This window comes from Tamandua tetradactyla, chromosome 7 (assembly GCF_023851605.1).
Source record: "Tamandua tetradactyla isolate mTamTet1 chromosome 7, mTamTet1.pri, whole genome shotgun sequence".
In the NCBI taxonomy this organism is placed as follows: domain Eukaryota; kingdom Metazoa; phylum Chordata; class Mammalia; order Pilosa; family Myrmecophagidae; genus Tamandua; species Tamandua tetradactyla.
The window spans coordinates 44,398,714-44,470,597 of record NC_135333.1 but is presented as its reverse complement, the minus strand read 5'-3'; the positions used below and the strand labels follow the sequence as shown (position 1 = coordinate 44,470,597).

Here is a 71,884-nt window from a genome sequence, read left to right as displayed (position 1 = left end):
ATGAAAATAGGGAATTTTTTGGAGGATAAAGAGTGGCAGCATATGCATAGGAACAGAATCATGTATTTACATAAGCAAAGCTAAAAAACCCCAGTGCCTGGCCACCGACTCCCACCAGGCCCTGTCCTCACATGGGATGCAACAGTGAATGGGACGTTGTCTCCAGTGATTCTTCTCGGTGTCACTGTGAGCATTGTTTCTGGGTTGTGTAGAAGTGCTGCACGTGAGCAGTAGATGGAGCTATGGACCCTGGAAAAGCACGCTCTTCATCTTAACTGGTTCCTGAGGGTGTGAGCCCAGTGGAAATAGGGCTATTAGAAGATGCTGTTTGTAGCTAACTGAACCAGAATGGGTCTTAACCCTATTACTAAGTTATACAGAAGGCCAGAGAGAAAGCCACAAGAAGCAAGAGACTGGCAGCCAGCAGAACCCAGAAGAGAATGGAGACCCTCTGCCATGTGTGTGGCCTTGTGACAGGAAAGTCAAGGGCCCAGGGTCACCAGTGCCAACCCAGAACGCCTCGGTCCTTGGGGGAATGCATCACTCTGCTCTCTGCTGATGCTCTGATCTCGGGCTTCTCCTAGCCTCAAGAGCATTTTCATTGTTAAATGTCTGTTGTTAAGCTAATCTACTTTATGGTATTTGTTTTAGTAGTTGGGAAACTAAGACGCTTTTAGTATTGAAGGTGGTACTGCTGTGACAAACACCTAAAAATGCGGAAAGAGCTCTGAAATTGGGTCATGGGTAGAGGCTGGAATAATGGTGAGGAGTTTCACAGAAAGAGCCTAGTTGTCTTTGAAAATACCCATTGGTAGAAATGTGGACAGTAAAGGAACTTCTGAAGTGGGCTTGGAGGGAAATGATGAATGTGCCATTGGAAACTGGAGGAAAGGTGATCCTTGTTATAAAGTGGTAGAGAACATGGCAGTATCTGTCCTGGTGTTGGATGGAAGGCAGAAATTGTAAGCAATGACTTTGTTTCTTCTTTTTTGAGTCTTTTTTCCATAAGCAATGACTTTGGGTATTTGAGTTGAGGAGATTTCCAGGCTAAGCATGGAAGGTGCATCCTGATCTCTCCTTGCAGCTTACAGTGAAATGAAAGAGTAAAGGGATAACTAAGGACTGAACTGTTAAGCACCAAGAAACCAGCAATTGATAATTTATAAAGTTCTCAGCCTACCGAGGTGGTATGCTCTGAGGCTAGGCCCAGAAGCGGCTTTCCCGGGGACCTCCCTGTGTGTCAGGAATCGAGTCTCCAGAGAACAGGGCTCCACATGAAGGTTTAACTGAAAAGTCCTTTGTGAGAGAGTGTGTGGCTGGACACGGATCCAGTTGGCCATTTCAGTGGAGTCAGGATTGGAAATGTAGGAAGGATCTATGGAAAGTTCTTTTGTCTGATGGTTTGGATCTCTGTGAACTACACATAAAACCAATGAGGTTTCTGCAAAATTTATATGAGCAGGACAATTGACAGACTGAAAGGGACAGAGAAGGGATGAATTGAAAGAAGAATGACTTCAGGGCAGAACTGTGGAAGCAAAGGTCTGACCAAAAAGTTCTCCTCAGTCCAAGGAAGTGGGCTCACACATGTGTGTGGAAACTGCAGGTTCACCCACATACTTGGAGGAGACAAATCATCTGCTCCAGTGGTTGGAGGGGCGGACCTTGCACCCCGTTTTTCAGATAGAGTACTGCCATCCAGGTACTTGGAGAGGGTGGGGTCTGGGCCCCAGTGTTTGGGGAGAGCCTGGTGACTGCACGATGCTTGGAAGGGGAGAGGGGTGCTGCTCCATCAGCCCCAGAGGACAAAGAATTAAGCCACAGAAAGTTCACAGACTTCAAGAGCAAATAGTGTTTGTTTTGCTGGGTTTCAGACCTTTATTTGCACCCATGACCCCTTTTGGAATGGGAGTGTCTATCCTATGCTTGTCCCACCATTGTATATTGGAAGCAGATAATGCATTTTCTAAGGCTCATAGGTCCACAGAGGAGATTTTGCCCCCCAGGACGCGCCTATAACTTATTATTATTATTAAATTTTTTTTCCCATAACTTATTTTGATGAGTCTTTGTACTTAATGTTGTTACTGAGATGATTTAAGTCTTTTGGGATGCCGTGATGGAATGAATGTGTTCTGCATGTTGGGAAAACATGTCTTTTGGTTTCCAGAGGGTGAACTGTAGTAGATTGAGTTATATATTCCAGAAAATACATGTTATTATTATTAATCCATTCCTGTGGGTGTGAACCCATTGTAAATAGGAACTTGGAGATGTTATTTTTAGTTAAGGTGTGGTCACCTCATTCAGGATGAGTCTTAACCCTATTACTATATATATAGAAGGCCAGAGAGGGAAAGTCTTGAGAAGCAAGGAGAGAGAAATCAACAGGACCCAGAAGAGAAAGAAGAAGATGCCATCATGTGCATTGCCAAATGATGGAAAAGCCAAGGACCAAGGATTGCTGGCAGCCAATCCCAGAATGTAATAGAATACCTTTTTAGGGAGAAAACATCGCTTTGATGAGGCCTTGAGTTTGGACTTCTCTTATTCCCAAACCCATGAGCCAAAAACTTCCTGTCGTTAAGCCAACCCACTGTATGGCATTTCTTTTAGCAGTGGGGAAACTAAAATAACGTGTATTATATATTTACCACTGACTATGTGCTATATTTATTTATACTTGACATTTTGTAATGAGCATTTCCCCAAACCATTGAAAACCATGTGTCTAAGTTTCTCGGAGATGCTATGACAAATACCATAAAAATGGGTTGGCTTAAACAACAAGAATTTATTGACTCACAGTTTGGAGGCTCCAAGTCCACAGTCAAGATGTCAGCCAGGCCGTGCTTCCTCTCGCATCGGTGGCGTGCTGGTGAAGGATGCTCTCCATCACGTGGCCATGCCCTTTCTCCTCCTGTGGCTTTCTCTGACTTACATCTTCTCTTTCAAAGGCCTCCAGTCACAGGGATTAATCTTGGCCACAGCTCAAGAGGATCTTCGAAGGTCCTCTTTACAGATGGGCTCAAACTCACAGGAACACGAATGTAGACCCAATCATGTCTTTTGTTGGGGGCAGGATTCAAACCCCAACAATAGTCAACACAATTGTTCATAGAGATTCTGTAATATTGCATTTCATTCTTCAATTGTCTGACTTTCAAACTCTTCCTATATTTACAAATATAAGTGATGCTGGTTTCCTTCGTGCACTCACACTCAGTGGCTACCTCTATGAGGTGCTCTGCCAGGTGCTGGCGATGCAGCAGTTAACAAGCTGAATGTGACCCTGACTTCATGGGACCTGGCATCCAGTGAGGAAGGCAGGTGTGGAAGCAAATGGTGCATGAGAACGGGTGTGAGCTGTGGCTCAGGGCACTGAGGGTGAGCTGGAGGGAAGGGTGCGGTGTAAAGAACAGCACAACAGAACTAGTGATTCTGAACAAGTGAAGTGGCCAATTGTCCGGCGCCGTCTCGTTCGGCTTCTGATCCCCGGCCGGCGAAGGGAACAGGAGGGGAGAAAGAGACAGGCGCAGGCAAACCGACTCGAGTGATAAACACGGGTTCGAGGCACGCAGCGGTTGTGAGCACAGACCTTTACTGGAGTTAAGCTTGCATTCTCTGTTACAGGTTCCACGCGGGCCTAAGCACCCCGCGGGGGGACAACCTCTATGCGGCCGTCAGGCACGGCTCCCTGCGGGTCGTCTCCACCCACCCCGTCCGGGTAACCTCTTATATACTGTGCCCAAACCCAATAGGTTAGTGCCACGTATACAGAGGTGATTGGAAGATAGGGTTGGTGGGCGTGTGCGTCATTTGCGGAAGCAGGATGTGAGCGCCATCTTGGCTCACTCGATGGGCGGGGGGAACTCTAGAGCAGGCTGCAGCGTGTCCACTAGGCCAAACCCGGAAAGCGGCTCTCTACATCTCCCCCTTTTTGTTTTTATAAGAGGCATGGTCCGTAGACCGTATTCTTGTACCCAGTGTCTCTATTGATGATGGTGCTCCCGTGGGCCTGAGTGGCTCACAACATAGTTTGGTGCTTTGGGGAGTCTGGACTAGGCTCGCGTCATCACACGACGGAGCCTCTGGCACCGACCAGAATGCTCACCTCATATAGAGACCGGAGAGTCCGTGAACTGGATACCACGTGACTCCTCCCTGCAGTGCTTCGCCTCGCAACTGGGTCAAGCGGGGATTATGAGAGCGACAGCCAGGGCATAGGAAACGCTGCGGAGGCCTCGGTGCAATGGCTAGAGCCAAGCCCAGTCTGGCCAGGACTGCGGCCGCAGCTCCACCGTCGAGGCGGCTAGGCGCGCAAAATTAACAGCCTCTGGTGCCTAGCTAAACACGGGTAGTGGCCAGGGAGCCTGCAACAAACCTTGCTGACAAGAGCTTTGCCCCAGGTGATTCAGACGGGCTATCTATCGAGGAGGGACGCACACCCACATTTGACTGGGAAGACATAGCTAACATGGTAGAAACACGTAGTTGCTGCTGTGTCTGGAACAAGCGTTCTAACAAACATTTAACAGTGACTAAGCCCACTAATAGTCCCACTGCCACGAGAATCCAAGTAGTCAAATTGGGCCAAGAGAACCATGAGGTGACTCGGTTCCACAGCCTTTGTACAGTCTCGCCCAGTTTGGAAAGGTCGAAGGCAACGGGGGTTATTAAAACTGGTCCCCCTTCTAAACAATCGAAGGGTGACCGGCGCTTTCGTTGCTATCTCGTCAGTCGCCGCCGTCATCAGCAGAGTTGGAGGCCTGATCTGATGGTTCAGGTTGAAGGCTTATCAATTTTCTGGGCAACAGTTCCTTGGCGTCCTCGGGCGACATCACGGTTCTCACCAGTCTTTCCGGAACCCACACTGGTTGACGTCCTGGCTCCTGGGGAAAAACACAAACAGAGCCTCTGGCCCAGCTGAGCACTGGGTCAGGGCCTTGCCATTGTCCTGACAGGACATCCTCTTTCAGGACTGTAATAATGACCTGTAATTCTACCCATTGAGGTCTCTGTGGTTGGAAGAACACAGTTTTAGGAGAACCTCCTTCTACGCAATATGCTCCTGAACCGGAGCTGGAGCCGTCCGTGTACACGGTGAGTGCGTTCACTAGTGGTTTAGATGGAGTCACCTTAGGAAAGATCACTGGGTGTCGGGTAACGAATTGTAAGAGGGGATCTTTTGGGTATTGGTTATCAATATTTCCTGAAAAGGTACATCGGAGAATGGCCCACTGATCTATACATCCAGTAAGTATCTCAAGTTGCTGAGAAGAGTAAGGTACTCTGAGGTACTTAGGCTGTTGGCCAAAATGCTGTATGGCCTTCTTGATGGCCTCCAATGCCAACTCTGCAATCGCTGTAGGAAAATGCTCTAAACTTTTCTTAGGGGAAATTCCAGGGTGGACCCAGAGTAATGGTCCCTGTTGCCATAGCACTGCCGTGGGCTGTAGTTTTGTTGGCAGTAAGCAGGCTTCGAATGGCTTTTGGGGGTCTATTCTTTTTAAAGCAGCACTACTGAGCGCCTGTTCTACTTGACGTAGTGCTTGCCTCGCCTCTGGGGTGAGACACCGGGGTGAGTGTAGGTCTGAATCTCCTTTTAGCAAATCAAACAAAGGTGTTAATTTGGCATTGGTGATCTTTAAGTACGGACGAACCCAATTGATATCTCCCATAAGTTTTTGCAGATCATTAAGGGTATGTATGTCATCTACTCTGAGAGACACTTTTTGGGGGGAAACATGCTGAGGCATGATTTTTGCCCTCAGGAAGGTGGTAATCTCTGTCATCTGGATTTTTTCAGGGGCCACTTCTAGGTTGGCTTCTTTAAGACTAAGGACTAAATGTGATAAAGCTGTTTTAAGAAGATCTGTGTCTTTATGGGCTAAGAGAATGTCATCCATATAATGGATGATTTTCACTTGGGGGAACTGCTGCCGAGTGCTAGCTAGCTTTGTAGCAACATACAGTTGGCACATGGTAGGACTATTAGTCATGCCCTGGGGCAGGACCGTCCACTCGAAGCGTTGACAGGGCTCCTCTTGGTTAAGAGAGGGCACAGTAAAAGCAAATTTTGGAGTATTTTCAGGGTGAAGTGGGATGGAAAAGAAGCAATCCTTAAGATCTAGGATGATAATGGGCCAGTGTTCTGGCAAAGCTGAGAGGAGGGGTAACTCCATTTGAACAGGTCCTAAAGGCTCCATACAGTTATTGATGGTTCTTAAATCATGTAACAATCTCCATCTGCCTGATTTCTTTTTTATGACGAATACGGGTGTGTTCCAAGGCGATGTGGAGGGAATGATATGGCTCTCTTTTAGCTGTATAGACACTAGAGTATGCAATGCTAACAGCTTTTCTTTTGGTAAGGGCCACTGAGGCACCCACACCGGGGTACTGGTCTTCCACTTTAGTTTTATAGGTGTGGGTGGGAGTCTCCCCTCAGTGGCCCCTAGGAAAAACCCAGGCCTCGTCTGTCAGAATTGGAGACAGCTTGTATAGGCCTTGCGCGCCCCTGCAATGAGGCTCCTAAGCCTTTGCCGGGGACATATCCCATTCCTTTTAACAAGCACTTAGAAGTTGGAGAGCAGCCACTGTAATTACCTGATTCGGCCACCAGAGGGAGCCCGTGGTGAGGGTTTTTGGCGAGATCACCAAAACCATTCACCGGAAGCCGCCGCGTCCCTGCAGCAGGCGCTGGCGGGGCGGAAGGCTGTGTGGGTGAGACAGGGGGCCTCCCCCAATCGATCAGCGGAGGCGCGTCTGCACCCTCGGTCTCATCACCATCTGACTCTGAGTTAGAGGTGTCTGAACTAGCGCCAGACTCTGGCAGCTTGCCTTTACGGGAGCCGTCCGCAGACGAAACTGACTGAGTTTCTTGGAGCGCGTGCCGTGCCTGCAGCAGGGCGGAAGACGGACTTAGGCCTGCAGCATTCTCCGCCTCAGGGCAAGCACGGACGGTTTCCCAGATAGGGACCAGGATCGGGTCCATACAAAGGCCCGTCCAGCGCGCCCGTTCTATGTCATTACCAAGTTTTAACCAAGAAGGCAGACTAAGGCTCCCGGAGTGGGCGAACCAAGGTGCAAAAGCAGCAACATCGTCTAAGAACCGCAGGAGGGAACTCTTCCTAACCGAGACACCCCACTGCTTCAAAAGGGTCTTTAAAGGAGCTAACAAAGGTGAACTTCCTGACTGCCCCATGCTTGCAGTCGGCACTGTACTTTAATCAATCGGGGAGCTCTCCCGATTCACTGGGGCTACCTGAACGCCCACAGCCCTTAACTCTCACGTAATAAGAAGTACTCACCTTCTCGCGGTGATCAAGCACGGGAAGTCCGCTGCGAACTCAAGAAGCACGTCCTCACCAGCTCGGGGAAAGGCAGCAGAAGGGTTCCCCGTACGGGCCACCACTTGTCCGGCGCCGTCTCGTTCGGCTTCTGATCCCCGGCCGGCGAAGGGAACAGGAGGGGAGAAAGAGACAGGCGCAGGCAAACCGACTCGAGTGATAAACACGGGTTCGAGGCACGCAGCGGTTGTGAGCACAGACCTTTACTGGAGTTAAGCTTGCATTCTCTGTTACAGGTTCCACGCGGGCCTAAGCACCCCGCGGGGGGACAACCTCTATGCGGCCGTCAGGCACGGCTCCCTGCGGGTCGTCTCCACCCACCCCGTCCGGGTAACCTCTTATATACTGTGCCCAAACCCAATAGGTTAGTGCCACGTATACAGAGGTGATTGGAAGATAGGGTTGGTGGGCGTGTGCGTCATTTGCGGAAGCAGGATGTGAGCGCCATCTTGGCTCACTCGATGGGCGGGGGGAACTCTAGAGCAGGCTGCAGCGTGTCCACTAGGCCAAACCCGGAAAGCGGCTCTCTACAGCCAATGCTGGCGTCACAGGAGGAGAGGTTACCAGAGAGGAGAAGGTCAGTGATGCTACGGCACCGAGAGCTCAGGAACCCAGACGAAGGTTGACGCTGGGCTGGAATTTGCAGAGGCCACCGTCAGATGCTGTGAGGAAGGAGCCTGCGCTGGTCCTCAGGATTTGGGGAAAGATGGGCTGGGGCAGGGTGATGCACTAGGAGGAAGGCCTCGGGTGGGCCCTCCAAGGAGGACAGTGGTCCTGGGTGGGACTTGGGGCTCAGGGGTGAGTGGGATTGAAGAGAAAAGGAACCATCCTCCAGCAGGAGCATGACTTTCCTGGCAATAGATCGCAGCATAGTCAGGAGATGGAGCTTCGGCATCCGGGATGGAGGACTTTGGGCAGGGAAGAGCTGAGCGGGCACTCGGAGCGCTGTGGGCAGTGAGCAGGGGAAGGAGGATGAGGCTTGTTGGCGTTCACGTGGGTCTGGGGGAGCAGGTGTATGTTTTCAGGTGAGTAGCTTCCTTCCTGCTCACCTGGACAGATGGCTGCAAAGAGAGCAGGCGGCCAATTATGAGCAGCAACTACCTACATCCCTGAGGTCTAAGTGTTTCTCTGGAAGGATTTCTAGAAGAAAATGGCATAATCTTCGTAAAGCACTTTACATGGTGCTCCATGTCACCACGTTGAATTACTCAGAGTTGCAGGATGGGGTTTGATTCAGGAGCATTATTGCAAATTTTACCACCAGCAGGCATCATCACCCTCTTGACTCTATTTATGAATGTTCTCTGGGTTAATTTGTATTTTTTTCCTGCCAAATAAACTCTATGAAGAGTTGGCCATTTTCCAAAGAAGATGATTATATTATGATTTAAATTGCATTTAATGGGCAGATTAGGCAGAGTGGATATCTTTGCAATGTTCCACTCTTCCTTCCTGATCACTATCCTTGAATCCACGTACATCCTGGGCTCATCCCTGAGAAATTCTTGCTGTATCTCCACTGCCTGAGGTATCCCTTTTCCTGATAATGGGAGGCCAGGCTCCCCAACCAGGAGGCCCCAAATATCCCACAGCACCCACAGACCCAGGGGGACCCAAGCAACTACTAGACGGAGCTTCCACTAAACCCATTGTGTGGACAAGGAATGGAGACAGACAGAACTAGGGACACAGACCATGAGGGACAGAGACACGGAGAGACCTGGGGATGCAGAGCTCAGAGCAGTTGATTCAAATCAGGCCTCTGTCTCTAGAGACTGCATTGGTGCCCTCAACTCCGCTTTGCTGACAGTATTCATCTCTGCACTTAGATACAGGGCAGAGTAGTGGAGAGGAAAAGGCTGTTTTCTTCAATATTCCTCCTCAATATTTTTTAGTTTGCTAATACTAGTGGAATTCCATATACAAGATATGGAACAGCTTCTATAAAGGGTATTTATTAAGTTACAAGTTAACAGTTCTAAGGCCATAAAAATGTCCAAAATAAGGCATCCAGAGAAAGAAACCTTGACTCAAGAAAGACTGATGATTGCTACTTGGGAAGGCACATGGCTGGCGTCTGCTGGTCCTTCTTCCTGGTTCTGTTGCTTCCAGCTTCTGATGCCAATGGCCTCCTCTCTAACCATCTGTGGACTTCACTTAGCTCCTCTGGGTTGCAACTCTGGTTTCTGGCTGCTTAGCATCTTATGGGAAGGTACATGGTGATGTCTGCTGGGCTCTGCATCTCCAAATGTCCATGTCTCTGTCAGCTCCACATCAACTTTTTTCCGAGCTTCTGATCTGAGGTTTCTACAAAATGTTTCCCCTTTTAAAGGACTCCAGTAAACTAATCAAGACTCACCTTGAATCGGCAAAGCCACATTTTCACCTAATAAAAGGCCATACCCACAATGGGGTGTGCCATATCTCCATGGAAACAATCCAATCAAAGGTTTCCATACTAAACAATAGGTCTGTCCCCACAAGATTGATCAGGATTAAAACATGGCTTTTTTGGGGTGCATAATGGTTTCAAACCAGCACATCAACTTTCTAAATTTGTGTAGAAAGGGCTCCATCTTTTAATGAAGAGGGCTCACACCCCAAACAGTTCACCTCTCCAAGCTGTGCAGGGCAGGCTGCTGTCCTGGACCCCAGGGCTGCCTCTGGTCCTCGCTGCAAGGCCATCTGTTCCACGTTCCCTGGGGTCTGACCTGGGAGCTGGCTTCCCCTGGGGTGTCTCCTGGAGTTGCCAGCCTCCAGTGCTGGCACTTTCGGCTTGGGTTCCCGATGCTGTCACTGAGGAGCCCTCCTGGTCTGGGCATGGCTCACCTCCCTTGAGCCCCGATTCTGGGCCTGGCTGTGTGAAGGCAGCCAGGGAACCAGCGTGCATCCCCGGGACATGTGCTGCAGGCTCACATGATGCCCAGGGCTATATTTGCTCATGTGCATGAGATAGAGTTTTCTTTGCCAGTCAGACCCCTTGGGAGCTACTTATCCCCAGCTGCTGTTGGATTCGAGTGGGCAGCAGGACCCTGAGGCTGCCCAGGGCCCGGCAGGGACTTTTCCATTACCCCTGTGGCTTTGTGCTTCTCTCAGCACTGTGTCCTTGCTCGGCTGGGTGCATGGCGGCTAGCGTCCCGGAGTAGGGATGGCAGCTCTGGCCTGGGCTTGCTGGTGGGTCAGAATGGCCCGGGACACGCTTCCTCCTTCTCCCAGGGCGTGGGCACCCCTTTGCATGGGCGACCCCCACTTCTTACCACTTGATTCAGGTGGTGAGAGGTTTCAGTGACTTTATTTTAGCAACATCAGGGTCTTTTACCAACAGATCAACATAAAACTGACAAGCACATTAAATATGGAAAATTAAATCCAAACCGTTCAACTTCCAATGCTCTTAGCAGGAGAACGCAGGTTGGAGGAGGGCAGACTGTTCGGGAGGAGGGTGTTGGAAAGGGACCAAAGCAGGTGCAGCTGTCACTGGAATCCACACCACCTAATTAATCTCACCAGATAGATTATCCGTGTTTGTTTTACACTGATTGAGAATGAGATCCATTCCAAACGACAGTTTTTCCCTTAGAAAACAGTTGAAAATGACCAGCGAGTGTGCTATTGAGAGATGTACAAGATGCTGGATTTTATACATTTCAATAAGGCCTTCCTTTCCCTTTCTAAGGCTCACCCTTGCAGGTCTGTCTTTCCTTATGCACGTTTGCCGGGACTGGATCGGAGCAGGCTGCCGGCTAGGGAAAGGCTGCAGATTTCCTTTGGGAAGACAACAGGTGTGGGCAGCTAACGATGGGATGCGAGAAGGTGAGCTGGGATGTGTCTCGATGGCCTGAAGAATCAAACAAAAATGTAAGAGAGCAGGACAGCCGAGGCGGCAGCCTCATCCTGGAAGACGGAAGACGACTAGCTTTGGGCTCCAAGAGGCAGCGTAGAGGGTGGGTGCCTCTGTGAGTGTGGCCCGCCCACCCCCAGCATGGGTCTGTGTGCGTTTGCTGTGTTGGGGCTCTTTCTGGTGGACCCCAGCGGTGTGCCGCTGTGGGGAGCAGAAGGAATGGCAAGTCCCTGGTGTCACAGCCTTGCCTGTCCAGACTCCCCATGCTGCATTACTGCGGGGGTCTCAGGATGCCTCAGCCACCCAAAGAGGGTCCTGGGGACTTGCTCCTGATCCTTGCTCCTTGCTCTGTGGGGCCCTTCAGGGCTGTTTGACCAGTGTCCCCTGCTGCTGTTTTTTGTAACTTCCTTGTCCGGCTTTCAATCCCCCCCCCCTGCTGGGAAGAAGCCACATGGCTTGGTGCCAAGTTGCTAAGAGTCAAATTGCCTAAAACTAATAGGCTTAACTATCAATTTGCCCAATGATATATTTAACTGAAATCTATATTTATCACTTTTATATTTCTCATATGACAGAGTAATTCCAGCTCCATCTGAATTTTTCTTATTGCTTTCCTTGTCTCCCTATTTGTTTGCCCACTCTTGACATGCCAAAACTACTTAGCTTTTCTGAGGACCTGTCCTTCTTATTTTCATACTTCAAAATAATTTGATCAGATTTACATTCATCTTTAAAGTTTTTGAAACCTTTTAGGATCCTTCCCTTTGTAAACTATACAATCAGTCATGCAAACTACACCAAATGTTGGTTCCCATTTAGTGAGTATCTTAGTCTGGGTTTCCTAGGAGCAGAGCTGCAGACGGGGACTCTGAAAGAAGATTTACTGAGTGTTAATGTGTCTGCTTTTTTCTTGCCTCTTTTCAAGATGTACTCATTATCTTTTGTTTTCAGCAGTTTGCTTATGACAGACCTAGGTATTTTTTTTTTTTTTGTATTAATCTAGTTAGAGGTTTGATAAATTCTTTAATCTGTAAGTTGAGATTTCACCAGTTTTATCAAATTATCTTCCCAAATATGCCTCCATTGCTTTCTCTCTCCCTGTGCCTTTTCACAGTCCAATTGTTTGTGCTTCATTTGCTTTTAGGTCTCTTCTAATTTTACCCCCTCAGTATCTGTTTGTAAACTTTTTTCTTGACTTCTTTTAGAGTTCCTATCTCTTGCTATGTTCAGTGAGTTCTTTAGGTCAGTTACTGTATTTTTTCAGTTCTTAAAGGTCCATTTGATTGTATAGGCTCTAATTTTCCATGGATATTCTCAACTTTTCATTCATTTTGTCCGTTTTTTCTCTTATTTCTATCTATTTATAATAACAATTTTAAGGTCCTTATCTGCAGACTCTAATACTTGAATAATCTATAAGCTTACCTCAGTCTTTTTTTCTTTTAAACTGTTGCTGCAATTCCCTGCCTCCTCCTATGCCATGTAAGTTTTGATTTTATGCTGGACATTCTTATTAAGAAAACATGCAGATTGAGGCTGTTAGTATTTTCCGCAGCGTTGCCCTTTTTCTTTAAGCATAGAGGGAGATGCTGGTCACATTTCAACTAGGAGTCCACCTGAGCTGGGACCACATGGCTGTTTGGGTTAGTTCCATCCACTCCTGTTTCAAATGTCCCAGGTTGAGACTGTGCTCAGCATTTCAGGAGGATCTTGCCTTCTCCTTCATACCAGAAGATTGGATGAATTTTCACTGCATGTCTAGCTCAGCCTTCCCTCCCCACTACCCTGTTGGGGAATGGACTGAAGATCTCAGACTCCTCTAAATTCCATTGTATTTTGCCAGCTCAAAGCTTGGTTTTTGTAAATTATTTCTTGAGATTTATTGCTTCAGAGGGAGCGAAGTCAATGTCTTTTTAACAAGACTTGGATTGAAGCCACAATTTCGGATAAGCTCTCCCCTCATACTGCCGGGGGTGGGTATAGGGGTCTCCTCTGGAAGCTACCAGGGAGGCACCTTCTGTCTGCAGAAGGCCGGACAGTCTAGCTGAGGTTAAGCAACATTTTGGGAAGGTTCTCCAGTAAAGGTCACCCTACAAAACATGGGGCCTGCAGGCTGCCTCTAAATGAGACACGGGCAAGGATGTCACAGCTGAGCAGGGGCCTGGCTGACCTTCACATCCACATGTGTATGTGCACACGTGTGTGCCTGTGCACATGTCTAAGTCTCCCAGACACAATGCAGCTCCCTCACAAGGAGGCTGAAACTGAAATTCCAGAGCAAACCACATTTTCATTATTGAAAACACTTCTTGCAGCTTTTAAAACTCTGCTTACCCTACTCTTTGTCCTCCACTTAGCTTGACCCTGAGAAGTAATGAGGAATTGTCATTGGATTTTATTGCCAATGGCTATTAATTAATTTATACCAAGCAGCTCAAGAAAGAAAAAGGCACATCTAGAGCAATGTAAATCTGATACCTGATCAATCCTTTAAGAGGTGATAAATACAAACATCCTCACTTTGGCATTTATAAATTATTTGGTTGCCCATGACAAAGAGAGTCTGACATTTGATGAGCAGTTTGAGGTCTCTCCAGTGTCAAGGAGGAGAGGGGAGGACAGGGTGGATTTGAGGTCTGTTAGCAGGTACGATTGCTTTCACTACCACAGGGCACGCCAATTAAAACCAGAAAAAAAAGAGCAGAACTGATTTAACTCCTCTCCTTAAATGCTACCTTCCTCTGTCTGATGAATGACACCTAAACACTGATTGTCGCCTCAGCATGATCACCCTAAAAACTGTCCCCCAAAGCCACGGGCACCCAGTTGACATGGGCAACACACCTCACGGATAATGCATGTACACACAGTGTGGGGTGTGCACACAAACAATCTGTGAACAACACACACACACAACATAGGCTCAATACACTACTCACATACACCCAACATACAACACATACACAACCCATGCACACACACAAACTGTTCACACAAACTGCATAGCACGCAATGTATACAACCCATGTACACACAACACACTACCTGTGCAAACCCACACACCTCACCATGACCCCCAACCCTGCCACATCCACCCACCCCTCTGACCTCTCCCTCCACCCCACATAGCCCACATACAAGCCTAAACATACCTCCACACTCACATTCACTCGTGGACACATTGTAGCCCAAACCTGCACACAAACACCTACACATTTCCCCACATTGCACTTTTCATATTCACACCACTCACAAGCAGACCCACACACACTCACAACAATTTGTCCAAGCCTCATGCAGAAGAGAGTTCTGTTTCCCCTGGACTGCCCACTGGGGATAACAAAATCCTAACTCTAAGTCCTGTGTCGAGTTTCATCTTTTTAGGCATTATTAAAAAAAATAAATTCTAATACATGATTTCCAGTCCATACCTTCTCTAGAGGCAAGAAGAGGTTGGCTGGGGATGGCTGAGTCCACGCAAAGAGACCGACACTCTAGGTTGTGTTCTGGAAGCTTCTTTGGGGTGGGAGGGCAGCCTGACTCTTTGCTCCCTCTGCGATGGGCTTTCACTAATGCTGAGAGAGGAGGGAGGAGTGATGGGGCCTCAGAAGAGATGGAGTTTGTTTAGTTCATAACTTAGGGCAGGTGTCTGGTTTGGGGGACCAAGATTGAGAGTGAGCATCCCAGGAGAAACGGGTGCCGAGTTCTGCCTTTGCCTTCTTGGGGGATGGGGGTGGGGGAGGTGAGATGCAGCAAGGTGGAGCTGACCCCCGTAGTGGGCAAGGGACCGCTGCAGTGGTGTGATGAGAAGGCAGTGTGTTCAGAGGCTGGTGGCATCTCCTGGCTCCTGTGACCTCACAGGTCTTTGCAGGTGCCGTCCAGGTAAGATGAGGTCAGACAAGTTTAGGGTGGCCCCAATCCAACATGGCTGATACCCTCAGGAGAAGAGGGAAAGGTGGACAGAGACCCACAGACACGGGAGGGGCAGCCACGTGAGGATGGAGGCGGGAGCGGCAAGGATGTGGCCACAAGCCCAGGAGCACCAGGAGCTGGAGAGGCGGGAGCACCTTGCCCGGAGCCTTCTGAGAGAGCATGGCCCTGCCACTCCAGCCAGCCTCCAGATCTAGGGGACAGCTCGTTCCCGCAGTGGTAAGCCACCACTATGTGGTGCTTTGCTCCTCCAAAGCAATGACACCCCAGCAGACGCAAGCAGTGTATCTCATGCAGCTCCAGGTCATTAGGAAGGGCAACTACTCTGCTCTTCACATGCCCTCGTGGCCTACCCAGGCCCACTGCTTACCCAGGCCCACCCAGGCCCACCCAGACCTGTCCAGGCCCATTGCCCATCCAGGCTGGCCCAGGCCCTGGGATCTGACCTTGGGCATGGCTGCCATTGGCTCTCTCCGGCCCTCCGCTGGGTATGACAGCACTTCGGGGCAGAGAGATGAGTGTGCCTCCGCATGGCCCTTGGCTGGCTCCAGGCTATCACCTGCGCTGTGGGCAGCTGCTCAGTGGCCTGGCTGCCCCTGGGGCTTCTCAGCCAGCATGTGACCTTAGGACAGGTCCTTGTGGTCCCAGGCCCATGACCCTGCATCAGCTCCTGCACGAGAATAAACACACACGACACATGTCACTGCTCCGTCCCTGTCCTGGGCAGCTGGACCCCGTGCGGGCACACTGGATGGCACCAATAGAAAGTGAAAGTGAGGAAGAAACACAGGAGCTCCTGGACGCTGTCGCTTGAATCACTGTCCCATCTTCTGCAGCAGGCGAGTCCCCGGAATTTGGGGCAAAAGGCAAACCAGATTCCAGCCGGCTGTGCTGCAATCCTGCCCCTTTGAGGGCCAAGACCGCGTCTGCATTACTGTCTGAGCCACAGCAGCAGAGCAACTGGTGCAGCCGGCAGTGTAGGGCTCCACCTTCTCCCCCAGGAGCTGAGTTGGAGTGAATAGGAGAAGGGGGCATAGAGCCCCTCGGTGGAGACCCAGTGCCCACCTCCATCATTTGTGAAGTGTAAAGCTTCTTGCATTAGCTGCCTCAGGGCTGAGGTGTGCAGTTGGTAGATTCATATCGTCAAGCATGAAGTACAGCATGTTCCAACAAGTTCATGTATGTGCACATGCATGTGTGTGTGTGCATGTGCTCATGCAGGGCACACATGTGTGCAGGGTGCACATGGGTGCGGGTGTGGGAGGGGTGTTTTCAAGTAATAGAATCTTTGCTCAGTGCATTCAACCCTGGAGCCCCTTTCTGAGTTCAGAAATGAACTTAGAAAAAATAAATAAAAATGGAAATCTTCTCTTCCCTTTCCTTCTTTCTTATTTTAAATGGAAATCTACCTACAGAGGCTCAGTAGAGCCTCCCACATTCGGGAACCTGCTGCCCAGGCCCGGGTGCTACTTGGTGGGGCTGGAACAAAGGAATCATTTAGATGACTGCCCCTCTGATGTGTGTTTTTAAACCTGCTCCATGGGGTGAGGTGACATCTGTGTGTGAAATTGAAATGTGTTCCTGCCCCATAAGGGGGCACGCTTTCCCCTTATGGAGCGCAGCTTCCGGACAAGTAGGCACCTTACTTTCAGTATTTCCCAGTTGTCTTTGCTCTGCAGAGACAGAAAGATTTTCATTCTATCCCGCGTGACGCATTCACATAAAACATCATTTTGGCAATTACGGTGCTTGTTCTGTCAAACCAGAAGGAAAGGGAGAGAGGGAGCAAGCAGCCCCAGTGGTCAAGCTGCTTGGCGTGCTACATGCCAGCCCTTCTGCTCCACCCCAAGGAGCCTCCGAGACGCTACGAGGCACCAGATGCCGGGTGGGGGGAGGCCACGGTCCCAGTCCCCGGGTCCCCAGTCACCAGGGGGCGCGGCATGTGGGGTTATCTGGAGTCCCAGGCCTGCTCAACCAGGACTCCTAAGAGTTCTTCTCCGGGCGGGATCCCAGGTTAGCCTGTGGGGAGCAGGGAGATTGAGTCTCATTCCTCTTGCCTCATGCCAGGACTTCGGTCTTAGGGGAAGCTACAGGGGATCGGGAAGAGGGAGGGGCCATGCCCTGAGAATGACAGGGCTGGGGTGGCAGGGCAGCGGTGCCCCGGGGCCTCAGGTGTGCTACGCACAGGTGGAGGTGCGCACAATCCAGGTGGCTTGGTCACGGATGCAGCCCGAGGCGGTTCTTCTCAGATCTTGTGGGACCAACGGTGGGGCTCCCCGACTTTATGTTTCTAACAGGCCCAGAGGATGTGTGACTCCAGCGAGGAGCCACACCTGGGGAGCAAGAGCTGACCCCAAGGTTGGAAGTTCTGGGTCAGACTGAGGTTCAGGTTGTTGAGCTCAGTCCCCTGGGGTAGAGTCATCCAACCACTTCACCAGCCTACTGGCCATGGGGCCAGCTTCTCCAGCCTACGGCCTGCCCCCCCGGGAACCCACCAGGCCATCCCACCCACCTGGCCAGATGCACCCTCTCTCGTTGCTCCTGCAGCCATCCTGGCAGGGCTTCCCTGGGTGGAGCTACTGGTCTCAGGCTCCCCCTGAGCTCAGCCTCAATGCTGGGAACTCCATGTCGGGCCTGACGACTCCCTGCTCCTGGCTCTGGAGGGTCACAGGTTGCTGTGACCTCAGGGAGGGGCATGTGTGTCTTGGGATCTCAGCTGCATGTAGGTGCCCACAGCAGGAGGCTCAAGGGGCACCCCTGCTCTCTGCTGAGTTCAGCTCCGCTGCAGAGATGGGAAAAGCAGGGCGGAAACCAAAGAGGCACCTCCAGCAGGAAGATCTCCAGATGGTGGAATAAGGACCCCATAAAATCCACCCCTCCATAAAGGCAATGAGGACGCTCATAAAAACTGTCAAAATCAACATGCTCAGAACTCTGGAAATTAGCTCAGGGGATGCAGCAACTCAAGGAGCATTTATTCAGGAAAAGCAGCCGAGTATTGATCAGAATACTGACTTTTGTGGCATTTTAACTTGTCCTGTCCCCATCCGCTCTACCAGTTCCATGGTAGCCTTGCAAACGGGCAGCCTCACAGCCGTGGTACCTGTGGAAGCTCATGAGCAGCCGCAGGAAGGACAGAATGGTTTGGAGCTTCCCCAAAGCCCCATCCCCAGAGACCTGTCACTATGTAACTTGTCTGGAAGCCCCCTGGGAAAGCCCCCTGCCCTGATTTAACCAGAGTCAGAGTTCACTAAGTGGGAAACCCTCACCCCAAGGCATTTGTCACAAAGAATCAGTAGCACGTATTTAAAATTGTGGCCATCTGAGTCTGGACTAGAATTGGGGAAAACAAGAAACTGACCAAAATTGAAACAGGAAAATATAGAGGATGAGGTGTTCACAGGGGACTCTGAAGCACTGCAGCACATTCCTGCGAACCTAGAGGACAGGCACATGCAAGGATGTGTCAGGAAAGACCTGAGCAGGTGCTACTTCCTGCTGACTTTGACACCTGTGCAAGCAGGAAATGACTATTAAGGCAGGGCTGTAGACTTTCAGAGCATTGGAGGGTGTTGTGACACGCATGCAGAAGCCCTTGGCGAAGAGGGAGAGATTTACTGTTTCTTTGCATTTAAAGACACTTCCATATCAGCAGTAACTGACCACTAAGCTAACTTAGGGGAGACTTCCAGGGACACATTCCAAAAAGAATATAGATCTTGCAGAATTATCCCAGGAAATCACCCCATTAACACATGGTGGCAACAGCAATGACAACTAAACACAACAACAATAAACCCTGGGGAGTGATTTCCAGAATTGGTGCATTGTATTATTTAAAAGTCTGGTTTTTAACCGCCAATCATGATATGTGCAAGAAAGCTGTGAAAGTAAGGTGCATACACAGGAAACAAAGTCAACATAAGCTGTCCCTGGGGAAGTCCAAATTAGTGATTATAAATATATTCAAATAATTAAAGGAAACCATGTCTAAAAAAGCTAAAAGAAAATATAAGAATTAGGTCTCACAAAATAGAGAATACAGATAAAGGGATAAAAATCATTATTTTTTAAAAGACCCAAATAACAACTCTAGAGTTAAAAGGTATAAGTAATGAAATAAAAATTTCACTACAGGGGCTCAAAGACAGAACTGAGTAGGCAGAAGAAAGAGACAAGCCTTTAAAAATAGGTCAGTTGGGATTATCCAGTGAGACCAGCATAAAGGAAAAGGATCAGAGCCTCAACATGACCAACTATATCAATATATGCATAAGGAGAGCCCTAGAAGGAAAGGACAGAGAGAAAAGGGTGGAAAGAATACTGAAGAAATAATTGAAGAGAGTTTCCATAATTGGGTGAAAAACTTTGTTCTACGCTCCCAAGGAAGTCGATGAACTCCAGGTAGGATGAGCCACACGAGATCCCCATTTCAACACTTCAGGGTCAAACTGTTAAAAGCCAAAGTCAAAGAGAAGAGCTAGAAAGGGACAGAGAAGTTCAAATCAGCCTATGTGGGCTCGATCCTCCAGGACATCAGCTGCTGCCCTTCCCTTAGAAGCCCTGGAGTTGAGAAGGAAGGAGGGAGGCATGTTGAAACTGCTGAAAGAAAAGCAGCAGACAAAGAATGCTATTCTCCAAAAATGAAGGATGATTTAAGACATTCCAAAATAAACAAAGCTGAGCACATTTGTGGGTAGCATGCCTTCCCTGCAGGGTGCACAGAGGGGGGTCCCTCAGGCTAGAATGAATGGACATTTGACAGTCACTCAAATACATGAAAAGAAAAGAATACTCGTAAAAGTAACTACAGAGGTGAATTTTAAAAGTCTGGAGAAATGCCTTTAGGTTTTTAGCACTTTCATCTCCTATTTGATTTAAAACAAAACCCTATAAAGTAATAATTATATGGTACTGATAGTTTTATAATATATAACAGTTTAATTTATAAGAAAATTACAGAACAAGATGAGAGAGGGAAGGGAGCTATATTGGAACAAAGCTTTTGTATATTAATTTGTTCAAATTGATCAGAACTAATTTTGTAAGTTAATCTATGAATTGTAATCCGCATTATAGCAAAAGAAACAATAAGGAAATTCAAATACTACTCCAGAATATATGCATTTAACACAAAAAAGGCAGTAAAAGAGGGTACCAATACAACACAAGAAGACATGAGGTATATAGAAAACAAATGATAAAGGACAGATGTAACAACTACTTTATCAGTAATTACATAGAATAAAAAATAGAAAAAGTACTTCCATCAAACGATAGAGATTGGGAGAATGCATAAAAAATGATTCAACTATATGCTGTATGCAGAAGACAATATTTTATTCAAAGACACAAATTCATTGAAAGTAAAATCATGAAAAAGATATATTATGCAAACAGTGAACAAAGCAGAGGGGGAGTGGCTGTGTTACTATCAGATAAAATAGACTTTAAGATGAAAATTATTGCTAGTTGTAAGAAAGGGCAGTTTTCATTATGACGAATGGATCATCCCATCAGAAGGATATAATATTTAGTCACTTAGCAACAGAGTCCAAAATCACATGAAGCAAAAATCAAAAGAATTGTATAGAGAAACAGATAATTCAAAAATAATAGTTATAGATGTTAATATCCCATATTCAGTAATAGATAAAGCAATTAGGCAAAATATCAATAAAGAAATGGAAGAACTGAACAATACTAAACCAACTAGATAAAACAAGTACCTTTAGACGTCTCCAACCAACACCAACAGAATACACACATATTCTTCTCCAGGGCACAAGGAATGTTCTCCAGGCTAGACAATATATTAGGCCATAAACAAATCTCAATACATTTAAAAACATTGGAATATACAAAATACCTTCTCTGACCATAACAGAATTAAACTAGAAATCACTAGCAGAAGGAAATGTTGGGTGTTTACAAGTATATGGAATCAAATCATGCATTTATGAGTAACCAATAGGACAAAGTAGAAATCACATAGGAAATACATTGAGATGAATGAAAACAAAACACAACATATCAAAATTTATGTGGTGTAGCTTAAACAGTGATTAGAAAGAAATTTATATCAACAGATGTCTATATTTAAACCAAAAGAACGCCTCAAATTAATAAGCTAAACTTGTATTTTAAGAAATTAGAAAAAAGAGAAAACTACACACAAATGAAGCATAAGGAGGGAAATAATAAAGCTTAGAGTGGTAATAAATGAAAAGGGAAAATAGAGAAAATCAACAAAAGCAAAAGTTGTTTCTTTGAAAAGATCAACAAAATTGACAAACTGCTAACTAGAATGAGTCAGAAAAAAAAGTAGAAGATTTAAGTTATTACCATCAGAAATTAAAGAGACATCACAATTGGCCTTACAAAAATAAGAAAGGATTATAAGGAAAATCTGTGGAAAATTGGATGCCAACAAATTCAGTAAACCAGGGGAAATGGATTAAGTTTAAGAACGTGTTTTCTGGGGTACTTAGCTCCAAGCCACCACTCACACCATATACAAAAAACTGACAAAAAATGGGTAGGAGACACAAATGTAAAAACTAAAACTACACAACTTTCAGAAGGAAACATTGGAGTAAAACTTGGTGACTTTGGATTAAGCCATGGCTTCTTAGATATGACAGCAAAGCCTAAACAACAAAAGATAAGATTGAGTAAGTTGCACTATATCAACATTAAAAACTTTTGTGCTGAAATCTATACCATCAAGAGAGTGAAAAGATAACCCACAGAAATGGAGAAAATACTTCTACAAATCATATATCTGATGTGTCTAGTATCTAGAACATGTAAAGAATTCTTATAACTCAACAGTAAAATGACAACCCCATAAACAATAGAGGTCTCCAGGCAACACCAACAGAATACATACATATTCTTCCTAAGGGTACACATAGGATTTGAATAGACATTTGTCCAAAGAAGATATACAAATGGCCAATAAGCACATAGAAAGATGTTTAATATCATTTTTCACTAACTCAAAGGAAATCAAAACCACAGTTGGAGACCCCTTCACACCCACTACGATGGTAATAATCTAAAAGGCAGACAATTAAAAATGTTGGTAGGATGTGGAGATATTGGAATCTTAATACATCATTATTGGCATGGTAAAATGATGCATCGCTTTGGAAGATAGTTTGGCAATTCTTAAGTTAAACATAGAATTACCATATAACTCAGCAATACTACTCCTAGGTATATTACCAAGAGTAATGAAAATGTGGATCCACCAAAAAGTTACGTAAAATGTCCATAAGCAGTACTGTTTGTGATAGCTAAAATGCAAACACAAATGTCCAGCCACTGATAAAAGAATAAAGAAAATGCTGCGTATCTGCAGCATGGAATATTATTGCCATAAAAAGGAATGAATTCTAATACCTGCTGCAACATGGATGTGCCTTGAGAATATGACACCAAGTTTAAAAAGAAGTCAGTCACAGAAGACTATATATTGCATAATTCCACTTATATGAAATGTCTGGAATATGCAAATTTTAGAGGCAGAAAGTAGGTTTGTACTTGTGGGGGCTGGGGAGGGGAAATGGGGAGTGGCTGGCAACTGGTATGGGGTTTCTTTGTGGAGTGATAAAAATGTTCTGGAATTAGGTAGTGGTGAAGGTGGCACAACTCTGCGGACTATTAAATTCACTAAAGTGTGCATTTTAAAAGGGGTGAACTTTACCGATTGCATGCAGAGAAGACTTAACACAGCAGCCTTGAGAGGGCTCTCCTTAACCAGCCCAGCAGGAGAGCTTGGCTCCTGGCTGCGAGCTTGGCTCCTGACTACGGTCTGGAGCTTCGATTTCAGGAGAGTGCCCCTGCCTGATAAGAGCAGCTCCTTGCACCTGAACTGCCCAAACCACGTGGTTTGTACTGAACACCTGCTTTCCTTCTGAGAGTCTGTGATGTTGGCATGTGGCAGGCAGGAGGTACGTATTGGGTGGCCCCCGTGACCCCCTGGGCAGGCAGTCGCCTGTGGGCTTCCCTCATAGACATGTCCTAATTCTTTTCCTGAGGAATTAAGTGCATCCTGTGCGACTCCACAGTCGTGGAGTCTGGACGCTCGTGTCTGGCGTCCTTGGGACGTCCCCCAGGTGCCTTTTCCCTGTGCTGACTTTGCTTTGTATCCTTTCGCTGTAATGAACCTTAGCTATGACAATGTGCTGACTCCTGTGAGTTCTAACAAATCGCCCCACCTGGGGTGGTCTTGGGGACTTCTGGTGTGTTATTGTGAATTATATCTCAGTAAAGCTGTTGTTATAAAATTGCACCTCCATTTTGGCTGAGGTGTGGCAGCTATTTCCTGCTGACCCCACAATGGATAGCTCTGTTCACCCAGTCACAGGAAACCCTGGAGAACTGTGCCCCTGCCCTGCAAAGGTCCTCAGCTGTGCAGGGTCAGCTTTCCGTGGGCAGTGAAACCTGCAGGGGATGTGGACACACTGAGCACGTGTACCAGCTCAGGCGCCCCAAATTGTCACACCTGGGGCAGGCCAGAGGGTAGAGGGATGCTAGGTCTATGGAATGTCCTCATGGGAGGAAATATCTGAGGTGGGAAACAAACACTCCTTCAGGGGTTCCCACACGCATGTGTGGAACCTTCATCACCTTTTCTTATTAGAGAGTGTGTCAACCCAGCAGACGAGCAGGAGGAAGGGTCTAACACACACCCACGTGTTCTCCGTCAGCTGTGCTCAGTTCCCACGTTGTGTCATATTGGCTTCAGATTTGTTGAAGATGGTCAAACATTATAAACACATGGGAGGCCACCCCTGCCCCACCCTATGGCAGACAGAGTCGGAAGTGGCCCCCAGACCCCCTCCTCCTGTGTTTGAGCTTTTGTGGCATCCCCTCCCCCTCAGCTGGCGGGACCTGGGACTTGGTTCCAACTGTGGAATGTGTCAGATGTGATGCGACTTCTCCGACAGCATCACACGACACTAAAGGGGCTTGCTCCAGGGCCTTCTCGTTGGCTTGATGCGGTGAGTGGCCGGAGGAACTGCGGGCAGCCTGGACGGCCGAGAGCAGCCCCTAGGAACTTAGAGTGACCTCCACCAGCCAGCCGTGAGCCGCGGACCTCGACCCTGTGGATGGGAGGAAACTAATTATTCCGGGCACCCTGGTGAGCTTGTGCACTCTGCCCGCGCTGCATGGGTGGCTTTTGAGTTGAGCATCTGTCCATGTGCCGTTTGTCCTTCAGGTTCCTCTTGGCAATCCGAATGTTCAAACTCTTTCCCCACTTGTGTCCTTAGCTCTTTGTCTTCTGCTTACTGATTGGTAGGACATTTTGTGCACAGTGGATACTATTCCTTTTCTATTTAATCATGTGGAAAATAACTTCTCTTGGTCTGCGATTTGTCTTGTTACTTCATTTAAGTTATCCTTTGTCACACAGAGGACTTTAATTTTTATGCAGTGCACTAATACCACTTAAACTAAATGCAGTCCTTTTGCATGTGCACACGTTATGTGAGTCCTTGTTGAGAAGACTCTCCTAACACCGAGGGCAGACTTTTTCCTATATTTCTCATTAAAAACTCTTAATTTTGATTTTCCCACTGAGTTTCTAGTCAACTTAGACTTTGTTTGATTTTGTGACTGGTATGAGTGTGTCATTCTGATAATTCTGTTAGTGACTCATCCAACTTCCACATTTCAATATCCTTTAAAAATAATATATTCATCCTGCAGAAGGCCCAGCCTCTCCAGAACATCACCTAGTTCCATCCCCCTTTCCCATATTATCAACAGCCCTTCCAACATGAAAAAGTTAGAATGGGCATAGATAACCCTAAAGAGTGGGAGAAAGATCAAAGGTGCTCTTTATGCAGAGTAGATCAGGTTTAAAAAACAAGTATGATTGCTGAATCAGTATACTGATATTTCTTTTAGTCTCCAGTGCCTTAGAGCAGCTAGAAGTAAAAACCTAAAATTGTGAAATTACAACCCATACCAAACTCTGAAATCTGTTCCACAATTATTACAATGTACTTTGAAATTTATTGCTTTTCTGTATATATGTTACTTTTCACAAAAATTTTAAAGTCAATTGTGATGATACATGCACAGCTATATGATGAAAAAAGTGAGCATAAATGTTCTAATAAGAAAAGTTAACTACTGTTGCCAGAAAAGTTGTTTATACAGATGAATGAATCATCAATACTTTTAACAGTACAAAATAAAACATTTAAAGTTTCCTAACCTATATATATATAATATAATCATCCAAACAGGCTGTGCTGCATCCAGCCAGTTTCCCCTTCATTTAGGGGGGCATTGGTGCTTGGCATCGCCCAAACCCTGCAGTGCACCACGGCCTACATGCCTGAGAAGACTGCTGCCCTTCTAGCTATAACCATGACGACGGGTGTGGAGAGGGGACAGCAGGTGCAGTGGGCACCGCTCAGGGGCGGGCAGGAGGCTGCCCGGGTTCGCATCCCGCTCTACCGCTGCCCAAGACTGCACTGCTCCTGCAGGTCTCCCAGCCTCTTTCCTCTCACCGTTCTCATCTCAACGTGATTACTCAACGGGTTCCATGAACTTAAAGGGGCCCTGTCTGTCCCGTAGACCTCTGGGAGGGTTCCCCACACCCCTGAGAAATGCGCCCCCCCAGAGGGGCCGGGAGGGGCCACGCCCCAGGAAGTTCCTTGGAGTGTGGAAGCCCCTGGAGAGAGCACCTGTGAGCTGTCGATTGTCCCAGGAGCATGCGTTCCTGGGGTACCCACGTTTAAATAAAACTTTTATATATCTCAAATAACAATATCCATGGATCTTAATCTGGGTAATTAAAATTCAATAAGACGTTCCCAAGGATACAAGAAATGCCTACAAACCATTCTAACAGCTGCAAGCTGTTCCTGGGAGGGGAGGCGTCCCTGCCCCGGCCCTCTGCAGAGTTGCGACGCCCAGGACGCGGGCTTCGGACAAACCACCTTGGTCACACCCGGGACTTCACCTGGAGTCATGTCTTTTTGGGCAGCTGAGTTGGATCTTTCCTAAGACGATGTAGTCCTTGGAGCAGTCGCTGAACCTCTCTAAGCTCCTATAACTTGGGGCCCAACGAGAGGCACCTGCCTCTTTGCTGCTGCTTTTACCCGGATCACCTGTTGAGGTGTCAGAGCCCATTCGGGCACTGGAGGCCTCCAAGTTCCATGAGCCACCCCCTCGGAGGTCGTCAGCCAAGCCGGGGGGGGGGGTGCGGGGGGGGTGGCGACCAGGGTTGGGGGGGGCGCGACCAGGGTGGGGGGGACCAGAGCAGCGAGAGGAGCAGGAACAGCCAAGGGCGGGCCCCACTGCCCGGACGCCCTGGCTCTGTCGGCCTCAGCCCCAGCCCGGCACTGCTCCCCACAGTGGGCCCCTGGGGAGTCCTTATTTCCCTGCCCCTTGTTGTTTCCCGCTGTAAAATGAGGGGAGTAATAGAATCTGCCTCAAGGTGTGCTTTGGGGTGCAGGTAAGTCATGGATAGTGCTGGCCTGTGGGTGGCCCCCAGCAGCACCCACCATGGGCTCAAGGGGTTGGTGTGGCCTGCAGAGGTCTAGAGGGCCAGAGAAGGGGCCTGGGCCTCCCACCTGATCCAGCTGCCTGGGGCTCTGAGACCCTGTTGCTTGCAGCATGGACTGGCCTGGGGGCCCCTCTGGGTCACCCTGAGGTCTCTGCCTGTGTGTGCCACCCAGGACTGGGTGCTTTGCCATCCCCATGGCTTGGTCCATGGACTGGCACTGCGGGTTACTCTGGTCAGAGCCAGGGGTAGAGGGGGGCCCAGCGTGGGGGTGCTCCCAGTATGCAGTCAGGGCGGGGCCGGGAGGTGGCCAGCGTGGGCCATCCTGCAGGCCCAGGGGGCAGGTACACGGGCAGGGCCTCCTCCGGGCTGGGGTGGGGGTACCTTGGGGGGACTTGAGAGGAGGGAAGCAGGACCAGCCCTGGGTAGTGCAACGGGCACATCTCTGTGGCCACTGTCTTGCTGCCCCAAGGTGGAGGACACACCCCAGGGGTCAAGGCCATGGCTGGATTCACAGCCAGACCCTTCTAGGTCCGTCCTGCAGGGCCAGGGACCCGGGGGCCATGAGGGACAGGTCTGGGTCCAGCCACTCTGTCCTCACTGCCCTCCAACCCGTTGTCCCCATGGTGGGGCCACGGGCTCGGATGTGGTGCTGGCCCGTCTGGCCTCTGGGGAGCTGAGTCAGGCAAGGGGCTTCCTACCTAAGACCTGAGCCTACCCTCTGGGGAGCAAGGCTTGAGGCCAAACCTCAGCCAGCACCTCCTGCCTCTGTCCTGTGCAGCCCTGGACCCCTTTCCAGCCAGTGGAGCCTCTGAGAGGTGGACACGGGGGCTGGGGCATGCCGGGAAGACATGGAGGAATGTGGCAGCTGGGCGGCAGGTGGGCCCGGAGCTGGCCCTTGGTCTTTCTCTGAGGTGGCTGCCAGGCTCCGAGGGCAACTGGGGCAGTGATCCTGGGAATGGGGGCTGGACAGGCTGCTGGGCACCCTGCTTGCTAAGCCAGGCTTGAGCAAACTGGGCCACGCCTCCTCAGGGGTACAGGGCAGTGGGTGACCCCGAGCCTGCCCGGGCACTGCGTGGCGCTTCCTGATCGTCTCCTGTTGGGGGAGGGGGCTGCTGCTGGAAGTGGGGCGCGCCCCAGAGCGCAGGTAGAGGCTGTCCAGTCTCCCTCTAAGCCGAACTTGGCCAGGGCCCCGCGGGCCGCGGGCGTTGCGGGTGACAGGGGTGGATCTCGGAGACAAATGCTTTTTCAGGACCTCGCTCTACCCAGGTGGGTTGGGGGGTAACGGCCAAGGTGGAACTTGCTTTGGGACCCGCTGCCCTCAGCCGTGGACTCAGCTAGCACGCTGGGGTGTAGAGGCGGCCGTGTGCCGGGCGAGGCCTGTCCCAAGAACCACGCGGGGGCACTTCCAGTTGCTCGTGCCCTCACACCTGCCTTCAGCCAAACTGGGGGGCTCTCGGGAAGGCCCTTCTCGGGAAGGGAGGATCCCGAGACCCAGGAGCGGCCGTGTGTCCCCCTACCCTCCCTTCCGTCTGTTCTCCCCGCAAAGCCCTGGCCTCTGGGCCAAAACTTCCACCCCCAGGCAAAGGGAAGCTTCCTGGTTACGCTCTTTCCTGAAAACTCCTAATTTTATCCTTGGAGTTCCTGAACAGCGCTGAGGAAAATGGAGCTCGCTGCATCAAGAGTGAGTGCGCTGCGCACACCCCGCGCCGGAGGTCGGCAGCGTCGGCCAGCCCTCGAGAGGACCCCGGGAGTCCCTCCTCCGGGACAGCCGGGCAGGGGCGGCCGGGGTGTGGGATGCCGGGACCCAGCCTCCGTAGGGGCCTCCCCAGTGGTAGGGGCGAGCTCCCTGGGAGAAGGCGGCGGCGGAGTACCCTCGGGTTGGGGCAATACAGACCTTCAGCACATGGTAGATTATTTTACGGCCGCGCGCGCTGTGCTGTTGGGGCACGCACAAGGGTTATCGGTAATTCTGTTATAAAACATACCCCTGTGAATGTAATATTGAGGTGACACGCATTGTGATAGGTTAATGTACTGAAACGTTTAAAAGCATTTTGCACTTGATAGTAGGCAATCACACTACTATTGAGTGGGGAGCGTGGAAACGGGCTGCGGCGCCCACAGAACACGGGGTGCCTGCCTTCTGGGCTGGGGGGCCCCGTCTGCAAATGTATCTTGGCTGACCACCCCCCCTTTGCTCTCATTAAAATGTCACTTCCCGAAGAACTCCAAGTGGTGATATCTTCACTTTATTTACATTAGAGCCAACAGATGTTAGCAAGTTAATATCGTTTATTATATAAGATGGGATGACAATACAATTAGTATTTTTTAAACTGTATTTGTAAAATTGACCTTATTAAAATTCTACTTCCTCCATAATTAAGGAAAACTAATTACTTCGAGTAATTGGACCAGAAATGACATTTTCAGCTCATTAATATTCAGCAAATGGTTTCTGAAGCTGTCCTTGCACGTCGCGCTGTCAGTCTCCAGCATTTCTGCTCGTTTCTCATTTAAAAGTCGTCTGGAACAATAGTTTGCATTTTAATACGACATGTATCCATGAACTGGTTTTATAAATAAAGTTTTTAATTGCTAATTAATTTGTGGGGCAATCTGTCCCGGTAATGCTTGCCAGCAGGGAGAGCAAGGTGGGAGTTTTGTGGTGCAGGTCCCCGCCGTCAAGCATGGATGGGCTGTCAGCCCACCAGCCCTGAGTGCCTCCCCTGCCAGCCTTGGGGAGACCAGGGATTGGGGGTCTTTCTAGGGGTACCCAAATGTCAGTGGCTCATGACTCAGCTCAGGAAGGTGGAGGCAGATCAAAGGACAGAGTGTGAAGTGGTTTTGAAATGAACTGAGTTCAGGTGATATTTTCAAAGAGTGAAAATGAAACCCATTTAGGATGCCATGGCATCTGGGTTTCTGGTTCTCTTGATGAGGAGGGTGCTCTGTCAGAAGAGCTTCCATGGCCCTGGTCCCACCCGTGTCTGGGAAAGTTATTCTTTGGTACAGAAAGCAGTGGACATATTGCTGGCCAAAGTTCATCTCCCCTGCGAGTTGGCCTGGATTTGCGATGCCCTCAGCACTTGCAGGAAGTCAGGAGAGCCCGTGCCCACCAACCACCCCTGGAACAGGGAAGAGAGGGGAGACAGTATCCCCAAAGAGGACATGGAGTGAAGTGCTGTCCCCCAAACTTGGCTCTCCCCGTGCATGTCACACCCATTAGGGTGGACCCAGGAGCTGGAAGGGGACAAAGAGCAGGCAGGGCAGGAGAATGCCCCACTGGTGAAAAGTTGGGTACAGGATCAAGGCAGATCCATGAGCCCTGAAGCAGAGGAGCTGGAGGGGACCTGGGCATTTGTTGGGAACACCTGTGCCCGGGAGGACCACAGCTCCCATGTCCTACTTGATGTCTTCAGGGGTCACCTTGCCTAGAATCGCCAGGGTTCCTAAAGAAGAAATGCACTTAGAAGTGATTGTGGGGGCATCTCTCTCTATACGACACAAGGTTTGCCATCTTAACCAGTTAAATGTACAGGTTGGCAGTGTTACTCTCCCCATGCTGTGCTCCCGTCACCACAACCGTGGCCTAAACTTTCCCGTTACCCCAAACCCCACTCCCATTAAACAATAACTCCCCATTCTTGCCCCCCTGCCCCTGAGTGCCCCCAAACCTACTTACTGTCTTTGTGGGCTTGCTGATTCTAGATATTCTGGATACTCCATATACGGAGAGTCATGTGGTATTTGACCTTTTGTGTCTGGCTTATTTCACTCAACATTATTTCTTCCAGGTCCGTCTGTGCTGTAGCATGTGCCAGCACCCCATTCTTCTTTATGACAGAATGGCATTCCCTGTTTACCCATCACCTGTGGACACACACTTACATTGCTTCTGGTTTTTGGCTATTGTAAATATAATGCGGCTACGGACAGGGTGTGCACATATGAGTTCCTGCTATCAATTCCTTTGGGTATATACCTAGAAGTAGGATTGTCAGGTGTGCAGTCAGGTGTGCGGTCAGGTGTGCAGTCAGGTGTGTGGTCAGGTGTGGGGCCAGGTGTGTGGTCAAGTGCGAGGGCTGGTGTGTGGCCAGGTCCTGCCGAGGTTGACCATTTGACACTTTGGCTTCCTCATGTGCTTGTCCTTGGTCCCCAAGCACTCACTCTGATCTTCCCCTGACACGGCCTGCCTGGCTCCTGCCTCCAGGTGCTGACTTACCTGGCCCCGGGTGCCCTGCATGGTGTGCGTCCTCTGGAAACAACTGGCTAATAACTGCTTTCCGCTGTCCAGGGCTGCACTGGGACCTCCTGGGCTGGGGTCACCTCTCAGCTCATGAAGTGCATGCAATCCCCCATCCCCCTCAGACCCTCTCTGGCTGCAAAGCTGTGTGCAGCATCCTTGGTGCTCAAAGCTGATCTCAGTCATGGCCAGGACATTTTCCCGCAAGGTCAGGCCATGTCAGCCTAATGTAAACCACAGGGAGGGACGATGAAACCCACGAAATCGCTCTTCTGGTCTGGCTGGCCCCAGCAGTAAAACCAAATAGCCTTTCTGCAGCGCAGAGGGCACTGGCCCATCTGCTCAGGGCCTGCCCAGCTGCCTGTCCCTCTCCCCTGCCAGGGGCCACGGCTCAGTTCCTCGGTGACCTCAGGGTTGCCTGGGAAAAGGGCAGGACATGTGAGTGCTGTATCTTTATTCAGGAGAGGGGTGTGGCTTGGGGTACCTGCTGTTGTCCTGGGCAGGAGCTCGTACGTACACAGGCACTCATCCATGCACACAGTACACACACACACACACAAGTGCACATGTGCAAACATGTGTGCACACAGAACACACATGCACATACACCCACATCCGTACAAGAACACTAACAGATGAACATGCACATTACACACACGCACATGCACACACACAAACACACATGCACACACAGGCACACATATGCACACATGTCCATACATATATACCACATGCATACACAAAGGCACACACATGCATATATGTGCACACACAGGCAAATATACATACATGCACATATACATTAACCCACAAAACACACATGCACACAGAGAAACGTACATGCACACATAGTACATACACACATGCATGCATAATGCAACACATGCATTTTTAATACATACATAGGTTTGTGTGCTGCATTCTTTGGAAAAATATCCCAACCTATGACATGTCATCAAAAGATGTGCCTGCAGGTTGTGAGAAGGCCTTTGCTTCTATTTTCTCCCGAAGAGCCAAAACGAAACCACCAGCCTTTACAGGGACGGCTGGGCCAACGCTTTGTGACGCTCCTTCAGCAATGGCCTGGATGGACTTTGACAGCCCTCTCCCTATGGAGTGGCCCTGTCCAGCCCACTGTGGGCTGGGATGGCCCGTATTGGCATCCGGAGCCACCCAAATGCCACCCCTCACCTGCCACTTGTAACTGCACCTGGAGTGCTAGTGACCCGCTGAGCATCCGTCAGGACCTGCGGCCACCTCCGCAGCAGCGTGTACCTGAGGTGCCGGGGCCTCTGAGAGCCCAGCTGCCTGCCCAGCAGGGAGGTGGAAAGCAGTGCTCCTCAGCAGAAAGCAAAGAGGCCAATAGGTGCTTTTTAAAAAAATGAAAGGCAATTTTATTAATATATATTATATATTCACATACCATGTAATCATCCAAAGTGTACAATCAGTGGTTCACAATATTATCATATAGTTGTGCATTCATCATCACAATTGACTTTTTTTGAGAAAAATAGCAAGTATACAAAAAAGAAATAAATTTCAAAGTGTACCACAACAGTTAGTTGTAGAAAGATTTCAGAGTTTGGTATGGGTTATAATTCTATCATTTTAGGTTTTAACTTTTAACTGCTCCAAGACCCTGGAGGCTAAAAGAAATATCAATACAATGATTCAGCAGTCATACTCATTTGTTAACCCTATCTTCTCTGTGTAATTCCACCATCTCCTTTGATCTTTCTCCCACTCATTAGGGTTATTTGGGCTATGCCCATTCTAAATTTTTCATTTTGGAAGGGGCTATTGATAATATGGGATAGGGGGATGGAATTAGTTGATGTTCTGAAGAGGCTGGCCTCTCTGGCCTAGAAATCCATCTGGAGAGTGTAGGTTTCTGGAAAGTAATCTAGTGCATGGAACCTTTGTAGAATCTCATGTAAAGCCCTAGTTGTTCTTTAGGGTTGACAGGAATGGTTTTGGTTGGGGTTGACAAACTATGATAAATAGCAATGTCTACTTAAAGTTTGCATGAGAGTAGCCTCCAGAATAGCTTCTCAATTCTATTTGAACTTTCTCAGCCACTGATACCTTATTAGTTACACTTCTTTTCCCCCTTTTGGTCAGAATGGCTTTGTTGATCCCACAGTGCCAGGGCCATACTCATCCCTGGGAGTCATCTCCCATGCTGCCGGGGAGAATTCCATCCCTGGATGTCATGTCCTACATAGAAGGGGAGTGCAATGATTTCACTTGCAGAGTTGGGCTTAGAGAGAGGAAGACCACATCTGAGCAACAAAAGAGGTCCTCCAGAAGTAACTGTTAGGCATAGCTATAGGTAGGCTAAGCTTCTCTGCTCCATACATAAGCTTCACAAGAGTAAGCCTCAAGATCAAGAGCTTGGCCTATTGATTTGGGTGTCCCTAATGTGTCTTACAGTATCAGTGCTTTCTCTGGTGGTAAAGTTAATAGTTCCATATTTTTAATCCCATCCCTCAAGGGACTTTGTCATTATCTGCTTAATTCACTCTGGGCTATATCCAGGCATTATGTGAAGCTATACAGAATTACAAACCCTCATTCTCATGGGCTTCCTGTGTTTGGATTGTTTTAATGAACTATCCAGACAGGTTGAGTTAGATTATGTGCTACAGAAAATTTAGATTCTGGACAACATAAACCTTTCTTCCTTTGGTCTCATAGAGTAGGTGAAGTTCTAAAATATAGACAATGTCTTCCTTACCCCTGTATTCTGAATTACCTTAATCCTGGCCTGATTGGTTTCATTCCTATCTCTAAATACCAGGTTATATACATAGTACAGCCTCTTACAATCCAGAAATAACAGTTATCACTTCAGACTCAACATGGCTGCTCTAAGTTTACAATGTAGGCCCCAATTTTCTTATAAGTATTTTCTAAATGAGACCATACAATATTTGCTCTTTTGTTTCTAGCTAATTTTACCTCACAAAATGTCCCACAGGTTCATTTACAATGTTGCATGCCTCACAACTTTGTTCCTGTCTGTAACAGCACAATATTCAACCATATATATACACCATTGTTTGCCAATCTACTTCTCAGCCAGTGCATCCTTCAGCCACCTCTAGTCATTAGGCATCATGTATAATATCCAAAGTCAACAGCCCATCAACACTCACAATTTTAGACAATTTCATTGTTCCCAAGAGAAAGATAACCCATTAACACACCCTCACTGAATAGAAAATCCAAATCTCCTCTTAACTCTTGTCCCTGCCCCATTATTTACTCCTGGTGTTGCAGTGGTACTGCCGATGTTTTCCTGTTAAACATAGCCCATAGCATGCAATAGCAGTTTTCCTCCTATATTCTGGACTTATACGGCCTTTGACAAGATTCATACCTTTGCAGTAGTTCATGCAAGAACTTATTTATATTTGTAGTGTTAATCGGTGGGACATGTAGGTCTATACAACCACTTTCCTTCATGTTCACCTTCAATATGGTCATATTACTTATAGGCCCACTAACGAATAACCTTCACTTTCATCCATTCCATTACATTTAAGTTCAATCTCATTAGTTAACCGTTCACTGATCTCTAGCTTCCTGTATCACTAGGTCCCTATATTCTGTATTATAAGCCTCTGATTTTACCTTTACCATGTTTATAAAAGTGAAATCATATAGTATCTATCCTTCTGTGTCTGGCTTATTTCTCTCAGCACTGTGTCCTCAAGGCTAATCCATCTTGTCATGTACTTCAAGATGTCATTTTGTCTTACTGCTGCATAATATTCCATTATATATATATATATATATATACCACATTTTGTTAATGCACTTGCCTGTTGATGGGCTTTTGGTTTGTTTCCATCTTTTGGCAATTTTGAATAATGCTGCTATGAACATCGGTGTGCAAATGACTGTTTGTGTCACTGCTTTCAGCTCTTCTGGATATATACTGAGTATTGGTATTGCTGGGTCATAGGGTAACTTGATATTTAGTTTTCTGAGGAACCACCAAACTTCATAGTGGCTGTACCATTATACATTCCCATCAGCAGTGAATAAGTGTCCCAATTTCTCCACATCCTCTCCAACATTTGCAGTTTCTTGCTTGTCTAATAGCAGCCATTCTTATAGGTGTGAGGTGGTATCTCATTGTAGTCTTGATCTGCTTTTCCCTCATAGCTAAAGAAAATTAGCATCTCTTCATGTACTTTTTAGCTACCAGTGTTTGCTCTTTGGAAAAATGCCTTCATACCTTTGGCCCATTTTATAATTGGGTTGTTTGTTCTTTTGATGTTAAGTTGTATGATTTCTTTATTTACACAGGATATCAAGCCTTTATTTGGATATGTTTTTTCCAAATATTTTCTCCCATTGAGTTGGCTGTTTCTTCACATATTTTGACTACATCTTTTGAGGTGCAGAAGTATTTGATTTTAAGGAGTTCCCATTTATCTATTTTTTCTTTTGTTGCTTGTGCTTTAGGTGTAAAATTTAGAAAACTTCCTCTTATTACTCTTTCTTAAAGATGTTTCCCTGCATTCTCTCCTAGGAGTTTTATGGTACTGGCTCTTATATTTAGGTGTTTGATCCACTTTGAGTTAATTTTTTTATATGGTGTAAGGCAGAGGTCCTCTTTCTTTTGGCTATCGATATTCAGTTCTCCCATGCCTGCAGCTGTCTTTTTAATGCAATATTTTACTCCCAGGCCTCATGGAATAGTGGACTGTAATTTGAGGTGTTGTCCTCTCTCTTTTCAAATACCATAAGCTCATAGTTAAGGAAACATCCAGAGATGGTTTGAACAGGATGCTTTGCAGGCATGCTAGTGGTGATATAGGGTCACCTGAATCCTTCAGAGATGACCTCCAGATGACCTTCCCTGCCTTCTCTGACCCCTGGCGCTGGGAGATGTGGGGGTAACCCCATCCGGCTCTCTAGGGCTCCCATTCATTTCCCACCTAAGTGACAACCCTCCACCCCTCCACACACATACCCCCACCCGAAATCTCAATTATCGTTCCAGAAAGGATGAAATATCACAGAGAAAGGATTTTTGTGCCGAAGTGTCTGCTGCTAGCCCACACATTCCCACTAGGTAAGAAAACGTCTTAATTTTACTAATTCAGCGGCAGAAAGCCCACAGGAGAGGTGCCAGGAGCAGTTATGAGAGACCCCCCCCCCCCAGTTTTAACATGAGCCCTCAAAGTTCTCTAACTCTGCAGAGTAAGTTCTCAGGAAAAGGGGAGAGGTTCGCACTGTGAGACCAAAGTGTGCGCAGAACCCATGCAGGAAGGCCGGGCCGTCCAGGGCCCTCTGGGAGTGTGGCCAGGCCACCCTGAAGGGACACACAGATGCATGGAGGGGACAGGGCCCCAGGCTCCCCAGAGAACCACAGGGCAACCCCCCGACACAATGCCTGCCTCCATGGCCCCTCATCTGCAGTCAAGTGATACTGGAAACCCAGAGCTATCTGGCACTTCATTAGGTGGCACGTTCTGAGCTGACCTGAACCGTCATGGGCTGATTAGACTCTCTCTGCCCAGGCCAGGTAGAAGCCCAGACTCTGCTCTGCAGAAACACGGGCAGGCTCCACCCTGAGCTGCCCTGGGCAAGAGCCAGAGCACATGGCCAGCACCAATTGGCTCTTCAAAGCCCCAAGAGCTTTGGCCCCAAGGATTTCAGAGGAGGGACTTTGTGTCTGTGGCTCCCATAGCTTTCCTGGCTGAGTGACCACCACCTTCCCTGCCCTGCCCACTAAGTGCTCCCTCCTTCCTTTGTTCCATCTGATGGTATTTATGGAGCACACACTGGGTAGCAGTCCTTGGTCCAGGATGGCCCTACATATATTCCCTCTTGCATCCTCTCCTTCCATCATGCAACCCTCCCTGCACTCACTGGCCACGTTTATAGTGCTTCCATTACATCCCAGGGCCTCGCATGGTCCAGGCACCCCCAGACCTTGGAGCAAAGGCCAAATTCACAGGCATGGTTTGTAAGGGCCCCATTTGGCTCTGTATCTCTAGCCTCAGGGTTCTGGCTACACTAGGCTGTCAGATCACAGGGTGCCCCATGCTGCACACACCCCAGGGCCTTTGCACCTTCTCTGAATAGAAGGCCCTTCTCCTAGCTTCTCCCTCTCCCCAGAGCAAAGATGAACTACTTGTCCCATCCACCCGGCCTTACCCCCTGACCAAGACATTCCATTTTACAGAACCATCCACCTTTCAAACATAACATTTGTCACAACTGTTAATTGGGTGATTTCATTAATATCTCTTTCCCCACTGGGCTATTATTTGTACAATAGAAGGAGCCTTGTCTTCCTGGTTCCCAGTTCCCAGTACAGGAGCTTACACGTGGTAGATGCTCAAATAATATTTGCTAAATGAATGAATGAATGACTGAACCCTGTAGGTGCAAAGGGAGGGCTTCTCAGGTTGGCCTTTATGACATACTCAGAAAAAGCTTCAAAAAGAAGGTGCAACTGAGTGGACTTTTGAAAGGTGAGTTGGGGTTGATCAGTAAACTGTGCGGCGGTGCCTCGGAGGAGGGGGTGCTGTAACAGCGAGTGCAGATGTGAGATGTCATTTTTGTGGGGTGGGATGGGATGTCCGAGATAGTCTGGCATGGTGTGTAGTAAGTACAGCATCTGGCATTTCGTAGGTGCTCAATAAGGGCATATCGAAATACTCTGACTTCATGGAGAGGACGGTGTGTACGGTGTGGAGTTAGCATGCAGCAGAGGCAGGTGGCTGGAATTCAACCTCTGGAGACGGGCTCCTAAGATGAACATCAGTGCCACAGTTTGCAGCCACAGACAAGGAAACAACCTCTCTGGACTGCAACAGAGACAAATCAATCCTGTTGCCATCTTCCCACCTGGGGCCTGACTGCCCAAGGCGTTGGAGAGGTTCTCCAGGCTGAGCAGCCTCTGAGTGCCCAAACTGGGGAGGCTGCACGGCCTCCAATTCTTCACTCTTCTCATACTTCTTGCTTTGTCAAGGGACTTTGCCATTTGCGTCTTATAGTGGGGGGTATGTCTACTCACCCATTGATGTTGAGTTGGCCATCTGACTAACTTTGATCAAGGGAATGTTAGTGAGCATGACATGAGTGTGGAGAGAGCCTGGGCACTAGGCTACCTTGCTTTCACACCTCCTTTAGTTATGAGGAGCACATGCCTCTCATAGCTCTGAGCAGATTTAGAGATGTGAGAGATGGATCTGGGTCCAGCACACAGCTAGAGCCAAGCCCAGTCTGCCCAGCCCAGGCCAGTAGGAACCCCAACTGGCCTGCAGACCTGTGTGAGAGAAATAACACTGACTGTGTATGACACTAGAGGGCGTGGCTGTTTGTTATGTAGCAATGGCTGATGAATACACCTAGAAACATTTTATACCTGGGGCTGGTGGCTTGGAGCACTTTGCCAGGAGCCCATTGGCCATGGTGGGGTTCAATCCCCCCAAAAGGTGCACTGAAGTCTTGATGCATGTCCCTTGGGTGTGAACCTACATGCAAATAGGACTCTGGAAGACTTGTTGCTCATTAAGGCGCAGCCAAGGTGAATGAGAGTGGCCTTCCTCTGTGTGAGCAGAGGCGGCCCTGAAGGGGGGCTCGCATTAGCAGGCAGTCAACTTGGCCTGAGCCAACTGCAAGCTCTGCTTCCCCTTCAATTGATGGCAGCTGAAATGCACATTCGTTTCACTCACCTACCAGATTTTCTTCCCTTTCAGCCCTCTCCTTTCAGGATGCCCTTTTCTCTCCCCACCGTTCTGGCTGCTGCTTGGCCAGCCCCCAACTCTCACCCCTGGAACCCCAAGCCAGTGAGACTAACATTCTACCGCTGGGGTCCCATGCAGACCGGGAGGGGCCTTACACCCAAAGCCCAGACCCCAAACCTCTCCTTTCAAACAAAGTTCCTCTCTGTCCCCTCCAGCGTCAGCCTGCTTGCGATCAGTTTCTAATTCCTTCCAAGGGTTGTTTTTAAAATAATTTTTTCCAGATTTCTTAACTATCTGAACAAGCTACTTCACTAATTGTAGAAGTTGAAGACAAATATTTTTTGCATCTGATTTTATGTTACATATTTTGAATTAATTTGCTCTTATCTACACTTTAAAACTTTCAGATATATTTTGAATTCAGTTGCCTAATGTCCCTCCATTGTCATTTTAAGATGAGTACCATAGGAAGCTGTTTCCCCTCAGCCACTGTTTATATTGTTTATACCTTCTCTCATTTAAAAAATATATTTTTATTGAGAAATATCCACATACATACAGCCCAACCATATACAACCAATACCTTCCATCGTTTTTAATTGATCAAAGTGTTTTTCATTTTATTAGTTTTCTCAAGGAATTAGCTACAAGTTTGCAGCTCATTCCCATTGTACATTCTCTTTCTGGTACATTTATTTCTGCTTTTACCTTTATCAGTTTCTTCGTTCATTTTCCTTAGATCTAGTCTTCTGTTTCCTTAACTTAAATTAGATTTTTAGCTTATTCACTTTTGGCAATACTTTTCTCTAATCTAAGTACTTAAGGTTATATATTTTCCTCTTGTTACTCTTTTAGCTGACTCTCATATGTTTAATATTTAATATTTTATTATTGGTTTGCTATAACTATTGTGTTGTTTCCATTATAATATATTCGATCCAATCATTATTTGTGAGTTCTTTGTTTCTGAGACATAGGGAGGTTTCTAGTTATATTTTTGACATTTTTAAATTAAACTGAAATGTCCCTGTGTTCAAGAACATGTCACATTTAACACAAATCCTGTTAAATGTATCAAGGCACACTTGATGGACAAGCGAGCAGTCGACATTCACCAATATCCTTGGTGTGTTTTAAACTAACATATCTTTTTCTGTTGTTGGGTGTAGCTTCTTAGTTGTACTATTCAGATCTTTTATATTCTTACAAAACTTTTCTTGCATTTTCTGTCAGTTATTGAGAGTGGTTTCACTATGATTATGGGTCCCTGTTTGTTTCATACACTTTGACACTACATTATGAGATGTATACAGATCTTAAGATGCAACGTCTTGGTGACTTGAAACTTTCAGCATCTGTCATAGGCCCTCCTTAATTGTTATAATGTCTTTGGCTTTTTTCTCTTATTAATAAATTTAGAATATATTTGTGTTTTTTAATTTTTCTATGCCTTTATCATTTTCTCATCACTGCCATAAATGGAATATAGTTGGATTTTTAAAATTCTAGTCTGATTATCTTTGCCTTTTAAATGGAGATTTTAGTTTAGATACATTTTTTTTTTTTTTTGCTGCATGGGCTGGGAATGTGCGTATGTTTTAATCAGTGATACATCTGGAATTATAATCACTCTAAGTTGTGTTCTTAATCTTTTTTCTTGTTTTATCCTCTCCTTTCTTGTTTTGTTCTCCATTGACTTTTCATTTTCTCTTACAATTTTTTTCTCTAACAATTTGGACAAAGTACACTATATTTCTATTATTTTAGTAGTTAGCCTAGAACTTTTATCAATCATGCATTTAGTTAATACAAATTATAAAATTAGTCTCCTTTACCTTTTCCATTTGTGAAATAGGCCTTATAATACTTTAATCAGCCATCTCTGACTTATCTACTTTAATTGTAAGTGTAAAACGTCCACATTCCTTTCTTGTAACACCACAAAAGATTATTATGATTGCTAAAGTTTACATAGCTAGTTATTTAATTTTATACCATCTTGTCCAATTTCTTTACACGTTGTCATTCTTTCTGTTTCAGACATTCCTCTGGAAACACTGTCCTATTGAAATATACACTCAGTATTGCTTTTAGATGAGTCTGTTAGTGGCAAACCATCTCTTTTTGGTTTGTTGGAAAGTCACTTTCAGTTATTCTGTTATGTGTATGTCCACACTTGTACATTCACAGTTACTTCACCCAAAAACATTGTCCATGCCATCCGGCTGTCTTCTCCCTGTAAGTCAGTTTACCTTTTTTTTCTTCCCAGCTAAGGGTTCTGTGCATAAATTTTTTTTTTATTAATTTTTTTTTAAATACCAAAAAAACACCAAACAAACTCAAACATTCTTAACTTTTGACCATTCCGTTCTACATATATAATCAGTAATTCACAATATCATCACATAGTTGCATATTCATCATCATGATCATTTCTTGGAATATTTGCATCTATGCAGAAAAAGAAATAAAAAGAAAACAGAAATAAATTCATACATACTATATCCCTTACCCCTCCTTTTCATTGATCACTAGCATTTCAATCTAAATTTATTTTAACATTTGTTCCCCCTATTATTTATTTTTATTCCATATGTTTTACTTGTCTGTTGATAAGGTAGATAAAAGGAGCATCAGACACAAGGTTTTCACAATCACACAGTCACATTGTGAAAGCTATATCATTATATAATCATCTTCAAGAAACATGGCTACTGGAACACAGCTCCACATTTTCAGGCAGTTCCCTCCAGCCTCTCTGTTATGCTTTAACTAAAAAGGTGATATCTATTTAATGCATAAGAATAACCTCCTGGATAACTTCTCCACTCTGTTTGGAATCTCTCAGCCATTGACACTTTATTTTGTCTCATTTCTCTCTTCCCCCTTTTGGTTGAGAAGGTTTTCTCAATCCCTTGATGCTGAGTCTCAGCTCATTCCAGGATCTCTGTCCCACGTTGCCAGGAAGGTCCACACCCCTGGGAGTCATGTCCCACGCAGACAGGGGGAGGGTGGTGAGTTTGCTGGTTGTGTTGGCTGGAGAGAGAGGCCTCTGTGCATAAATTTTGCCTACATTTATTAACTGGAGTTAATTGGCCCTCCTTCTGAATCAGTGATATCTTTAATTGCCTTGTTTTAATCTTTGGAAGTTTCTTAGCCACTGCCTCTTAAAACATTGGCTTTTGCTTTGCCTGGGTCTCATTTCTTTCTAGAACTCCAGCTAAACATTCAATGACTGCATTTTACACTTTTAGCAGAGATGTGCGTCTTTCTAAAATCTGCTCATTCTTTGGTCAGTGTCACACGTGTCTCTCCTTGAAACGTCTTGTATCTGCTTTCTTTCTCCTCTCTTTTCCTTCATTTTTCTGCCCTGTCTTGCTCCTTGCTTCTTTCTCCCCTTTGTAGGTAGTGATTTATTAGTACAGCGAATTGCTCATTCATTGTTCTTGAACCCTCTCAGTGGGAAAGCCTTTGGCTCGGGGTGAAGGCAGTCCTCTGGGAGAGGGTTTTGAGGGGGGTCTTTCAGGATTTGGGGAGCATTGGGGTTTGGGACTTCTTTATTAAATGGAAGGCTTGGTTGAGATATTACTCAGACCTGCAGTTACTGTGGATTTGAGTCATTACTCGCAGGGAATAACTTTTTGTTGAGAACACTTAGAGGGAAATATCCCTTCCAGAACCAATTTAAAGACATTTTCCCTGGGTGTCTTCTGAGGGCGGTAGGGAGGTATTTGTACTTCACTCTCACATGAAAATTCAATCCCACGGGTGGGGCTCTTATATTGTGATTCCCACCTTGGGAAGACATGGCGCTTTTGCTTCTTTCCCTTGAAAGGCACAACTGAAGTCAAGTTCATGACAAATGACCTTGAGGTGAAAAATGGAGTTTTGCTCTGTTCACCTCTTTTGCTCTCCCTCCCCTTGACTTCAGACTGTTTTTCACCCCCCTTTCCCCCTTTTTTTTTTGTCACGTCATGGATCTATCCACTGAGAAATTATAGGTTGAGCAGCAGTGCAACTCAAACTGGGCTTCCAAGCAGCATTTTTTTTTATGGTAAGGGACCGCCAGAGGGTGAGTGGCAGGAGAGAAGCAGAGTAGTAAAAGCTTTATTTGTAAGCCAATAAGCGGCAATATCCATTGTGGTGTTGTCGGAATACTGGATATCTCATTTTAAGGCTCAAGCAGGGGTTTTCAAAGATTAAAAAGATCATTAGGTAAGTTGTGAAAATTATGGTTGGTGGATGTTTGGGACTCTCCTGATGTGCTTCGGGGCAGTCCGCGCCCCGTTGGCCGCCCGAGGCTCTGGGGCCGACAGCCTGGGCAGCTTGGGCTGAGGCTGAGGCGTTAGTGTAGCTTCCTGGGTGGCCGCCGACTCCGTCCTAAACCGCAGCCATAGTGACTCCATTTTGTTTTTTCTTTTTTCTCAAATCCGCTTAAATAAATTAAAAAATATTTTATCTGGATTTTTTTTTTTCCTTGGGAAAGGTATCTGAATTTCCACCCTGCCAGAGTGAAATTCTAGGGCAGAGTCTAGAAAGCCATGGGTCCAGGTCCACCGTAGATGGGCGAGTCCAAGTAGAGGGCTGAATGGGCAGGAGGATTCAGGGAGGGCGCGGGGTGCAGGGAGGTTGCAGGGAGGGCGCAGGGAGGGTGCCAGGTGCAGGGAGGGTGCGGGGAGGGCGCAGGGTGCAGGGAGGGAGCAGGGAGGGCGTGGGGGTGCAGAGAGGGCTTGGGGTGCAGGGAGGGAGCAGGGAGGGCATGGGGGTGCAGGGAGGGCTTGGGGTGCAGGGAGGGAGCAGGGAGGGCGTGGGGGTGCAGGGAGGGCGCGGGGTGCAGGGAGGGAGCAGGGAGGGCGAGGGGGTGGGGTGCAGGGAGGGCGCAGGGAGGGCGCTGAGTTGCAGGGAGGGAGTGGGGTGGGAAGGAGGAGGCCAAGGAGCAAATGCCGAATCTCACTGGGCAGAGCCTGGCGAGAATTCTGGGGCCTCACCTTGGCACACCTATGTGAACACAGGGCCTGTGGGAAACTGGTTTCCACGTAAAACAGGTTCCTTTGCTCGCTGCTGAGATGCTGGTACCTGGTCTTGAAGAGGAGTTCTCTCCAAAGTGTGCTCATGGCCCCCCGCCCCGGGCTTGTAGAAAGCAGATTCCAGGGCTGGAAGCCAGCTGCTGCTCTGAGGAAAGACCCTGAAACCCAGCGGCTGCAGCGTGGGTGCTGCTGGTGGGACCAGGAGAGCGGTGGCTGTGCCCTCTGCACTCACCCACCGTGCCCTGCCCAGCTCAGGATGGTGGCCTTCTTGGCACTGGGCCTGAGAAGTGTGGGTGGTTTGCGTGTGCCAGGGCCAGCCCCTGATACCCTCCGTGCCACAAACACGTGTGGAATCCCCCTCTAAGAGCCTTGGAAACATTGGTTTTCATTTATCTTCATGCACTTGGCATCTCCTCTGCTGAGGATGTTTTGTTTTCCTACAAGATATGCATACCAGATTTCCAGAAGTCCACCACTGAGGGCTAATAAAAATGCCCAATAAATTCAAGATACACCTATAAATGAGAAAACCATATGCAAAGGACAATGTAATTTCATTATTAAACATTAGTTTTGAAACCCTGTGTGAGGCAGAACTGTTTAAAATTGTAGGTCAGGTGTAACTGCTGTTTGTGTTTTCTGGTAGCAACAAAGACTCTAGTCAAATGGCCATAAAATGTAGCTGGCTGAGCTCTCAGTGTAAACTACTTGCATTTTATTTACATATTAATGCAAGCTTCCTTTGGCTAAATCATGCAGATGAAATAGCAGGGTTTGGGATTCAGGAATGGGACACTGAGGAACAATTTGCAAGCGATTTATTTTTTCTTTATTCCAGATCCCAAAGCATTTGGGCTGGCCAGGCCAGTCATGCAATTACTCCCAAGCTCTGGCTGAAAAGCGCTTGTGTTTACTGTACCCGCTTTGATCTGGCATGGATTTAGCGATTAGAGGGCACAAGACATCTTCAACCAGGAGCTCAGTGTCTGATAAGCTAAGCGAATAAATGGGGCTGAATCTCAAGGGCAGGCACTGAGGCTAAATAGGCTCCCTCCCTTCTCCCTCCACCTTCCCTCCCTGCCTCCTCTCCCTCTTCTCTCTCTCTCTCTCTCTCCCTCTCTCTCTTTCCGTCTCTTTCTTTCACTTTACAAATCTCTCTAAGTCTTGACTACACTTTTCTAAAAATCAGCCAAAACACAGAGTTGGGCCCACACAATGAGCCTTGGACAGAGCAAGGACGGCTAACATGTCCCATTTCTCTCTGTTGACAAAGACATTTATCAAGTATTACTCAGTTACAAGCCACCCTTTTCTCTTAAGAATTATAAAATGAAATTATAAATAATGGTGAATGCACATGATCTGCGAATTATCAGAATAGCCAAACAATAATAAAATCTGTGGAATTAAATCCTTCACTGCCCCTCGGTTCCACCCAGGCCCCAGGCTGCACCAGCGACTTGGCACTGAGATCCTCACTCACCTGTTTCACCTGTGGAGGCCCCAGGCACAGACCATGCTCCTCAGAGCAGAGTAGAAGGTCTCTTTTTCATGTTCACCGAATCTCACCAAGAGGTAATGTGAGAGCCAGCCAGGAGCTGTCCCAGGGCACCAAACTGCAGTTGCAGTGGCTCGAGAGACGTGCCTTGACCAGGCCGGCCTGCGGCCAGGTGACAGAGCAGAGTCCACCAGCTAAAGAGGACATGCGAGTGTGAAAACTGTGCTGCGCCTGCGGGGAGCCCTAGCCCATGTGTAGGTGTGGTTGTGTTGGTTCCCTTGCCATTTTTATTTTATTTTTTAATTAATGAAAACCAAGAAACTGAGCAGATCTGGACTTTGAGATAGTCTCTTCCTTCCAGCCATCTCACTGATTTCCCAAACTGGACTGTTCTCTGCGTGGACCTCTGTGGTCGGCATCTGTAATGTCTCAGCTCTCAGTCTCTTCAAAGCCTGCCGTATGCACCATGTGCTGTGTGTTCTGCCTCAGAAACTTACTTTGGGGCAGGGTTTCTCAGACTGGGCACATTGACGTGGGGGCTGGGATATTCTTTGTTGTGTGGACATTGTAGAAAGTGATAGTACAATATGTCATAGGACATGCATTGTAGGACATGCATCATAGGCTGTGTATCATGGGACATGCATCGTGGGATGTGCATTGCAGGATGTACATTGTGGGACATGCATCGGAGACTGTGCATTATAGGATATGCATTGTAGGATGTGCATAGTGGGGTGTGTGCTGTGGGATGTGCATTATAGATGTTTACAGTGGGACGTGCATTGCAGGATGTGCATTATAGGATGTGCATCGTGGAATGTGCATCGTGCAGTGTGCATTGTGGGATGGGAATGAGGAGGAATGTGCCTTTGGCCTCACAGCTTGTGTTCATGAAGACCCCAGCAAAGGGTCATCTCATCTCAGCCAGGTGAGCTCTAAGCTCATTTCTCCAAAGCCCCCAAAGCTTTCCTGAAGGGTGGGTATGTAGCTGGAGGCAGGCAGCAATGACAGCAACTGTCCACAGTCTGTACCTCTGGTATCTCCTGGTCTCCCACCTACAGAGGTAGGGACCAGGAAGCAAGGTGGCTTTGAGATCCCCTGGGCTCTCCACACAGGTAGCCCTGGACCCAAGGTGAGGAGTGCAAAATGACCTGGCCACATGCCACTATGTTGTGCTATGCAGCCCCCCCGAGGGCCCGTACCCCATTCCAGGGGCTTGCCAGATTAGTGACCACACACCTTTTATGGCTACTGGGCTATAAGGAATATGTCATAGTTCATGTCACCAGCATAAATTTTGCCAGTGGTGACACGCTTATTCTTTCTTCCCTGAATTATGAGAATATTTGTGTTTTTCCTCTGCTTTCTATAACAGGACATCTAGTTGGTTGTGGTGCCTACTCTGGCTACAGTTGTGAATTTTCTCTTTTTTTTTTTTTTCAGTTTTGCTTTTATCCTTTTAATTTTACAAGGCTGACAAAGAAGGCAGCATACTCGTCATCCAATTTCCCGAGCCGGGAGGAGCGTGTGTGTGGCCAGCAAGGCGCGGCGTGCGCCACTCCACGGAGCGTCTTACCACAAGTCCTGGCCAACACCGCATCACCTGGAACCGTGTGGACTGGGGCTGGGAATGTGGGGGGCATTTCAGGCTCCTCTGACCCCTCAGACCCCTCCTGGCCGGGCCCCAGCTCTTCTCCTGGATGCTGACAGGCCAGCCCCATTTCATGATTGTCTAATTTCAAAGCCCAAACTTAGTGATTAAAACAAAGCCAGGACTAAAATACAGTCTCAGTTTGGCTGTGTTCACTGCTTCTCTGACTTTTTGATAAGAAAACTGTGTTTTAACTTTTCCTAAAGTTTTGTTATGAAAAATGTCCTGTGTACAGAAGTCGAGGGGAAAGTTTATTGAGTTTTATACTTGCACAACCCAACTTCAATGTTCAAATCGTAGACAATCTTGTATATTTATATGCACACTAATTTCCTTCTAGCCTGGATTATTTTAAAGTAAATTTCAGGTGCCATTTATTCCTTAAGTAAATATCTCAGCATGTGTCTCTACAAGATAAGTTCTATTTATTTAAATCATGGTTTGCTATTACTATACCTAAAATTTAATAGTGGTTTCTTTGAGTGATCATATATTGAGTTAGTTAGTACTCACATTTCCTTGATTGTTTATACCTTTTTTCAGTTTATTTGTTTGATTCTGGATTTAAGAAAGGTGCACAAATTGCAGAGGTGATGTGTCCCTGAGGTGCCTTTTAATGCATAGGTTTTGTTTTTTGTTGTTGGAGAAACTAGCTCACTGGTTTCGTAGGGTTTCCCACAGATGGGGCCTGCTGGCTGTGAGCCAGCTCCTCTGCCTTCTTAGGGAGTCTGTCCTTGTTGCTGATAAGAGTCAGGTTTGATTTTTCCAACAAGGCTTTGTTACTGGACAAAAGCTATGGATTCTTTTGCTCACACTCAATAACCAATTCTGGAGACCCTGGAGTTTCAAAGAGAGAAACAATTTATTATTAGGCACGTAGTAGGAGAGCAGATGGCCTCACAGTCCAAAATCTGTCTCCCAGAACTGCAGTAATTCTGATAGTTTTATAGGATCAAAAGATGGGCGGGGTTTAGGATAATGAGCACAGTGGCCCCAGATGCTGTAATTAGAGGGGAATCTAATTACTGAGCATGCACAGATTGATTATATGCTTAGTCACAGGATGTAGGTAAGAAAATGGCGGCCTTCATATGATGGTGGGCGTGAGTTTTAATATTGTAATGAGGCGTAGGTGACTTGTGGGTTAAAGTCTTGACCAGTATGCATGTCAGGTGGGCCCATTTTGGTTAGATCCGGTCTCAGTTATCGAGATAACTTTGGACTTGGGGTGGGCTAGTTCTGGGCTGACCCCGGACCCTTCATTAATAGACATTAGGGAATGTCTTAGTGATTACAAGGCTCTGAAGTTGAACAACTGGATAACTGGGTACAAATGAAGGTTAGGCACAAGGTTTTTACAATCACAGGGGCAGGAAATAAAGGCTATAAAATTGTTGTCAGAGATCAAGGCATCTGGATTACAAGTTAGAAATTTCAGGTATTTCCCTCTGTCCTCTCTAATATACCAGAAAGCAAAAAGGAATATTTATATAATGATTCAGTAATCAAAATCATCCCTTAAAGCTTGATTTCTTGGTTACAGCTCCTTCTTGGCAGGTGGTGTGGATGCCCATTGGATCCCTGGTGCCCAGGTTTGATGATGACGCCCACTATTGGCCCACTGGGGACACCGGGCAGGAGTATCCCACTTCTGTTACCCCTGTTCTGATTTCTAGTTAGAATATGTCTGTAAAGGGAAACTCTACTCAGGAACTATTTAGTTCTCAAGTGTAACTGATATAGGAAAACTAGAATAAGTACTCAACTCTTTACAACTCAGGCACTGGTTCCTTCATGTCCATTCTCAAGAGACCCCTGAAGCCAGTGGCACCTGCTTGTCATGTCATTACAAATCCACGTGAGGAAACAGTCAATGTGCCTGGACGCATGGCAGAGATCAACTTCATGGAGGCCCTATGCTCTCCTTGGCCACGGGGGATTGGCTTATGCCGACACCTGAGTCCTTCTGAGATGGTGGTTTTAGTCTTTGATCACTTGTTTGGGTTATGACATGACACGTGTTCCAGGTTCACCTGGTACATATCCCACCTGAGAATCAGCTGATTCTTCAAGGAACCGTCATTCTTGTCAGTGGGAAATGGGATTTTAATTCTGTGATCTGTGCTTACTGCCTTGGATCCGTCAGTGCTCCCTGCCCTTTAGAAATAGGGCTTGTCAACAGGTATTGCCTAAAAGTGCAAATAGATCCTGAGCCCTTGTCACAATTATTCTTCAAATTCAGAGGTACGCCGTCTTTATCTAATCCCACTTCTCAATGATAAAAAGTCTTCTCCACAGTACATGCACAGCAGCCTTAAATTAGTAATAATAACAATAAGATAATTGAAAATGCTTTTAGATTTTACTTTCTGTAGTAATTTTGTCATTAGGTTATGTCTTACTTGGGATGTACAGGTAAATTTACATATTTTAATTTCAATTGGAATAGCTACTCTGTGTTTATACTACCAATTGTGTACAGTTGGGTTAATTTGTTTTATTTTGCTTTCCACATTTAGTGGTTGGTTTTTTAAAGACATGTTTCTATTGTAATTTTCAATTTGAGAATGTCTACTTGATTTGTTTTAGTATAGATTCCTATTCTCTCTTATGATTCTCTATTTTTCATCCATTTTATCTATCTTTCCCTTTGTTTTCTTTAACATGGTAATTGGGGTTACTTTTTTGATTTTTAACTTTTTTTTTTAACTGTCTAGCATAACATATATGCAAAGCAAATAAATAAAAAAGCAATAGTTTTCAAAACACTCTTCAACAAGTAGTTACAGGACAGATCCTAGAGTTTGTCATGGGCTACCATATGATCATCTCATATTTTTCCTTTTAGCTAGAAGGAGGCTAGAGGGCTTAAATATTTTTTTTATCATTACAATCGACATTTTTTCTTTCATTTTTTTGTGAAAAATAACATATATACAAAAAAGCTATAAATTTCAAAGCACAGCACCACAATTAGTAGAACGTATGGGGTTACTTTTAAATCCTCATTTGCTAACTCCAATATCTGCATCGTCCAATGTATATGAGTCTGCTTCTATTGTGCATTTTTCTCCTGATTTCCCACCCTAGCTTCCTGCCTCTTTTCTTTTCTGGGATTGTTTCCCATAGGGTTTTTGTAACTCATCCACCCTCTTATAGTTCTGCAGTGAGTCTCCCAAGCCACTATGAGCTGTTAGTCTTCACAGATGGGGAAGTGAGACTTTGTTTTCAATATACTTTTGTTTTATAATTATGTAAATTGTCTACATAACCAAAAAGTCAAATGTGTGAAGACAGGGTAGAGCAGAGCGCAGCGCTGGCTGCAGGTGAGATGGAGCAGGTGTGCTCTACCCTGTCCTGCCCACAGAGTGCAGCTGTGAGCGTGGATAGCAGGCAGGGGGCAGGGGTCAGGGAAAGGACAGCAGGTGGGATGGGGACGGCCGCAGGAACATGCCGTCTCCCTGGGCCTGCAGCATTTCACACCATCCCGGGCTGGGGCTGCACACCTGGACTCGGGACAGCTCAGACCCACCGGGCTTCGCCGTGGACAGGTCCCAGTTCTGGCCGGCCATGTGGGGAAAGGACCATGCCATGCACAGAGCTGCGGGGACCTCACGCTTGAGGCTGTGGTCCCGGAGGGCACCATCTTCCTGCCCTCGCTGCTGATCCCAACCTGAGCTCAGCCACAGGAAATGCGGGAGAGCAGGTGGCAGAGGCCCCTGTTAGGATTGGAGTACCCAGCAGCATGGCCGAGGGGGTGGTGTGGCAGAGGGGGCAGCGTGCAGACACAGCCCCAGGCAGTGCTCCCCTGAACTCACCTGAGTGACCTGGGGCCCTCTGAGGTGCATAGGAGACAGATTTGAGTGCCACAAAAGGCTCTGCAAATGGAACCAACCTTGAACCCAGAACCCCACGAGACATGCTGGCACCTGTGGGGGAGCGCTCCCCCCTCCCCCCGCCCAGATTAGCTCCTAGAACAGAACTTCGAGCATTGCCTGCAGGGTTTAAGCAGGACCCAGAGTCTTTTCAAATAATGTACAAACTCTCCAGGAGGAAAGCCCACCTGCCACACAAGAGACGCTTGGCTCCTGTGGGAAAGCGCGCAGGGGTCTGGCTGAGGAGATGACACCAGGGGGTTTCTCCAACAAGGACTCTGAAGCGGCTGCTACAAAAATGCTCTAAGAAGTGAAAACACTCTGAAAGTGGTTGGAAGGATAAAAGTTTTCATCACAGTAATAGAAGATACAAAAAAAACCAAAATGGAAAACTTTAAGCTGAAAAATATACCAAGTTAAGAGTTTGCTGGATGGGCTCAAGGAAGGACCAGAGAACTTGGGAGACAGAGCAGCGACCTTGAGATCTGCCAAAGTGCCCTCCCGAGCAAAGAATTCACCAGGGATAAAGAAATAACTTACCCAGTGATGACAGAATAACTCGAAATGAAGGTGTAAGAATCCCAATCCGTGTGCAACTCGCAGCAGAGCTTCAGAATACGAGAAGACAGCACTGACAGAACGGAAAGAAGACATGGAAACTTTCACAATTGTCATGTGAGACTTTGACACTCTTCTCTCAATAGCAGAGGCAGAAAATAAACAAAAATATAATTAACCAGTGTCTGATTGGCATTTGTGTTAATTTGAAAGGACTTAGGTACCATAGAAAAGTCATATTTTAATCTTAATCAGTCTTGTGGGAGCAACGTTTCTTCTAATCCTTATTCAGCACTATAGGTTGGAAACTTGATTAGGTCATCTCCATGGAGATGTGACTCACCCAATTGTGGGTATGAACTTTTGAATAGAGGGTGATGTGACTCCAAGACCCATTCCACATGGGTCTTGATTATTTTACTGGAATCCTTTAACAGAAGAAGCATTCTGCAGAAAGCTTGAGAATGACGAGAGCAGCAGAGCCACAAGAACTACAGAGTCCACCAGCCACCTTCGGGAATGAAGGAGAACACCCCTGGGGGAGCTCCATGAAGCAAGAGCCCGGGAGAGAAAGCTAGAAGATGTCACCACGTTCGCCATGTGCCTTGCCAGTTGAGAGAAAAATACTGGACTCATTGGCCTTTCTTGAGTGAAGATAACCTCTTGTTGGTGCCTTAATTTGAACATTTTTATAGACTTGCTTTAATTGGGGCATTTTTCATGGCCTTAAACTGTAAACTAGCAATTTATTGAATTCCTTTTTTTTTTTTTTTTTTTTGTGTTATTTTTTTCTGAATTCCCTTTTTAAAAAGCCATTCCATTTCTGGTATATCACATTCTGGCAGCCAGCAAACTAGAACAACATTTATGGAACATGTCACCCAATATCAGCAGAATATTCATTATTTTCAAGTTCACGTGGAACACTTACCCAGAGAGACCATGCCCTGGTCATAAAACAAACAGCAACAAATCTAAAGGAGTAAAATTAAACATCTTATGTTCTCTGACACGGTTCACATTTGCCTTGGGAGATGTGTATGGAAACCAAGTTTAGTTACCACTACACACTTACAAAAATTAAAAAAGAGTGTGGCCGTGCTAAGTGCTGGCAGGGATATGGAGACTTACCCGTGTAATGCAGGACGGGGTGGCCACGGTGGAAAACGCTGGCGGCTCCTCAGGCAGTTAAGCCCAGACTGGCCACCTGTCCCAGCCTGCCACCCTGCACTTACGCAAGCGAACTGATTGCCGTGCTCACACAAAAGCCCGTGTGTGAGCATTCTTGGCAGTTCCATTTGTACTGCTCCAAACGGGAAGCGGTTAACCCCAGAGGATATGACGATGAGCAAGGAGCCCGACACCCTTGAGCTGAATAAGCCCTGGTCAGTCCACAGGCTGGGGCATGAGTCAGCGAGGGAAAACAGTGGCCACTGCACGGGCAGATCCAAGGACACTGCGGCACCACACAGAAGGAAGCCCCCACTCGCCGCAAGCCCTCGCTGCGGGATCCTAAAGTCCCCAGGTCAGTGGGGCCAGGGACAGGCATAGGGAGGGGGTGGAAGGAGGCTGGGAGCTGCCCAGGGCTTCCAGCATCCTCATCAGGAGATGATGGTGGCCACAGGACTGTGTGTGTTGGAAACTCATAAAACCATGCTCAGAATAGCCAATGTCGGTACATGATAATTAAACATTTAAATTAATGAAAAAAGCCAGGAGCCAAAGCTCTGAGCCTGCACAGTTGTAAATTGGTAGATAAATAAACAGTAAGGATAAATTTAATAACTGCCAGCATGAACTGCATGTCTGCTAACAAGCTAAGTGGATGATATTTTTGTTAATGTTCAGTAACCTTATTATTTTAATTTTGCACATAAGGAATCTGAAACTGAGAAAAGTTAATTTGTCTGAAAGTCCAGATGTCAACTAGATGCTTCCCATTGGTTTTGTACATATTGCCTTCAATTCGAAGAAAACAGAACGACCAAAAGTAGAAAGCAAATAACAAACGGTTGCCCTCTCATTTTCCTTCATCTAGGTTCTCTCTGTCTCTGTCTCTCTCCATTTCTGCCTCTCTTCACCTCTCCTCCCCACTTTCCTCCCCCTACTCCTCCCCCCACTCCTCCCCCTTCTTCTCCCCCCACTCCTCCCCCCACTCCTCCCCCCACTCCTCCCCCCACTCTTCTCCCCTCTCCTCCCCCTTCTCCTCCCCCGTCTCCAGACACCCCTCTGGCTCACCCACAGGCCCTCTTCCTCGACACCATTTGTGAGTGGGAAGGGAGCCCGTTCTGACAGCTTTCTCTTTTGGACCCAAACTAGTTTCATGGTCAGGTGTTGCTTGCTGGGGCCCCTGTAGGGTGGGCTGCTTGTCTAGGAAAAGCCCTGCAGACCAGTTGTTTTTATCCTTGGAGAAAGCCTTCCTGGAAAGGGATCTCCTCCCCGGTACCATATGTGAACATCTGTGCATCCACCAAACTTCAGATTGTCCACTATTGGCCGGCAGTGTTCACCTCCCTCACCGACCTTCCCTCTGCATTTCCCAGAGTAGCGGTCATTTTACATTTATGATGTTTATTTGTGCTTGGGATCTAGATAACAATGGGTGTGGATACCCAAAAGCCCACAGGCTTTTGTCCTGGCTTCTGGGGGTGGGGGAGGAGTGGGACTTCTAGATTTTTGGAGTTTCCCAGGACAGGAGTAGTCACACCTGGTAGAGGGCAGGGCCAGCCACACCACAGCCTTGTGGGGGACGCCCCCCCCACAGCAGAAAGACCACCTGTGGGAGAGGGGTGTGGGCCCCTCTTGGGAGGGGCCTGGAGACGGAGCTCCACCGCGCCTGCGCAGGGAGACCCCACTAACCCCGGACTGCAGGAGGGATGAGATGCGATTGCTGTGGGGGTGTGTGTGTGTGGGGGGGTGCATTCTGACAACAGGAGCCCAGCACAGGGACACTGGCACAGATACCCTCCCTGTCCCTGCCCAGGCGTCTTGGGGCTGCTTCGATTTGTGCCCTGCTGCTATAGGGAAATCTAATGGTGAACGTAGCGTTTTCAGTGGCTTCCGAACCCGAGGAGGAGGTGAAGCCCCGACTTTGCAGCCAGCTGGTCAGACTGCGGGTGACCTGAGACCCCGAGCTTGCGATTGGTGCCCGAAGGATCTTACTGGGACCGCCTGATCCCGGGTGGAGCCGAGTTGAAGCCCGGGGTCTGCACTCTGTGCCCGCCTGTGGGAAGCTGCGGAAGGCATGGGGCTCCCTGTGCCGTGAGCCCGTAGGGCCCAGGTCGTGTCTGCCTTGTGCTGACCCGCCTAGGAGACTGGCCTCGGTAGGTGCCGAGTCCGCAGGGGAGGAAGTTGCTGCTCGCAGAAGGCTGGGGCCACGCGCCACCCCTTCTCCCGGCCCCACCTTCCGCCTCCACCTGGAGACCCTGCACCACCGGGCAGCGTCCAGTGCCCGGCGCCCTGCCTCTGCCACCCCTCTAGACCCTGGGGCAGGTGCCGGGGTCCATTGACGATGCCCCCTCCCTCTGTTTATTTGTCCACTCGCCGGCCTGTGCGGGGCCAATCCTGATGTGACAGTGAAATGCCACCACTCGGGAATCACTGAGTGAAGAGGGAAAGCTGAGCAGTCGCCTGCTCCAGCATGGGCCTCTCATGTCCAGATCCACGTTTCATTTTGCAAAACCTGGTATGCAGGGCGGCTGCTTGGGTCCGGCAGGGGTGAACGCAGCCCCAGTGACAGCCCCGGGGCCAGGTACACTGCCACTCGCTGGCCTGTGCCCCCTCTGCTTTGGAAGCGGGGCTCGGAGGCAGGCGCTCCCACGCTCCCACACAGGTGTCCTCATCCACGCCCTTCCTGGACCCATCCCGCAGGGGAGACACCTAGACGACCGCGTGCCCTGGACCACCTGGCTAGTGGGGGTGAGATTGAAACACGTGTTGTGGTGAAGATCCTGTTGTTGGAGCCAGGACCCCAGAATAACGAGTATTCTTCTCGCCCCTTCTTGTCATCATTTAGATATGAGGCGGGCACCAGGGTTTCCCACATACTCCTAAAGCCACTCACCCTCTCCCTCTCCCCTCACTCCCTCCGTCTCTTCCCTTCCCTCCCTTCTTTCCTTCCAAAAGATTTTTATTACTTCCTGATCCTCTTTGCTGGGGAGGCCAGTAGCTGAAGCAGGGACCCCTCTCTAGCAGACCATGTATGAGCACTAGCTGTGGAGCCAGACAGAGCCAGGCAGGAGCCTGAGCTCTGCTGTGAGACTTAGAACATTCACTAAACTTCTCCAAGACTCAGTTTCCTCACTTCAGGATATGGAAATATTAAAAGCCACTGATTCACAGGCTTCTTGTGGCATTTTATGAGATGAAGCAGGCAGAAGCATGCGAAACTCAGCATGGAACACTGTAAGGGTTTGTATCAGTCAGGATGGCCTAGTAATAAGCAGCCTCTATCAGGTAATGTGTCAAAAGCTTCTTTCTCATACATGTAAGTTGACCTCAAGTCTTGGCTCAGCATTCCTGGCTGCTTTGATCCTAGGCATCTGCCATGTCCACCTGTGCCTCCAAGATTGCATGGGCATGGAGAAAGAGCGCTGGGCAAACGCTGGCTCTGAGGTGGCACAGGTCACATCCACCTGCTGCCCACTGGCCAGGGCTGGCCTAACTGCAAGGGGGGTGGGAGGGGACGATGACTGTGGCTAAAGCCCGGAGGAGAAGAGGATGAGGTACAGGGGAGCATGAGAAAGCTCTACCACACGCCTCATGATGTATTAGGAGGAATGGTTTTGTTTTTGTTGTTGCTTCTGTAATTAAAAAAAAATCTTGGAAATGTAATGCTTTATTTTCTATTATGCCATATCTGTATGCTCTGGCGTCAAAGCTGATTCATGCACATGTTATTTGTCTTGCTTCTGGAGCCCAAAGAAGGTGCTGGAGTGGGAATGTCTTGGTGTTGGAGGGTCAGCATAGAGGCAGGTCATTGGAAGCAATTCAGGGTGGTGGCCAGAGGTTCTGCACCCACAGAGCTGGGCAGGAGACCCAGCAAGAGGGCATGTGTGCTAGTCTGAGTCATGCGCCCCAACAAAAGACACCTTTTTAACCTTCATCTGCATTTTTGTGGGCGTGAACTTATTTGTAAATAGAACCTTTTGAGGATGTTGGCATAGTTAAGGTGGGCTCGAAGGAAAGAGATGAGTCCCACCCCATCTTCCTGGAGACCTTATACCGAGAGGAAACTGGAAGCCAGAGGACACCAAGGAGAAGACATGGTCAGGGGACAGGAGATGGAGAGGAAGCCAAGGAGTCCTGCATGGCTGGCAGCCAGCCCCAGAATGCAGGTGTTGGGAGAAAGCACTGCCTTACTGCATCTTGATTTTACACTTCCAGTCTCTGAAACTCTGAGCTGATACATGCACGGTCCTCAAGCCAACCAGCGTACAGTATTTGTTGTAGTAGCCGTGAGAAACTGAGGCAGCCCTTGACAGTGGAGCAACTTTGAACAAAGTGCCTAAGGCCTCTGAGCCATTGCATTTAATCTGCATTTTGCTGAAAATGAAGATTTAAAAAATCTTACTGAGAAGTGAAATCGCACACATAGTTTTCATCCTGGAGAGGTAGCCGAGCCAAACCACTCTTGAGGCTGAGCAGACCTTGTTTTGAGGAAAATGACAGGACTGGCCCAGGTGATGATTTAGACCGAGAAGAAAAGCATGCCTTTTGACAGTGTAAAAGTCACTTCCTTTAATTGCATAAATGTGCGTCATTCAGCCAGAGCTGAGAGTACTGTTTGATGTTGTTTTTTTTTTGAAAGGTGTCTAGCTGCAAAACAGACCTTGGCAAAATTTAAACTTATGTGCACTGAGGCATACTGTGGATTGTTCTGGAAGGCACTCATAAGACGTGATAATGACACCTAAGTCCTGTCTTCCCTACTTTCGAAATGTGACCCAAGGTGGGCTGGCTGGTGGTTGGAGGGAATGACTGAGATGTGGGTCCCAAGATGTCACCGAGGGTGGGAAAAGAACTGGCAGGCTCCTGAAGGGCAGGTAGCACTGCCAAGGGCTGGGTCTGAAGGCTGCAGCAGGCCCTCCAGCTTGGGACTTTCCAGGCAGAAGAGTCTGGAGGTGCCTGTGAAACTGGAAGGAAGCCCCCCTGCATCTCCTGGGCGTCTACCTTCCCCCTTGCATCCCGCTCACTCCCTCATGCACCCCCAGCATGAGCTGGTCTCTCTGTTGGTTTTCCACAAGCACATGGCCTAGTTCCTGGGTGGGAGCTGGCCGGTTCCCCGGTATTTGGAGTGGGAGCCCAGGAGAGGTAGCGCCCACCTGGGGAGGGCCCAGTCCTGCTTGCTCTGTGCTCCTGGCTGTGGACCTCCCCAAGTCCGAGGTGTGGCAATGCATCACACATAGTCCCCCAGTGCCCCCAGCCACATTTCTGTGTGAGCCCACAGAGAGGGATTGGCCAGCACCCCACAGGGTCAGGAAAGCATTTGCAATGAGGTGGGCTGGGGTCTCTGTAAACTAATGACAACGAATCTAAGCAGATGGAGGAAGTGAGCAGCTCATCAGAATGCAGATCAGAGGCTGGGAAATGAAGGTTAAGGATATGAACCTGGCAGGCACCCCGTGGCTCCAGTCATTTGCAGCTACACAACTGCCTTTTGCGCAGTTTTGGTGATGCCATTTTAGCTCGTCAAATCCCTTCAAATGCCGTCATCTCCTTCTCCTGGGCTCTCCTCACAGTCGGGGGAGGTGGAGCTGATTAACTCTCCACTCCCGGCTGTACGACTGGGAAGACATTTCCCATGTAAACATGCATTTATGGAATTCAGCTGTTAACGAAAAGAAAGGCGGGTGTTGTGAGGTGGGAGCTGAAGGCAAGAGAGAGAGATATCTGAGCATTTCCAACAGATTTCCAGAACTGGTGTTTGGTGTGTGGCTGAAATGAATCTTTCAATTTGTAACTTAAGGGTAATAAACACAAAGACAAGTCTTTTCCATCCTTTAAGTAGTTCCACATTGGAGGATACAAGGGGTTTTCACAAGGTGTCTCCATGATTTCACAAGGTGTCTCCATGATACATGGAGTTCTGGTTCTGATAAGTTCTCAGGCTCAGCTTTGCAAGGTCGAGTCTTGCAAAGAACCCTCAGCTTCAGGGCCCCAGAAATCCAACGTGATATTCAATTCAGGGGTCAGCCTTCAATTCAATGGACATTTGTGGAATACCTCCCTTCAGCTTGGCTTTAGGCACCGAGCTGACCACTGTCCCAAACATACTGGGCTTTTACCACATCTCCCAGTGACTGTGTACACTGGCATTATGCCCCCCAGGGAACTTGGAACTCTGCAAAAGCATGTACTTAATCCTAACCCATTTCTGTGGTGTGCCTTGTAAAGAGGACCTTTCAATTTGGTTGACCGTGGCCCAGCTGACTCAGGATGGGTCTTAATCCTTCTACCAGTTTGAATCAGTGTTGTATCCCAGAAAAGCCATGTGCTTTAGTCCTCATTCAGTATTGCTGGGTGGGAGCTTTTTGATTGTACCCATGGAGATATGACCCATCCAATTGTGGTTGGGACATTTTGATTAGCTGATTTCTATGGAGATGTCTCTTACTCATTCAAGGTAGGGTTGCTTACTGGAGCCCTTTAAGAGGGAACCATTTTGAAAAAAACCACAGAGCCTACTTCACCTCTGGAGATGAAGAAAGAAAACACCACTGAGGCAGCTTCATGAAACAAGAAGCCTGGAGAAAAAGCTAGCAGATGTCGCCATGCTTGCCATGTGCCTTTCCAGTTGAGAGAGAAACCTTGAATGTCATCAGCCTTCCTTTCCTGGATGCCTTAGATTGGAGCATTCCTATATCCTCACTTTAATTTGGACATTTTCCTTAAAGCTGTAAACTTGCAACTTATTAAATTCCCCCCTTTAAAAGCCATTCTGTTTCTGGTATATTGCATTCTGGCAGCTAGCAAACTAGAACAATCCTATTCCTGGAAGCCTTGTAGGGGAGGCCACAGGGATAGAAGCCACAGGAGCAGCCAGAACTGAAGGTCAGGGGAACTGGAGGAGGAAGGGGAAGGTGCTGCCACGTTCATGGCCACGTGATGGAGAAGCCAAGGAGCTCCAGAGATGCTGAGCAGCCATCTGGCCTCTGAAACTTCAGGTCAACAAATTCCTATTGTAAAGTCAGCCCATGGTATGGTATTTGTTTTAGCAGCTGGGACACTAAAGCAACATGCCATGCTATAATCAAGCTGTTGAACACCAAAGACAAAAGAAAATTCTATTAAAGTCACCAGTGAGAAACCACATGTCCAATACAAGAGGGCCTCAATAAAATTAAGTGCGGATTTCTCCTTGGAAACCATGGGGACCAGAAGACAGTGCAGTGAGATGTTTAAAGTACTGAAAGCAAAATACCATCAACTAAGAATTCTATATCTGGAAAACTGTATTTAAAAAATGAGGGAAGTATTAGGACATTTCCAGGAAAACAAAACTGAGGTTGCTTATCACCACTAGACCAGGTCTACGAGAAATGTTGAAGGGAGTTCTGCAGGTTGAAAGGAAAGGACATCCGGTAATTGATTGAAGCCACATGAAGAAATAAAGATCTCCAGTAGAGAAAATGACGTGGGTAAATATAAATGCACTGCGATTGTATATTTGATTTTTAACTCCACTTGTTACTTCCTACAAGATCTGAAAGGCAAATGCTTAAAACGTTATAAATCAAGGGTTTAGGACTTATAACACATAAACATGTAATTTTAACAAGAACTACATAAAGCTTGAGGGATGGAGGGGTTTAGGAACAGTATGTTACTGAAGTTGTTAAGTTGATATCAAAGCAAAGGAAGTTGTTGGAGATCTAGGATGATAAATTTAGGCCCCATGGCAATCACAAAGAAAATATAAGAGGATATGCAAACCCACAGAGAGAGAAAGTAGAGTACGGGTTACCAGGGGTGGGAATGGGCATGCAGCATTAACACAAAATGAGTGTAGGTTTCTGATTGGGGTGAAGGGAAAGTCCTAGTAAAGGATGGTGGCAAAAATACTGCAATATCGCGAATGAGATTAATCTCACTGAATGGTGTTCTTGGGAGGGGTTGGGATGGGAAGATTCATGTGGCATACATGTTTCCACAATATTAAAAACAAGTAAACCAAACTAAAGAGCTAATGGCAAATTAAATGCAATACATGATACTGGATGGGATCTAAGAACAGAGAAGAAAGGAGTTAAAGTGACATTATTTGGGTAGAAGGAAAAATTTGAATGTAGAATGCAAACTTTATATTAATATCAAATTTCTTTATCTTGACCACTGCCCTGAAGATGAATACAGAAGTGAAGATCCTTGTTTGTAGGAAATGTACATGAAAGTGTTATGGGTTTAGGAGTACCTGCACTCAAATGTTCAGAAGGTAATAGCGAGCAGAGAGATGGATAGGTAGACAGATAGATAGATATGAAGAATGATAGAGCAAAGGTGGCAAAACATTAACATTGGCGGATTTGGGTAATTGGGGTGATAAAGGTATGTGGGATTACTTTGTTTGGGTTATTATTATTTTTGCATCTGTCTTGTAAATTTGAAAATATTTAAAAATAAAAGATAAAAAATATTTTTAGGTGAATGTGGTATGAATAAAAAACATTTCCATATACCAAGTGCTCTTGAAATTCAGAGAAGGGAGAGGCTATGTCTGCTCCAAGTGACCAGAAGTTCACCTCCTAAGGCAAATATATTGGACTTTGGGTCAACTTCAGATAGGTAATGACAGGGAAGAAGGAAAGGATGTCCTGAGAGGATGTCACCCCAGCAGCATGGTTGACAGGGTAGAGGTGAGAATGGCCATACAAGGCAAAGGTCAGCTACTTCCAAATGGCTGCAAGGGGAAATCGATGTTTTCCTGCAGATGCCCCTGATCAATGTACGTGTGCACAGCAATGGAATACATACTTTCAGTGTGTGGGGGTCAAGAATCGATAACTAGGCTCACATAGGTAATCCCAACCTTATTCATTATGTTATTCAGTATTCTAGAGGCTCACTTCCTATCTGCTCATTCAGTGCATTTTTTTTCTTGGAGAAAATTCTGCTAAAATATCTCCTGCTGTGATTGTGAATCTGCCTAATTTTCCCTGTGATTATCTCAGTTTTTGCATTATATTCTTTGAAGTTATTTCATCTGCACTCAACAGTGCTGTATCTCTGACAAATTTCTCATTTAAAAAATTGGAACTATGATTTTTTTGTTTCAAAAATTCTATTTTTCCAAGAATATGAACACACACACACACACACAGATTTTTAAAAGCAGGCCTCTTGTAAACACTATATCATTCCTTTTGTTAACCTGATATGAGAGTCTTTATCTTTTAAAAAGTAAATTTAGCTCATTTATGTTATTGGACTACTAATATAATTGGAGTAATTTCTGCCAGCTTATTTTATGCTTTGTATATACCAAGCTTTCTCTTGCTATTTCCTTACTTTATTGTGATGGGTTGAATTTTCCTAAGAGTTATTACAGCCTAGGGAGTAAGGGTACAGACTCAGCCTTGCTTTGAACTCGAGTTCCCTCATTCACCAGCAAGTTGTTTCATTTCCAGGTGGCTCAGATGCTCTATCTGTAAAATGGGGATAATAATAGTCATTTATCCTAGTGTTTGGGTGAAGGTTAAATGAATTAATGTGTGCTAAATGTTATATAAACCTGCAGAGAAAAATTATGTAATTGTTAGCTCTTACTATTATCCATTTTATTTTCCTCTATCAGTTTGGTACATTCTGTGTACATGTGTGTGTGTGTGTGTGTGTGTGTGCATGTGCGTATGCCCACAGTATATGTATTGCCCTGATTTTATTAATGTATCTTTAATAATAGAGCCTGAAGTTATCAGTGTATCCACCTCCCTCCTGTGTGAGACAAGGAAATTAGCATATCTTAGCTTTGTTCTAAACTCCACTTTCTCCACAACACCCATATTAATCCATATGGTTTTGTCAATTATTTTTGTTGTTATTCACAATCAGAACTTTTTTCTGTTTATCATGAGATTCACTGTTTACTTGTTGGCCATCTGAGGTGATTCAATCGCTTCCCAGGCATGCTGCCTCCCTTCCCTGCCCCTCTACCCTACCCCACCCTCACCCAGCAGGCCTGGCAGTCAGAGCCAAAGGGCCTCCTCGGCTCCCCCAGTCTTGCAGGAGTCCCCCTGTTTGCACCTCTGCAGCCTCAGCCCTCGAGGACCCCCAGCCTCTTGAAACATACTTGATCAACTGGCGTGGGGAGACATCTGCTCTAGGACACGCCCTCATATGCTGGGCCTTCTGATACAGATGGCAAATGACTCCTTGAGCCCCGAGTGGGCCTAGGGCCTTTTGTGGCCCTCAGAGTCCCTGTGACAGGCCCTGCCCCTCCCCTCAACAGGTCTTGACCCCACAATGGGCCCTGCCCTCTCCCATGACAGGCCCTGCCCCTCCCCTCAACAGGTCTTGACCCCACAATGGGCCCTGCCCTCTCCCATGACAGGGCCCTGCCCCTTCCCCATGACCCCCTACAAGACCTTGACCTTCCCTGCACAGTCCATGCTCCAGACAACCCAATCTGCAGCCCCCTGAAGGTCAAATCCCTCTGCCTGCAGACCCTCCAGAGACCCAGGGAATCCCTGCCCCCCTTCAATACTTCTACACACCTATACTCAGCATTTAGTGCACCTCCCCTCTGCTCCCTCCTTCCTTCCCCTCAGGCTGCCCTGTCTGGGCATCTGCCCTAGCCTGTGTCTATTGGGCTGAGTGGACACGCCCAGGTGGCTTGGGACTCAGCACGAGATTCAAGCGTGCTTGCCCTCCTCCACTTTGTTCTAAGGCTGAGGGGTTGGGGGGTGGGGAAGCTGGAGAAGTGGGGACTAGGGAGGCAAGGGGCAACTGTAGCAGGGGGCTGCAGAAGTGGGGACTGGGCAAGGGAGGCATAGATGGGAATGTGATGCCCCTCCCAGCAACGGGGCTTGCTGCATGGAGGGGCAGTTCCCTGAACCAGGTGCTGCATGGAGGGGCGGCTCCCCAGGCCAGCTACTACATGGGGTGGCGCCTCTCTGGACCAGGTGCTGCATGGAGGGGCAGTTCCCTGGGCCAGATGCTGCGTGGAGGGATGGCTCCCTGGGCCAGGCACTGCGTTGGGGGTGGCTCCCCCCCCCGTGTACCATGTGGAGGGCAGCTCCTCAGGCCCAGTTCCCCTTGTCCCGGCTGCCTTGAAGGACGAGGCCCACAGATTCCAGCCGCAGCTGTCCTGCTCTGCTGGTGCTTCTAGCCTCCTGGGACCCTCTACAGAAGTCTCTCCCTTCCCCCTTCCTCCAGGAGCAGGAGGCACCAGCACTGAAAAAACAGAACCAGGATCAAGGAGGAGGTGGGGTCTGAGGCCAGCCTGTCCCCCCAGGGAGGGTCCTAGGAGGCTGGGCCAAGACACCTCCCTGCTTCTTTGCCCCCAGCGTCCCTAACAACCAGTCCCGTCTCTGACTTTGCTCACTGCCAGCAAGCCTAGTCCAAATCCCTTTTACCTCCTGAACAAGAGGGGCGCCACTGCCGTGGGACCTGCAGTGAAACCACCCACATGCTTGCACCCCTGTGAGTGGAGACGCTGGGGGCAGTGCAGGGGGAGGGGGAGGGGAAGCTCCTGACGCTGACAGCCAAACCACCCAGTCAAATCATTCACCAAAAAGTGACCCCTGGAGTTCTCAACTCATCCTTGCAAGAGGCAAACAAGGGCAAATAAGTCGCAGCAACCGGTTTTAACTTTAATTTTATTTTTTCAAAGAAAATAATTTTGAATAGGGTCCATTATTTTCCTTGACACTCGTTTTTCAGCTAGGAAACCAGCTCCAAGCTAAGATAAATTTCAACTAAACACTGAAATAGAATCCAATTTAGATGTTGCACTAATTCAGTAAACCTAATTAACTTGGTTCTGCTTTTTGAATCCGTTTGCTGGAATGTGATACTTCTGTTTGGTAAGCAGATAAGGAGAGAAATGGGTCACTGTATTTATGACTGCTCATTATTCCTTTAATACTCACGCTGGAGAGTGCACGTTCTGATTACAATTAAAACGCTTTTATACCATTTTAGCAGTAATTGAGCGAACCCAGCAATTTGTACTTTGATTCTCAGTTAAGTAATTGATGATCACAAGCCATCATTGGATAATAACACGTTGGACCACTCGGCTCTGGCTGGAGGGTTTACAAATAGCTCAGGAGGATCTTGGGGGTCTTCTTATGTGGTGACAGCCACTCAGGAAAAGTGGGCACTTGGCTCCTTGGAGGTCAGCATTGTTTGCACAAGCCTGTCTCGGGGTTGGGGGTTAGGTTTCTCCCATGCCGGCCGTGTGGCCGTCGGGCAAGGCTAACGCCATCTGGGTGTCCACCATCCATATTTGCTCTTATGTGGATCAAATGGGCACCCCGCAGACCGCACAGCTGGTGAGCTCCCAGTCAGTCAAGGATTCCTAGTGGAATCTCCATGGGGTCAGGGGTCAGGGGTCAGGGACTGCAGACGCACCCTCCAGAAGCTCGCGCCATGGGGGGGCCATGCCGTAGGGAGCAATGTGTGGGGACAGGGAGGCTGGGGCAAGGGGAGGCTGGGCTGGGGGTCTCAGCCCCAGTGCCTCGGGCGCCTTGTGGGGAGGAGGAGGGCACCGGAGGGGGTGTGGGTGGCCTGAGGGGTGAGGGGAGGGGAGCAGCTCCCAGCCTGCAGGCCCCATGCCAAGTTCAGGCCATGCCTACCCAGAGGGGCCCCTGTTTGTGCTCACTCATCTCACATAGCTTGAGGGTCCCGAGGAGGTTGGACTCTGTCTCAGGAGAAAGCTGGACATCTGAAAGATGAGGAGCCCCTGGAACCCCAAAGAACAAGAGAAAGAGAACAGAGCCAAACTGGGGGTGAAACTCTGCACACCCCAAATGACAGCCGTCAGGCCTGTACCTCTTGGGGGTGAGTGATCTCAGCGTCTGCCTGGTCCTCAGCGCATAGCAGGTGTCCCAGGACTAGTGGCTTAAGCCAGCGCACACCGCTGTGCCTGTGGGGCCTGGCAGGCAGAGGCCCCTGGAGTGGGCGGGGGTGGCCCCTCTCACTGCGTCTGATGTGGAAAGGGTTGTTGCTGGCCGTGGCCCTGGGTTCTCTTGGGGACCCAGTTCCCTGGTGGGCTCTGCCTCCCAGAGCCTCAAGTCTGTGCTGCGGCCCCGGTTTCTATCATCCAGCAGCCAAGAGTGGCCCCCGGACAAGCAGATTCAAAGGGAGGAGATGTCACTGTGCACCTGCTGGGGGCTTGCTGCAGAGCTGCGAGAAGCTCCCGGTGCCCATAACCTGCCACGCTAAGGCGGGGTCCAAGAGAAGGGGAGCGGGGGTTGGGGGGGGCAGGTGAGGCCCGGCGGGGCCGGGAGAAGAGGGGAGGGGAGGGGAGCCCTCAGTCCTGTTTCAACCCAGCCGTTGGCAGACCTGGGCCTGGGAAAATCCCCCGGTCTTTCTCTACCTCAGCATCCCCAGGTGTAAAACAGGGATGGGCCGGTGCTTCTGGCTTGCCGTAAGGATTAGGTGAGACAAGGGAAGTGAAATACTTACTATTCTGCCTGGCACATGATAAACATTTAATAAAGGCCTGCTATGAGTAGTTTTGGGCTGAAATGCGGATACTCTCAGTTGTTAAGAAAGAATTGGGCAAACTGTTGCGAATATGTTATCTCCTTGATTTAAAAAAAAATTGATCCTTGTCCTTTGTGAAAACTTAACTCCTACAGAAAAGTGCAAATAAAAAGGTAGAAAAACGCCAACCTTTCTGCAACTTGCGAGTTCTTCTTCATGAAATGACGGTGGGATAAAGGGTCTGGTCTGAGCAGTGCCCCTCCCTCCCCAGATCTGCTGGGTCTGGAAACAGTCTGGGCCCCTGCCGAGCTCTGCCCAGCCTGTCCAACGTGCTGTGGGGGTTGTTTCCAGCCCCCTTTTCCTTGTCTGGAAGGCGGGGAGTCTTCACAAAACTGCGTTAAGGCACTGGGTGTTTGTGCAGGGCCCCAGCTCCCTGGCCCCTGATGACCATGGCGGGCTCATGATGACCACGGCCGGGTGGCAGCATCTTCTGCACCTGGGCAGGTCCCCCGCAGACCCCAGGAGAAGCCAGCCAGGAGCCTGGGGGCTCAGCAACCAGCACCGCCTCTCCGGGGGCCTTGGCTTGCGTTCTCTTGCTCTCTGGGTGCCCCCACCCCACTGTGCTGGAGACCCCAGCCTGCTGCCCAAGGCTGCTCCTGCTGCCCCTCCCCAGGGCTCAGGCTCAGCTGCCCCTGCAGGCCGAGGGTATGGGGTCAGGAAGCTGCTCTCCCTCTCATCTAGGCTGGAAGTCAGGGACTCAAAAGTCACGAAGAGCAGGACAAAGCCACTGCAAGAAGAGAAAGGGGTAGGAATTGTTGGAGAAAAGATTAGAAATTAGTCATTTTAAAATTCCTGTAGAATTGGTAAGTAAATTAAAAAGGTTCATTGAATAATATGGTAGATTAGACCAACCTGTACCATCAAAAAGTCACAAATATGAAAAATCAGTGGTGCACAGGCCATACAATTCTGCTAATGTACTTAAACTTTGGACCCAATGTGTGATTTTCTAGGATGCACACAAGAGCAACTAGACTCTCAGCGTGGAGTGATAAGTGGAGAAGTAAATGAAACCATTGCCAAAAAATATTAGTTCCAGAATATCTACAGGTCCTTGCAGTTTTGTATGGAATGGTCTCCAACTTCCAAGCCACTGTCTCATGTTGTCTAATTTTATAAATAAGAAAAGTAGATAATTCACATTTAGCTTTTCAAAAGATGTGTGTCGTGAAAACTTGAAGGCAGAGGGCACGTGACATGCAAATATGATCACATTTGGGAGGATGGCCTTTGACACCGACACAGATTAGCGAATAAACAAACTCGGTAGAAGGATTTCCGAGTCTGAAGCACCTGCTATGGCACAGAATGCCAGCCCGGGTTGTGGATGGAGGGCCATAAATGTGTTTTGTCTTACAAACGTGGGTTTCTGTTTTGCTTTATTTTCCTTTGTTTAGTATGCAGTGCTCTTAAAATTAGTAAGTGATGACAGCATGTTTCAGAAAAACCCACTCAAAAGTAGGGGTTGTGGGAGTTGGGAAACATTTTTAGAAGTGGTCTGAGGTGAAAACATAGGGGGCTACGAGAGCAGGGACTCAGCTGAAGGCTCCTGGGGAAGGGACAGCTGGCTGGACTCTCAGTCGGGGTCAGCCAGAGATGCTGGGAAGGGCAGAGGGGGTAGCCAGGGGCTGGGGTCCCAGGTTGCGTCTTGGCAGGGGGTCTGGGGCACCCCTACTTCCCCCTGCCTCTCCTTCCCTGCAGGCGTCTGGCAGGTGCCGGCAAGAAGGCAGGGTCTCAGTTGGGACCCCCAGGTGAGCGGGTGCCACCGGCTCCCCCAGCGGCTACGGTGTGCCAGCACCCTGGCTGCAGGCGTGCCTCCCACCTCGGCCTCCGGGGGCCTCTCTGGGCCCACGTCTCTGGGTTCGAGTCTCCCCTTCTCAGAAGGACCCGGGTCACACTGGGTGACCTCTTTTAACTTGGCTAATTTCTGCCGTAAAAGCCTGTTTCTGCACAAAGGCCGCCTGCCGAGGTTCTGGGGGGGCAGCACTACACCTTTTGGGAGGCCCGCTAGCCGCTGTGCAGACCCGAACTGCGCCTCTCTCTGGAGCTCAGGGAGGTTCCCACCCCCACCCCAGCCCGGGTCCTAGGGGAAATTAGACGAGATTTTGGCCCGCTGCTGGCTGCTATTTCTGTTCGGTTCATTTGGCCACATCTGCTGGGGGGCCTGGGAGAGCCGTGGGACTGTGGCCCCTCTCAACACTCTGCAGTTCCTCAGGTCACTTCTGACTCATTGGGTCGGACGCGGATTAGGGCTCGGGCTCGGGAGAACTGGGTCTAAGGAAGCCGCCAGCTGGGAGGAGAGGAGTGGTTTCCTGGTATGTTTAGAACGAGAGGTGGCGACCTCAGTGCCTCAGGGAGGGGCCAGGCGAGGACACATCGAGGATGAAAAATAAGGCGGTAACGGGGGGGCCACTCGGACACGGTGACCTGTGACCAAAGTCCCAAGGGGGTGAAGTTGTGATTGGGGCAGTGGGCTTCCAAGGTGGAGGGGGCAGCGGCTCGGCCAAGACAGGGTGGCTGGCGGGACTGGGGGTGCAGGGAGGGGCGGGAGGGGCTTAGCTGGCTGAACTGGCATGGGTCTCCCCGCTGTGAGCAGGCGGCCCTGGGGTGGGGTGGACATGGGGGCAGTGTGGGTGGTGTGGAGAGCGTGGCGGTGCTGTGGGGAGACACGGTTACACAGCAGTGGAACCCCTGAGCAGGCAGATGGGGCAGCCCCGTGGGGTTTGTGGGCTGTGGGCCCCTGCCAGGGGCGCATTCTGACCATGTGACTTGGGTGGGGGCCATCAGTCACGCATGTTGGACACTGGGGTCTGATTTCAAGGAGAGTGTAACCAGGACCGTTGGCATTCGGGTGGGTTCAGATCCCCAGACCTGATGAAACCATGAAGGCTGGACTACAGCTGAGACTGAGAACCCACCTGGGAGCCCCCACTGGGAGGTTTGGAGTGACAGGGCCAGGGAAGAGGGGCAGCTGCACGGTGGGTGGGGCCTAACCCCTGGCTGTGACCTCACGGGGGTGCCAGCCTCCACATGGCTGCTATGTGCCTGCTGGGTGAGCGCGGGTGCTTGTGTGGGGATCGAGGAGGCCAGAGGAGCCGCTGGGGAAGTGGGGCTCAGAGGGGCCCCTCTCTCTTGGTCTTTCTCCCCAGGTGGGAGAATTAGCCCCCCGCTGTGTGAAAGTGGGAGAGAATTAGCCCCCCCCCGCTCCAGTGGGGAGAGCCTGGGGAAGAGGCTGCTGGACAGAGGAAGGGGATGGTGGGGCCGGTGTGGGGCAGGGGCTGTGCCTGGTGCTTAGACGGCCCCTCCTCACAGCTGTGCTGTGTCCTGACCACAGTAGGGTCTGCTTCTCGCAGCTGGATTGGTGAAGCCAGGACACCATGCGCAGCAAAGCAAGTTGCCCCTTATTTCTTTATCACTTTATCACAGCTTCGTCCAAAACAATAGAATCAGAGTAGATTACATTGGCGTCAGGAACACAAATCTTGGTTTGAATCCTGTCATAGCTCATTATCAGGTGGTCTGTTGACCTAAGGGGATCAGCATTTAGAGCTGGCACCTCCTCACCTGGACTCCTCACCTGGACTCCTAACCTGGACCCCCTCACATGGGTCTCCTCACCTGAGCCCCCTCACCTCAGTATCCTCACCTGAGCCCCCCCACGTGGGCCCCCTCACCTGGGTCTCCTCACCTGATCCTCCTCATCTGGGCCTTCTCACCTGAGCTCCCTCACCTGGGCCCCCTCACCTGAGCTCCCTCACCTGGATCCCCTTACCTGGGCCTCCTAACCTGAGCCCTCTCATCTGAGCTGCCTTACCTGGGAGAGGGGGTTTAGGACTGTCCTGCCTTCTCCACAAACTTATACAATGGTCAAGCAGATGGTCAGTGTGAGAATATTCTGGAAGCTTGAGGCTGGTGCAGATAGGATGGATGGTTCCCATTTGTCCCAAAAGGAGGTCTGGCTGACCCCATCCCGTGGGTGGCAGGATGGAAGCACCGAGTGTCATGTGCATCACGCTGATGGAGAACTGTGGCTCTGACCCCATGCCTGAGAACCACGGTCCCCATGGTTTGCAACTCCTGAGGGGACTCTGCTCCTCCCCCCGAACCTGCTTTGGGTGCAGAGGGGATGAGCCTCTGCCCGGACCCATGCCAGGTCATGGCCCCACCTTCTAAACCTGGGATGCCCCTGCTAAGTGGGGAGGGGGAGGCTGAGGGCTGGGGGTGTACCAGGTGGAACAGTGTCCCCAAATTCATGTCCACCAGAACCTCAGAGTATGGTATTATTTGGGAATAGGACTCTGCACACGTAATTGGTCAAGAAAAGTTCATTCTAGATCAGGCATCCCTAGAGTAAGAAGGAGGTGTAGGCACACACTTGGGGGGTCAAGGTGCAGGTGGAAGCGTGGGGCCGCAAGCTGGGGAGAGCCGGGGGGCTGGGGCTAGAGGAGGTGGGGAGGGCCTTCCTGGGGTCCTCAGAGACAGCACTCCCCTGCACCCTGAGTTCCGGCATCTGGCTCTGCGGGGGTGGGAGTGGGGCTGGACCCTGATGCTGGAAGCCACCCGGCCAGTGTGTGGGGCTGTGTCACTGTGGCCACAGCGGCTCAGTCATCCTGGTTCCGGGAACACAGCTCCTGACGTCAGCACCCACCCAGGTGAAGCCCTGGAGGTGGGGGGGGGATGTCACGGAGCAAGCTGGACACAGGGGATGGCCAGGTGGCAGGCGTCTACATGACACGGCTGGACAGAAGGATTTGTGGAGTCACAGAGGTACCTGCCATTCCCTGATGGATGGGGGCAGTGGTTGAAGTGGAGATCGGCCGCCGTGACCTGGGCCCCTGTGCCACCCAGGATGCAGGGGTCCTGGGGAAAGCACTAGAGCCTCTGACATGACAACTCTCCTGGTCATTGGAACACATGCGTAAACACTTGGTGCATAATTGGCAGACAACTGTGTCTACTGTTATTACCACTTCTCCGTGTCCAGTCTCCCAGTGGTGAAGTGGGAAACATACCATCCATTATGAGTGTTTTACTTAAGTTAAAGTACATGAAACTTGCACAGATTAATGTCTAATGCATCATCAGTGATGTCATCAGGTGTGCTCAGGAGTCACTCAGAGGAAAGAGGCATGAGAGAGGGCCAGAGTGGCTGGGAGAAAGGAGAACTAAATAAAGTAGATTTGAAAGGGGAGGGGAGGCAGGTGTTTCCCCCAGAGTGAGGGACAATCAGAGCCGTGTGGTGGAGCAGACTTCAGGGGCATGGGATGGAGAGGCAGGGAAATGGCAGGAGGCTGGCAGCCTCAGTGAGTCAAAGAGGGCAGGATGAAGAAGTGTGGGAATAAAGTTGCCATCTTGACTTGGCTTTAAGAGACTAAGAACTGATGGTCATAGAACATTGCAAACATAATTCACATCACTGAATTATATGCTTGAGTGTGGTTAAAATGAGAAATTGTGAATTGTCTGCATGTTACTAAAAATAAAAATTATAAAAACATAGGACTGTACAGCACAAACAGTGAATGGTAATGTAAACCCTGAACTGTACCAAATATTACAACTATAATAATGTTTACTCATCAGATGTAACAAGTGCACCATACTCATGCAAGGTGTTAATAATAGGGGGGGACATGGGGACTCAGTATTTTCTGCATAATTTTTCTGTAAAACTTACAACCTTTCCAGTAAAAAAAGAACATTTATATTAGAGAGGGGGATAGGAAGAGAGGAAGGGAGAGAGAGGGGAGGGAGAGAGGGGAGGGAGAGAGGGGAGGGAGAGAGGGGAGGGAGAGCGCGGGCAACCCAAAAGCCTGCGTCTAGGCTCTCCCCGCGCGGGACTCGGTCTCTGCCCTGCAGGCAGGTGGGCGAGCAGCTTCAAGGCCCGAGCCCCACTCCAAGTCTCCCCTGGGGCCTCCACACAGCAGAAGACTTGTTGGGAGG

General features: G+C 48.4%; 1 long non-coding RNA gene across 3 annotated transcripts; it reads right to left on the bottom strand.

The window, feature by feature from the left end:
- Positions 1-47,338: 47,338 nt before the first annotated feature.
- On the bottom strand, positions 47,339-62,680 carry LOC143689628 (uncharacterized). 3 transcript variants are annotated; one of them, XR_013178862.1, is made up of 5 exons: positions 62,520-62,680; positions 61,739-61,875; positions 51,215-51,305; positions 48,566-48,988; positions 47,339-47,636 (listed from the first exon to the last, which is right to left on the bottom strand). It is a non-coding gene; the product is annotated as an uncharacterized LOC143689628 (long non-coding RNA). The 3 variants fall into 3 exon arrangements; XR_013178863.1 differs by having other exon boundaries at positions 48,849-48,988; XR_013178861.1 differs by lacking the exons at positions 47,339-47,636; positions 48,566-48,988; positions 51,215-51,305 and adding an exon at positions 59,680-59,936.
- Between the last annotated feature and the right edge of the window lie 9,204 nt (positions 62,681-71,884).